Here is a 61,704-nt window from a genome sequence, read left to right as displayed (position 1 = left end):
TCACCTTAACCTCAGTGCAGACCTCACATCCCACCCTAATCTAATAGACAGTTGAAAAGGAAATATGTTGATTGTCGATATATATACTTTATAGATGTAGTGATTGTTTACTTTGCAGCCTGGCCGTTTAGTGGTAACCAACATGAATGCAGCCTCTCGTAAAAAATTAAGATCAGCAATAATTTTACTTCCAGCATTATCCAACTACCAAAAAAATGTTTTCATGTGTCATCCTCTCACATTTATCTGCATAAAGGCATTTTGGTGTAAAACAGGCAACTAGTAGTACGGCGCTAATACTGCCAGAAGTGTGTGTGTGTGTGTGTGTGTGTGTGTGTGTGTGTGTGTGTGTGTGTGTGTGTGTGTGTGTGTGTGTGTGTGTGTGCCCACAGCGTGGTAGCAACATGATCCCGGACCCTCATCCATAAACCAAAGTTTTTGTTAGGCGAGTTATTATTTAACTTTGGAACAAAAAGGATTTTAACCCTGAGACAAAGAGGAACATAATGCGTGAATTCTAGTCAGGGGAAGATAATTACATGGTTGGAAGGCTGTATGGGTGAGTAACTAACAAACTGTAGCATTAGCATTAGCTACTGTGTGGATTGTGTTTTGAAGCAAAGTTAGTGGTTGCTTACCTGACTTCTCTGGAGTTTCGCCAACTTGGGTTAATGACATGCGGCGTTTGGCGGTATCGCGAGTATTTTCCAACAGTGATTTGCTCTTGTTAGGCATGTTGAAAATGTTTGTGACCGTAAAACAATGTCGCCTCTCCCTTCGTTGTCGTCTTTCCCTCCCGTCGTTCACACCCCCACATAGGGTGTCTCTTATGCATATACGTCACACGCTGAAAAAATAGTTCCAGGTGGCAACAGACGTCACATTCCTGCACCAAGTTACACCCCAGGGCAACATGTCTGGCTGTCTACACAGGACCTCCCTCTCAGAGTGGAGTCCACGAAGTTGGCTCCTCGTTTTGTGGGTCCATTTCCCCATCTCCAAAGTCATCAATCCTGTGGCTGTCCGTCTTCGTCTGCCTTCATCCATGCCGGTTCATCCCACGTTCCATGTTTCCAGGATCAAAGATGTCAATGAGAGTCCTCTCCAGAGCTCCTTGGCCTTGAGTCCAAAATAAAAAGTAGAACTGCAGTCTATTTATTTAAAATTGAAATAGAAATTGAAGTTGACATGAAATGAAATGCGAAAAAAATGCCATAAGCAATGGCTGGCTCCCTGAACCTTGGAGGGGATGGAGGGGGTTGGCGAAAGGTGAATGCACAGAAGGACAGACAGATGGACAGACGGACCAACATCCCGCTCTCCAATTATATTAGTAGGATAAGACCTCTGCCTCCAAAGGATGTGGTCTCTGTATGTTAAAATAACTTAGCATAACAAATCTATGAAAAGAAAATGTTAAAAGGCCATGATATGTCTATGGTCAGCAACAAAATGCAACTTGAAATTCTGCTGAATATTTTTATATGAAGCTCCATTGTGCTTAAGGTCCCTCTGCCCAAACATAAACATAGGCCTATTATCTTGCTGCTTTTAAGGATGTTTCTTGTAACTGTTGGTGTTTTTGTTACAAGTAACACCAGCCCTTAGTTTGTCTGGATTTGTTTTGTTTCTAACTCTCCTGTCATTTCAGATCCCGCCTCCCTCATACCATACCATGCACCTGGGGTGACTGTATTAGCATAGCCCTAAGTGTCGTCCAGGATCAGCTGACTTTGAACCTTTTGTTAAGACAATGCAGAACGAACCCTTAAAGACCCCCCGCGGGACGTCTGGTGATTCTGTAAGGACATCACACCTGTGGGGGGATTGCACAGGGAGAGGAGACATCCTGGAAGCCAAGATGAAGGATGGAGCCAGACAGACAAGGAGACGACGCCTTGCACATTCAATTTGCATTCTGTTTTTGTATTTAAGAGGGTCAGGGAGAGACAGAAGTCAGAAATTTATGAACGCTGACAGAAACGCTGTTGAATGTTAGGGAGAGTAAACTGACCCGGAATTCTGTATATGCTTTATACATTTACTGTTAAATAAATAGCGTGTTGAGGCCAAATATTCTTCTCCTATTTTTTCATCAAAACGAACACGTGGACTGAGCTCACACATAGAGAAAGATTTAGCAAGTAGTATAGCTCAGACCGCAACACCGCCCATCTCCTCACCTGTAGCCCATCTGCTCATTAGTCCCTCATTTAGTCCTCCCTATATATACCAGTTTCTGCCTGCCCGTGTTTAGAATTGTCTTCCCGATTTTGACCCTGCCTGTGCTGGACCAAGTAAAACTTTGCTACCCTGCTACTTGCATTTTTGTCTGAGTCGTGCTTTTGGGTTCCTTTCTGCCAGAACAATCTGGCCACTATGAACCCAGCCGACTCTGAGTCACTCTGTAATGAGCTGAGAGTACAGGCAGGTGCTCTTCAGAGTTCAGGCCTTGACTGCCACCTCTGAGTTTCCATATCTGTCCAGAGTTCCCAAAGAGTACCTGGACCTTAAAGACTGTTTAAAGTGAATTCAGACATTTTCTTCTAAACACATTAAATAGGTCAAAAATGTATTTCTAAAAAAGGTGTAAAAAGCATTTCAACCATTTAGATTTGAATTGTGGAGCTAGGCTTCACAAAGTGTGTTTCAAGATTTCTGTGTCTGGATTTAATGGGCGGGTCTGAAAATCATGAACCCGCCCCTGCTGCTGTAGAGGTATAAATACATTCAGCGCACACTACTACTACTACTACAGTATACAGTTAGCCAGTTAGCTGAGTTAGCCGCCGAGCTAGCAGATGAGTTAGCAGCAGAAAGCTCTCAGACCTAGTGTCCATGTTTCTGGTAGAGGTGGTGACTTTGATTGACAGGTGACACTTGATAGCGGGCAGGGTTTCAGCGGACGCGGTAGGCACTCCCATAGCGTTTGGGAGCAGAGAAAAATGTAGATTTTTACACAACTTTGAAGCCTAATTTCATATATTTGGCGATTTTTTTAATCATTCAAATTTGGGAGGGTGGTTAACAACACACTTTTCTGTGGTATTTCAAACTCAGAACACATATTTGTTCTTACTTTACACAGACTTTAAGGAGGTTTTTAATAAGGCCCGGACCACCTCTTTGCCGCCGCATCGCCCTTACGATTGTGCCATTGACCTCCTCCCGGGCACATCCCCTCCTAGAGGCCGACTCTTCTCCTTGTCAGCTCCTGAGGCGAGGGCTATGGAGGAATACATCCCTGACTCCTTGGCGGCAGGAATCATACGGCCATCATTGTCTCCTGCTGGAGCACAGTTTTTCTTATTAGGGAAGAAGGACAAGACCCTGCGTCCTTGTATTGACTACAGGGGCCTTCATGACATCACTATCAAGAACAGATACCATCTTCCATTAATCTCCACTGCTTTTGAACTGCTAAAAGGAGCTACCATTTTCACTAAACTCGATCTCCGTAATGCCTACCATTTGGTTAGAAGGGAGGGAGGGGGACGAGTGGAAGACAGCATTTATTACTCCTAGTGGTCATTATGAGTATTTGGTCATGCTATTTGGTCTCACTAATGCTCCCGCCTTCTTCCAGGGATTGGTAAATGATGTTCCGCGGGATCTGCTCAATGTCTCTGTTTTTGTGTACCTGGATGACATTCTCATCTTTTCCAAGTCCAGACAGGAGCATGTTGTGCATGTTCGGCAAGTTCTCCAGAGGTTCTTGGAGAACCAGCTCTTTGTGAAAGCCAAGAAATGCGAGGTCCTATGCATCTGAGGTATCCTTATCTGGGCTTCATTGTCAACGCTGGCAACATTCGGATGGACCCAGCCTCGCAAGTAACTTCAGCGCTTCCTGGGTTTCTCCAACTTCTATCGAAGGTTCATCCGAGACTAAAGTTTAGTGGGAGCTCCCTTCATCGCTCTCACCTCTGACAGCGTACCCTTCCGGGTTCTCCTCCATGGCTGAAGCGGCGTTTGGTGAGTTGAAGTCACGTTTCGCCTCTGCTCCTATTCTCATTTTTCCTAATCCTTCTCGCCAGTTTATTGTGGAGGTGGATGCCTCGGACAGCGGTGTGGGGGCAGTTCTTTCTCAGCGGTTGGCTGAGGACCAGAAGCTTCATCCGTGTGCCTTCTTCTCCCGGAAATTGTCAGCAGCGGAGAGAAAGTATGATATTGGGAACCAGGGGCTATTAGCGGTCACGCTCGCACTGGAGGAATGGAGACACTGGTTGGAAGGGGCGGAGCAACCATTTGTGGTCTGGACGGATCACAAAAATCTTGAGTACATCCGTTCTGCCAAACGATTAAATCCTCGTCAAGCAAGGTGGGCCCTTTTCTTCATTCGTTTTGATTTCTCCCTCTCATAAAGGCCGGGCTCCAAAAATGTCAAGCCTGACGCCCTGTCACGCCAGTTTCAGGCAGAGGATTCTCCATCCCAGCCTGAGTGTATCCTCTCCTCTACATGCATCATCGGGGCTGTAACCTGGGCAGTGGAGGACAAGGTGAAACGCTCTCACGCTGAACACCCTGCTCCTAGTGTTTGTCAAGAAAATTGGTTGTTTGTTCCAGCCAGTCTCCGTTCTGAGGTTCTCCAGTGGGGACACTCATCCCGCAAGGCTTGCCATCCTGGGGTGAGACGCACTTTAGCCCTGCTTCGACAACGCTTCTGGTGGCCTTCTATGGAAAGGGACACCAGGGAGTTTGTTGCAGCCTGCCAGGTCTGCTTTCAACATAAGAGTTCTCTCTAAGCTCCCTCCGGTCTTCTACACCCTCTGCCAGTTCCTCGCCATCCCTGATCTCACGTCTCTTTGGATTATGTCACCGGGCTGCCACCTTCAAACGGTAACGCAGTCATAATCACTGTTATTGACCAGTTCTCCAAGGCTGTCATGCTCATTCCATTACCCAAATTACCTACTGCCTGTTTCTCCATTAATTGGTGTGTGTGTGTGTGTGTGTGTGTGTGTGTGTGTGTGTGTGTCCTGCATTTCCAGAGTGCCAGAGTTCAAACAGATATAAAATCATGCGGTTCATTTCTTCTCCACATATTGAGACATGAATGAGATTACCATAACATATAAAGCACCAATTAAACAACATTAGAAAATGTCAACATGTGTTGACATTTTCTGTTATAAAACCACTATCAGAGTCAAGGTTCTTCTCAGCACCAGTCAGAGTCATTAGGTTCACAGAGGAGGGACTGTTTGACCATAAATAAATGTTTCAACAATTTGTCTGCACCAAAGACATATTTATTTGGTCTCATGTGGTTTAGGAGTCCAACAGTAGGCTTCACATAAACTCTGAGAAACCTTTTCATCACAACTTTTCTGCTTTTAGACAGTTTTGATCAGATTTACTTCTTTTCAGCTCCTGACTTTAGCAATCAGTGAAGCTGGGATTATAAGAGCAGGGCAGGTCGGTGCCAACATAAAAGCCTTCAAAGGTACAACAAGCTATGACACATTCAGAAAGTCAAACATGTCTGTCAGGAAGAATGAGGGATAACCAAAGCAAAAACTTCATGTGATCAACAAATTGGGAAACTACCATTTAAAAAAAGAAATGCCCAAAACCAGCATGTGTTCATTTTTAAGAACTCTTGTTTTTATTATTATATTTATTATTAAGAACATTTATTTCAGTATTTCTGAGATAGTTACACCTCTTATAATCCAAGATTAAACTGTTAAATTCTTTACACAAAATGCTATGAACTAAGGCTGTTAAGATGTGGGCAGATTTTATCTTATGTATGTGTTTTATTGTATGAATTTGAGTGGTGATTCATGGGAACGACACTGATAAGACTGTCTGCAAACCGCTTTAAAATCTTTTGAAAAGGCCAGACATAATGTAGTCTGAAGCCTTTCCGTCGATGAGGCCTGTTCCATTACTGTGAATGAACCAGCAGGGAACATTTTCTCCGTTCTTCACGTCCCTCCTGAAGTCTTTCTGCCAGCCTCTGTGGACCAAGACAGAAACATGATGTAAACCTGATTAGGACTGTACAATTAAAACAACACAAAGCAACAGACATTTATTCATTTAGTACACAATAAATGCAAACTCTGAGGCATGTGGTGTACCTGGTCACATTGAGCTCCTCTCCTTTCAAAAACATGGTGGCATCTGGTTTCTCTGGGACTTCACCTGGACGCAAGTCGGAGACCTCGTATTCAATCCCCTTGTAAAACTGACCTGGAGAAAGACCCACCATTGGGGGTGAAAATCATTTATTTTCTCATCACTTTAGTCTAGTCTGAGCTGGCTTAAAGTATCTCTTTTTTATACAGATACAATTAACAGAATGAAGAACAATGATTAATGGACATATTTGTTAGGATCAGCTCATTTTAGTTTAGCAACTTTAATTGCTGTAAACTGCATTTAGCTGCATAGCATCATAAAGATGATTGTTGTTATCCTGAACCTCAGTATAATATGTAAAAAAGGGGGCACTAAAATACCAAATTTTAAAAAACATTGTTGTCAAGGACAAACTCTATCTTCTAAATATCAACATTTCTCTAACAATGGAAAAAACTCTTGTTTTACTTTGATAAAAGTGCATATTTGGCATTATCACTGAGAAGGTTCAGTCACATTACATGTTACATGTATTCATATAATCTACAGTGTTCTAAAATTATTAAAATATGTAGCTTATGTCTTACATTGGTTAATTGAATTGTGCTTTGACTGTTTTTTATTTACTTGTGATATTTTTTTCCATTGAGTGACTTTCCTGGGTGGAAACAACAATATACAACATATTTCACTTCTAACAGAAATTATTATATTATATATATATATATATTATATCTATTAGTTACTTTTTTGGCTGCCCTGATGAGACATTATTGTAAATTATAATAAAAATGAAATAAACCATGCAATCTATTTCTAACAAGTGTGCCATGTTGTACCTAGTAGACCGTGAACAGAGGGAGACAGGAGGTGACTGTCCAGTGTGTAGAAACCCAGGTAGTCCCGGTGGTATGGGTGCTTCGCCCACACTTTGTGCAGCAGGATCACAAACTTGACAGAACCTCTTAGAGTTATCATTAGACTACGATCCTTGGTCAAGTGAAGATCCACACTGAAGGATAAAGAAGGGACAGATGGAGAGGATGAGTGGGCAACATTATATTGTCATATCTCTCAAGTATTGGGATCTTTCCCTGAAGGAGATGATAATCTGGTAGTTTCAGCCACTCACTTGGCTCCTTTGAGGGAGGCTGTATCAGACCACAGCAGCTTGACCCGTTTGCCGTTCTGAAACGCTGTGATGTCCTGTGTGCTCACCTCCAGTTTCACTCCCAGCTTCTGGTGGATGATGCCAAAACGCCAAAAGTAGGTATTAATTTTACCATTGGGTGGGATTTGCTTGTCCCCGATGATCTCGCCATTCACTAAAATGCCTGAAGAAACAACATGAGATTTAGCCTCTCACTGTTTTACTGCATGAAATGATTGACTGACACACATATGAGGAGTTAAAAGTGTCCAAGTGATAAAGAAGACATTCATTTACATCCTGTTCCACAAGCTGTATATATGTTTAGTGAAAAAGGGACATCAGGGGAAACATCTTCAGTAAGAAAGTCATGGTTTTAATCAGGATTCTGCTGACCTGATGCTGGGTCTCTGACCAGGTTGAAAACAGTTCCTGGTCTGTCGTTGATGTTGAAGCACAAAGCATCATCTCTGTCTGGCAGCTCTATCATGAAATGAGGATCTCCGTCCACTGCAACATAATGACAGTAATTAACAAAATGGTTTAAATAGATGTGATTTTGAGTTAGCTGTGCCCAAACAAGATGAGCTATAAAATGACGCAACTTACCAAAATATGTGGGTGAGGCAGCGGCATATGTGGGTGGGGCAGCGGCATACGAGTAAGATGGGTAGCGATATGCTGCATACAGTTACAAACAATTCCAGGTTTTAAAAAAGCAATACAAGGAACTTAATATTTTAAATGCCATTTGGTTTTAAAAAAAGACTGTCTTACCTACTCTCTCTGCCTGTTGTCTTTGCTCTGATAAAAAAGGACAAAAACAACTTTGTAAATTCCACAGTTCAGACTGGAGCTCCAGTCTGCTGGTGTAAGTGAGTAAAGAGAAATGATATGTTTAAAAGTTCAATTGCGTATGCAGTGCTTCTGGTCAATGTGCTGCAGGTTTACTTGACTGCAGTCAATGCAGTTATGCCACATTAAGAAAAGCCTATCCAACGCTACTTTTTAAACCCTCTCTTACCCTCAGTCAACTTATCAGCAATGAGAGGGCTTTCTGGGCCATCCTCAGTGTCGGGCTTGGTGACCACCATGGAGGTGAGAGGGGTGACGAAGCTGTACTGCAGGGACATGTCCAGGGCCTTGGCTGTGGCGTTGGTTTTCTCGTCAGGGGTACCAGTCTTGCTGTGAGAATGAAAAAAATACACACAAGTTACCACACTGGACATTGTCATGAGACCAATGGGAAATAAAAATATCTAAGGTTGAGCATTTCAGGGTTTGAGTAAAATCACTTAAACTGACCTCAGCTCCAGTAGCTGCTGGATGGTGAGGTAGGCCCACAGGCGCTCTGTGAAATCACCAAAGATGTACTCCTCGTCTGGGTACATCACATCCCACTCCAGAGCACTGGCCTGGCCCTGCACCTGGAAGTCCTCCTCAAACTTTCGGTCAGAGAAAAGAAGAAGAAACAATGGGCATCATGCAAGAAACCACATGCAAACAAATTCCCTTTTATTTTCATCCATGTCCACGATTCGATTCGGGCTTAAGATATACTATTCTCCATTTGCACCATTTGATTTTTTGCACCAATTCAAGATCAAATGGGATTCATCATTCAGCACACCTTGGTAAGAGCAGATTTGGTTGGTTAAGAACATTTGGTGCATATGGAGTTGATTTCTTTTATTTTTTTCTTAATAAAAATTTAAGAGAATATTGCTGTACGAGGCCCAGTGTTTGGAAAAAAAAGAAGCTTTTCTGCACCTCAGCACCGTCTCTAACTTTCTGATGTTTCTTTTTCTCACCCCCTGGCCGAACACTTCCACCATGAAGTTGTCCAGGTTGTTGTCTATCAGCCGACCAGCCACCACGATCTCTGAGCCGTTAAACAATTGGCTGAAGTGGTTTGTGGTCAGGAAGTCCACTGCGTTGTCGGGGTAACGTAAGTCTACTTCTGAAAGCAGAGGGCTGGACACCTCATCATAGAAACCCTGTAAAAGATTTATATGCACATTTGTTTATTTGTGTGCCATATTAATATATTTTATTAGAATTATATATGTTAAGTGTTACACATTTCCAGAGGAATATTGCCTATTTTGGATAATACACCCTGATCCTTGTGTTTGGCTCAAGAAAACCAAACTATTGGCACAAAAATGTGTAGCCTCAATCCTCCACCTGGAGTTGAAGGGTTGCATCTGAGGCCTCATAGATTCTGCGGGCCAGTCCCTTGTTTTGTTTGCTCATCACATCCAAGAAGACGTAATCCACAGAATTTCCAAATCCGAGACAGAACAGAGACATGTTCCCACCAATAGCATCACGCACATTCTCCTGGATCTTCGGTATTCTGGATTCACCTTCAGATGCACAAATAAAACAGGCACAAATTTAATGTTAAATATATATAGGTACACTACTTACAGTGTACACTACAAAATGCTCACCGCTATTTGGCATTCCATCAGTCAGTAAAATAATCATGTCAACGCTCCCCTTTGGGAGCCTGTCCTCCTGTCTGTCTTGCAAAATCATGTTCACACCTCGCAACACAGCATCATTGATATTAGTTCCTAGAAGGAAAACACAAAATATTTAGTAAAACGTATTCTCTCATTAACGTAATAAAGATGATATTTGGCATTAAAGCTATTGTCACATGTTTTTCTATTAACCTCCATTGTCTCTTATACTTCTGACATAGACCATGGCTTCAGCCACATTTTCTTTGGTTGCTTTGGTGAGTGATTCCTTCCAAGGACTGATGGTATCGTCAAACTGGATGAGGGCAAAGTGGTCCTCCTCGTGGAGGTCTTGGAGGATGGCCAATAGTGCCTCTCGCGTCTACAAAGAGTTACAAATTCAGAGGCCAAAATTCATGCATGTGTGCAACAATGTATGAGAACCACATTACCTTTGAAGAGTGATATATATTGTTGATGTGTGTGTGGACATCTGAATGGTCTCTTACCTGGCGTATCTTTATTCCACTCATTGAACCGCTCCTGTCAATCACAAAAACCACATTCTTTGGGACTCTGGGTAGGTCAGGTGGAGCAAAGAAGTGCACAAAGTATCCGTTCACAAGCTGAAGGGAAGAGATCACAAAGAGCAGTAATATACACAAAAGACTGAAAGAAGACTGTAATTGTTGTCATTTCTTGTCAAGAAAAATTATTCACTTGATGTTGTTGTATAGAATTTTTAATTGAACCGAACCTCCAGCCAAAGAGGGTTAAACTTACCCTGCATTATTTTACATGTGAGCCTGATATAAATATGCAGACAGCAGACACTCAAGTGATTCTGAATTTGTTGACTGCTGACCTGAATGTCTCCGAGGTCCTTTGCACGGTTCACATCATACTTGATGATGAAATCTCCATCGATCAGTGTCTCATCACAACCTGGACACTTCCTCTGCTGGTCCATAGTTGGTGAAAAAGAGATGTGTGCCTGTGGATAAGAAGATGATAAATATGTTCAGTTTGATCCATTCTTCCTTTTACAATTCTCTGTGTTGTTCATTTTATTGAACACAGGAAGTCAGACCAATTGTACCTTCATTTTAAAAATTAAAACAGAGACACACAGATGCAAGATCTTATTTTCTGTAGCATGTACCTTTTTTTCTGTGACAGTTTTCTCCACCAGGGGGATCAGATCATTGGAGAGGAAGTTTGCTTGAGCATCAACATATGCAATGCCTTGAGGTTCGAAGATGTTTGCCACAATCTTTGTCCACACACACACACACACACACACACACACACACACACACAAACACACACACACACATAGAGGAACAGTGAGTTAATATTGTGAGCAAAACCCCTCATTTACAATATCTGATATAACCAGGAAATCGCAAAGAGGCACGACGTGTGCATGGCTTCACCTGAAACTCTTGGACTGGTTGTTTGGGTTTAACTCGAGTCAGAATCTCATACTGGCCCAGTTTCCTCTGAAGGAGCTCCTCGTAGGTCAGAATGAAACTCACATTACTTTGAGATGCAATGTTGACCGACACTGAAAACTTCTCCATCTTTCTTCCAGAAACCCTTTAATCAAAACACAGACAAAACTGACCGCCTCTGATGATCAGTTTAGGTACTTTAGATACACTATGTTGCTTTAGTATGTGTGAGGGGGGTGGTGTGGGTGGTCTCTTTTCATCTTAAATGACATACTTGACCAGTCCAGCAGTCTGTCCTGAAGAAACAGCCTTCTCATACTGTTTCTTGGCTTTCTCTTTCTCTTTCACCTCTCCAACATATTCCTGACCATCAATTTCCCTGTAAGATCCAAAAATGCAGGATGAAAAACTGAGTAAATGAACTGTGTCTCTGACAAAAATCTGCTTTAGAGAGCAAATGTGAAAGGAAGCAGGAATAAATCTCATAAGGAATGTGGGCAAAATGGAAATAGGAGTGGAGACAGACTGACATGCTGAAGTTGGTGATGAAGGCGGTCTTTGGAAGGTCCACTTCAAAGAAAATTTCCTGTGCAGCGCTTGCTTTATTCAAAGCCTTCGAAGTCATGACAGTGTGAGCGAAACGAGACGTCACAGTGCAGTCCACTGTCACACTGTACAGCTCCACCTGAGACACAGTAAGAAAAGTAGAGAACAGCAACAGAACAATATGCACAACTTATCACAAGCCCCTCATATACAAAGAAAGAGCACTATTTTTTAAAATGTCATTTCAAATTGAGTCCAGCCAACAGTCTGCTGCCCTGATTTGTGCCAAAGAAGATGATTACATCTAGAAAACATTAAAAAAAGACATTATGTCACTGATTCCATTTTGGGAGTGTTGTAGTGACTGTCTGGGTGAGTCAACCTGGGTGCTGGTTGCTCTTAACATGGATAGTGTGGCTACTGTTGATGAAGATCTGAACTGATTATTTTCTTACCTTGCCATCATTTGTACTTCTTTTCTGTAAGAAAAAAAGAACAGTGATTATATTCATTTTAGGTCAGGCTGAAAAAGTAGCACATCCTACATTACATACATTCAAACAAGCCCTTCCTTTTCCTTTCCCACACTTAAATTATACATATGATTACATTATACATATCCTCCTCTCCCCCTTTTTCCTCTTTTCTCTTTTTTTTGTTTGTTTTTTAATTTTCATTTAATTTTGAAGTCTCTGTATCTTGCATTTGGCTCCTCACACACATTTTAATGTACTGAGAACTGGATACATGTCAAGGTAGCTGAATACTTTGTAAAGAAAATGATGAAAAGTGTAATCGCATTAAATAAAAAAATAAGGTTCACGTTAGCTTGTTAGCATTCAAAGTATATATGAAGCTTATAGAATAGTGATATTTAACAATGACAAAAACATTGGCAAATAAGATGCAACTTCATGACAAAATACTATTACTATAACTTGAAGCGACTGTCTGTCTGTAAATACAGTATTTCTGCTAAATACCTGCAGTGATCTGGCAGCTCCTCTTATGTCCTGAAATGCAAATACAGCAGAGCAAGGTATTAGCAAAAGCTACTGCCATTACATGATCTAATTTGTAAGATAAACACACACATTCATACACTTTTTTTAATGTTTTACAGCATGTGTCACATGTATACATAAAAGAGGAGAAGTTACAAGGAGTAACATGACAGCACAACCGAGTAGGTTTTAAGCTGCAAACTACTATCAGATAAAATGAATATGGGCAAAATTAAACAACAACAATAAAACAATGTCATTTCCAATTAAGAGCATAGTATAAAAGACTCTGTGTGTGAAGTTACCTTCACAGCTACATGGTCTCGGGAGATGACCAGAGCCCCCCAGACCAGGCTGGGCAGCCAGAGGCAGGCGCAGCCCCATAGCAGCAGCTGTCGAACACCCAACAGTCCAGACATGACCAAAGCTCTACTGAACACAGGCTGACTTGACACAGGCTCTCTGCCCAGGAGAGGAGGGACAAAAAGTGTGTGTCATCAGTTTGAGTGTTTCTCCATTAATTGGTGTGTGTGTGTGTGTGTGTGTGTGTGTGTGTGTGTGTGTGTGTGTGTGTGTGTGTGTGTGTGTGTGTGTGTGTGTGTGTGTGTGTGTGTGTGTGTGTGTGTGTGTGCGCGCGTGCGTGCGTTGTCCTGGAGTATTGACCAACAGACCTGAGCTCAGAGTGCAAGAGGCCATGAGGTAGAAAAGCTTCTGCTGGTAAAGCTGAAAGAAAATATCTGTGCTCAGTCTGAAAGTGTGTTTGCAGGACAGTTTCCAAACTCACAGCTAAGTACGTGTTCGGTAATAGGACAAGCTGAACGGAAAATCATAAAAGCACCAATTAGTGACACCAAAACTGCTATTGACACAGTGTCACGACAGTCAGCTCATAATACAGCCAGATTGTAACCAAAATTAAAATCAATGCTTCTGTGAAAAATGCATTTCGGTTTGATGAGAATAGAGGAATAAATTGAGAATCATTTCAAATTACATTTTGTATTTTAAGAGTGTAAAAATTCTGAAGTAGCAGAAGAATAACTTCATTAAAGCTTTATGTTTAGGTGGATTATATGTGTAAGTAAATATAAAGTGTCTAATAGCTTTAACTGGTATACAGTCAGTATGTGTGTTTACAAGCTGCCATGTGTTGCAGTTGTTTTGCTACTTTAAGAAATTGGTGGATACACTTTTGTTGTTGTTTTAGGCTTCAGTATAATGATCAGACATGAACATAAAGATATTCATTCTTGCATTTATTCATCAACATCATTATAAACTTGCTTCACTCGCCTCTCGCTCAAATGCGTTCCTCCTCCTTTGCTGGACCATCTCACAACGACCTATGATGCTACACTGTGTTTGTGTAATTTGTCATTTGCTGGAGAGCAAACAGTGGAGTACTGTAAGAAAATCTCTGAGACTCTGTTGTAGGGTTTTAAAAAAATCTATTTTTTTTTTTTTTTTAAATCTTGTATCTTGGTGCCTGAGGAACCACCACTCTACCTGCCCAGGAGACTGAGGTCTTTTGGAGCACAGGGGGCACTCCTGAGGACATTTTATGAGGAATTTTATGACACTGTGTAGGCATCAGCCATCTTTTATGGGGTGGTCAGCTGGGGCAGCAGCATCTCGGCTGCAGACAGGAGGAGACTGGACAAACTTATAAAGAAGGCCAGCTCTGTCCTGGGATGCCCCCTCGACCCGGTGGAGGTGGTGGGAGAGAGGAGAATGATGGCCAAGCTGTCTTCTCTGATGAAATGAAAGACACCCTGACTGCACTGGAGAGCTCCTTCAGCGACAGACTCCTTCATCCAAAGTGTGTGAAGGAGCGATATCACAGGTCCTTCCTCATTGCAGCTGTCAGACAGACAACCAGCACTGCTCCTTGTAAACCTCAACCCCCCCCCCCCCACCCCCCCTCCCACCCACCACTTATCTTATCTTATTTTATCCTCAGATATGCAAAAGAAAGCATTTTCATGGTGCTGAACCCAGTGAACAAAAAATGTTATTTACTTGGAAAAGCTGCACTGATCTCTGCTCTCCATTTGATGAGTCATTTTCATCAAGTGGGAGTGTGTTTGTCAAAAATGACCCAATCATTTGTATCTGTGTTGTTGTTATTTTAACATGATAATTTACCGTTGGGTCTGCAGTATGGAGCGTTAGAGACACATTCAGGTAGTATATTCTGTGCTCATGTCATGTCAGAAAGGTGGGCTCTTGGGGTTCTGTTGTTTATCAGGTTGCTTGTTTTTCATTTTAATATTAATACTTTAATCATCTCTGCCAGAGCTGGATTAACGCAAGTGGCCCAGAAGTAAAAATGCCCTGTGGGCCCCTGCTGACTCTCTGAGGGTGCTTACAGTTGGTTTCGTTGAGCTGAACACAAATGGAGAGCCAAGACATTCACATCTATGTCTATTATGCACCTCCAAGTCTTTAAGCATTATTCATTATTCATTACTGCCTACATTACTGCAGTTAAAAGGTCTGAGGGCCTTACACACAGTTATTACATCAGTCGCCAGACAAGCGCCAAATTTCTTTCGCAAACTGTTAGTTAAGAAAACAAAAACGTTTCAAGAAGAAATACGTTTCTTTTGTGTCCATGTGCTTTAGTTAAATTTAAAGGGGTTAAAATGTGAAAATACACTTCTTGCACGCATTCTTTTTGGTGGACCCAGCATAAAATTTCTGCTTTTAATCCATCTTGAAAGAATATATTAGAGGATTATAGCTAAAAATGTCTAAGTGGTGTAACCATAAAACTTTGTACCAAATAATTAAAGTTGCTTAAAAACGCTAAATTCTCAATAAAATACCATATCAACTAGTTTGGCATGATCTTACATAACTTTTTTTAAATTTAATAAAGGTAATGGAATACAATTGTTCTAAATATTAAATTTAATCTGGGGAATCATGTAGGCCTAAATCAATTTTTTAAAATTAAGTAATTATTTGTATAAGTCCACTTAAATATACTGTAGGTGGATTCAAATATTTAATATCTATCATTCTTTTGTAGTTACACCATTTGACATTTTCAGGAGCATTCAGTCTTTCTTTTGGTAAAAAATGATGCAAATGTAATTTCAAATGTCATAAAACCAACATAAATACAAAATGTACATTTTAACAAACCTGATGCTGCTTTTAAACTTAAACTTAAAAAATAAAATTATTTTGAACCAATATACATGTATGGGCTAATCCAACTGTTGAGAGTAGCAGGACAAAGTCATATGCTGTACCAAACAACCACCAAGTCCTGCATTGATGACGCATTTTCTTGTAACATTGTTGGAGATACATACGGACAGCTTCTCATTTACACTGCTAAAGATATGTGGTCAAATGCATCCCTGACCACCTCTGTAAGTGGTTTGAGTGATTGCATCACAATGTGTCTTGGTGGTCCTTTACACTTGTATTTAGCACTGTCTGTGATCCAATCGCCCAAGGTGCATCTTTAAAGCTAAGTGTAAACAGGGTCTGTGATTCTTACACTTCCTGCGTATTTTGTGTGTATTTGTTGTTGAGAAATTTGTTTGTGGAGCCAGACTTAACTTTATTTGGCAAAATGCATCATGTAAGCACAATATATACCGAAACAACAGAGGCCGTAACACTATATTTTAACTCAATGCAGGCCACTATTATTTTAGTTTATTTTGTCATTTAGTAGCGTATACATAATTTATAAATGAATTTGAAATTAACTTAATTACCACAAACTACTTGCAACACAGAGTCTTTGGGCAGTTGCTCACTTTGCCTGGTTGGTAATACAGCCTTAATCTCAGTTAACTTCTCATTAATGCATCTGTTTTAATGCAAAAATGTTAATGGAATTGTATATTTTCATATATATGAACAGATGATCTTGCACACATAGCTTGGCACTTTGAAGTTCATTTGAATAGGTTATCTGCCACAGTTACTGTTCATCTGCATTTGCAAAGTGTTCATTTCAAGCTCTCAAATCACTCCATAAATAACATTGTGTTATACTTTACTACCAACAAATAAAAAAAACCCCATTAGTTCTCTATACAGAGGAAAACATTTTAATCAGGAAAATTGGTCACGTAAATAAATGGACAAATAAGCAAATATTTTAACAACTTTAGTCAAAACTGATCACAAAAAAAATCACAACCAATTTACAATCCACATTTATCCAAACCAAAGCCATCCTCCAAGGCTGATGCACTGCTCAAAGTACAGTATCTGTTTACATACGTAGCAAAGTCAACACAGACTACAAGCACTAACCTTTACCTTTTTTAATGTCATTAACCCTTTTACGATAGTGGTCACTACAGTGGAAAGATATTCTAAAGCTGATTTCTTATATATTCATGGATTTTGATGGCAGAGTTTCACTTCAGCCACCACAGTGGACACTAGTGTGTCATCCCATACACTACCACTTCATCTGCAGTCACTTTTTTGGGTGTAAATCAGTTGATTTATGTTATTATAAAGTAATATAAGAGTGAAAAAAAAACACAAATCCTGACTGAGGTTGTAATAATTCATGCATGAAAGGGTCCATATTAATCAACACCAGAGACTCACAAACTTAAAGACTACAGTGTGTGTTTCATCAATGCTGTTGGGTTTAGGCCGCAGTGTATATCTATTTGCCGAACACACTGGCTCCAGGAGCTTTGGCAGCAGGCTTCTCCAGGCTCGTCTCTGTCCCCGCCCTCACATTGCTGAAAACAGACGGAGCCACTTTGCCCATACGTTCTGAACAGAGAAACAGATATATACTGTAAGAAATACAGATGCTTAAATTAGGCGACTGCTCATCTTCAACAAGTCATAAAGCTTCCAGCTGGCTGTCCTTATAGGACGTATGTGAGAGCAAATAAGTCCTTGTTGAGCATGAGGACAGGCTTTTTCTCTTGTCAAACAGTGGGTGAGAGTTATGCAAGTGCAGTAGGAGTGTGTGTGGATAGGGTCAGTCACCACAAGCAGGAGCAAATGTATTACGGTAGCTGCAGATTAGTCAGTGTTTTAGAAATGAGCAAGAAATTCATTAAGTAAGGATAAAATATTGTAATACGGACAAGAACTCGCTTGAAGTTGTATTGTGAGTGGAAAATGCAGCGAAAATGTTTGCAGTATTTCCAACTAAATTTGGAAAAAACCCATAATAGGCATTAGTGCAACATAAAATCCTAATGGGCATAGTTACAATTAAACAACAGGCTGATGTCTAAACTAATTTTAACGTAGAATACTGCATCAGAATGTAGAATATGTACACAAAGCCAAAACACTGTGCACTATTTTACTGTATATTGTCCATGATCGCAGTCCTAACACCTCATATTTGGTTTTTGGTTTTCTGGGTTTTTTTCAATGAGGAAGAGGAGATGTAATTTTAAGGATTTTAACCAGGCAATTTATTTATTTAATGTAAATAATTAAATGTAATGTAATTTTATAATATTATTTTGATATATCTTAGAACATGTCTTGAAAGTAATAATTAAGTTAAAACATTTTTTATAGGCAAAATGTACCTAAATTATCAAAAGTAAACCCAAAAGAATATCCTCAGTTGGTGTTATGGGAGTTACTATAGCTACTGTACTGATTCATTCATTTGTAGCAGCATTTTCGTGTTTTACTTTAGGCATACTATCAATGTGTCATAAATTATAACATGGCCATTAAGTTTGTTCTGTATGTAAAATAGAAATCTGTTAAATAATCCACTTGTAACTTGTAGCCTACGTGTGAAATGAGCAATGGCAAAAGTGAAAGTAGGCTTCTCCGGTAAACTACAGGTGGGGCTACCTCACAACAGTATGTACAAATGTACAGTAGCTTAATTTACTTGAGTAAATGTACTTAACATAGCTACATTCACCACAGAGAGAATAACAACATTTAGTTCATAACACCTTAGCTCTGTCCATGGAAAACAAGGCAGGCTGATAGCAAGTTAAAAAAAAAGCAGTAAGAATAGCTCAGCTAAGTTCGGCAGCTGATACGCCGTTGATCGTATCATTTGAAGTTATTTCACTTTCCTATGGTGCCAGTTTTAAAAATTAAGTGTGACGCAAGCAAACGCATCCTTCCCTGGTGGTCTAGTGGTTAGGATTCGGCGCTCTCACCGCCGCGGCCCGGGTTCGATTCCCGGTCAGGGAACATATTTTTTTACACTGACGTCAATTCAAAGTTTATTTGTATAGCACAGTTAAAACAACCTCAGTTGACCAAAGTGCTGTTCAAGCTGAAGACACAAGATAAATTAAAAGAACAATTATGAGTATGATAAACTATAAAAAAACACAATAGATAAAAGCAAAGATGGTTACACAATAAAATGCAGGATGTCAAACTCAACTAGGATTAAAAGCCAATGCAAAGAGGTTAGTATTAAGCATTGATTTAAAACGTTCAAGGGTCTGAGCAGTTTGATATTGTAAGGTAGGCTGTTCCACAGCCACTTTGTAGTGGCTGTTTTGAACAGCCACTACAAAGGCTCTGTCACCTCTGGTTTTGAGCCTCGACCTAGTAGCATGCAGAAGCATCTGTTAGGTTGATCTCAGTGCTCTGACTGGAGCATGACTGTGCAACAACTCAGATAAATAGGGTGGTGCCAGTCCGTTAAGAGCTTTAAAAACAAGTATCTTGAACTGGATTCTGAAGCTGACAAGAAGCCAGTGTAGAGAGGCCAGAACTGGCATGATGTGATCATGTCGTCTATTCCCAGACAGGAGACGTACTGCTGCATTCTGGACCAGCTGCAGGCGACGAAGAGACGACTGATCAACACCAAAATAGAGGGAATTACAATAATGCAAATGTGAAGTAATGAACATATGAATGACCCTCTCAAATTCATAGTAAGATAGACCTTAACCTTTGCAAGAAGTCTTATGTGAAAGAAAGAAGAAGAGCACTGTCAATGCCATCCAGAAGTTCAGATTTCCCAAATATGATGATTTGGGAAATCTATTGGCAGATAGATTTGTAAATCATCTGCAAAACAATGGAAGGCAATGTTGTATTTTCCAAAAATGGATTCCAGAGGCAGCATATAGAAAAGAGAACAGGGCCTAAAATGGAGCCTTGGGGACCCCACAACCTAGTGGGGCAGCTGCTCATGAGTATTGGCCTAGATGGGTGGAAAAGGTCCTCTCTGATAGATATGACTGAAACCATACAACAAACACAGCAGAGTTCCCAGAGTAAGCAGTTAAAAAAAATGTAAAACCAGACTGGAACTCTTCAGGAATGCCTTTAAAATCAATGCAGTTTTAGTTGCTTGAAAGCTACTTTCTCTAAAACTTTGGACAAAAATGGGAGCTTAGAAATTGGCCTAAAGTTAGAGAGAACAGAAGGATCTAGATTGTGCTTCTTAAGAAGGGGTTGCACTAAAGCATGTTTAAAAACAGTTGGAACACAGCCTGAGGTAAGAGAGGTATTTATCAAGCTCACAATGGTGAGCAGTGTTGAAAACATCTTTTAGCAGTCTGGGGGGAATGCTGTCTAGGAGGTATTGTGAAGGTCTTAATTTGTGAACTACCTTAGATAATTCAGAGTGACATAGACTGGAACTGCTCAAAGACAGCTGGGCAAACAGTAGGCACAGTATAATCAAAAGGTAAAGGTAGAAGGAGAAGGTGCAGACCTAATGGCTGAAATTTTGTCAATACAATTTGCACAGATGTTTTCACATAGAGTGGGTGATGGCAGAATAGAAGAGGAATTACACAGATTTATAAGACGATTAAAAGTGTTGCCACTTATGTGTTACAAAACTGATACTTTTGAAAAACAGATAATGATCAGAACTGATTCTGATATCATACACAGACGAGCTATACCTCAACATGTCCACATAGCATTCTGAAACAGTGACACATACACCATATCACATTACTCTATGACAACCAGGTCCTGTCCTACTTAAGTTATGTTTAAGCTACATTTAAGCAAATTTGAAGTCTACAGGCCAAGCAGGAATGAAACAAAGAAATTCTCTACATTTAACGTTGCAACAAAAAAAAAACTTTACCGATGTGAACATCTGGGATGTGTTACATCACTTGTTTTGAGTTCATCGCTCAGTAAAATGCTTTTACTCACCACACTCCACCATGACCTCATAGGTCTTACTCTTGACCTCGCCCTTCAGACCCAGTTTACTGCGAGCTCCTTTCAGGTCCTCCTCCTTCATTGGTGGACGCTTCTTCTTCTTCACCTCACCCGGCTTTAAGAAAGAAAGGGAAAGTATATATGTTAATGGTAAAGGGAAGGAAAATAAAGGTATGTAATGTTTATTTCTGTCATCAAACCTGAGGCATTGTGTCCATTTTCTGTAAACGATTTAAAAACAAACAAACATTTGACCTGATGTAACTTACCTGTGACATGTTGATTTAAGATAGTGTGTTGATTCCACAGACAGCCTATCCAGTGTGAAAGTTTCTCTGGTTGTTATTCTGGTGTGTGTCTTTGTTTTCCAGCAAGCCTAACATTATATATAGTCCTGGTCCAGACCCAATGAGTCAGTCAGACCCCCTACCCTCTGTGCCTGTCAGGGTGTATTATTAGGTGTGACGTAAGGGATGGTAGAGCTGGAATGGGTCTCCAGTCTTTTACGATATGCTTACAGGACCAACAGCTGATAATTCAGGACACAACACAAGTGGTCAGATACCTCCTCCTCCCCTGGCGCAGATTAAATGTTGGGATGGGATGTGGCACTTGCTCCTGTCAAAAAAGAATTGAGGCTGGGTCCACCACCCTGACACACCTCCATGCAACTCCATTGGGTGGGGCTATGTCTGTGCATTGTTAAAACTTGATTTAAGCATGCAGAGATGTATTTATGAGTGCTGTAAAAAAAAACATTTCTAAACACTTAACACATGGGCCAAAAAAAATGAGGGATGACCCAAGAAGCTAAGCTAGGAAAACTGCCCAACTGTCATGTTTCCTGTTTGAGTCACAGGATAGCAATTTATGCCAACATGAATAACAGGCAACAAGCTGGCTGTAGGTAAAATGTGGGCGCATGTAAGAAACCCCCTATCATTAGCTGACACAACTATAAGATCATGTACATAACAATGAAACCTTTACATCTACTCCAACAATAATAAGAAGGTGCTTCACAAACACAAATATATATTTATTATCATTTATACACATTATTTCTTGCATTGGAAGGTCTAAAGCGAAGATGTAGAGATTTAAGTTTAAATTGATATGAAAAACAACTACTCTGCAGTAAAGATTAGTTATTATAATCTGAAAGATCATACTTCTAAAAATTCCCTGTAATTGTAATTTTATTGTTGATAGATATAATTTCAGTTTTCTAGTGTGACTTTATAATGTATGTTTTGTTTGTTAGTACATGTTTTCCTCTCATTTAGGGGATTCTTGTGACGTCAAGGTGTATTTTAAGATAAAATACGCAAGTAGGAAAGGAAATACTGAGCAGTCACAAAACATGAAATTGAAGTATTAACTATGTGATGACGGAAAGACAAACTGAATCATTACTTTAAAATGGTACACTTAGTGACACTTGATCCTAAATACCTGTCTCAACTCCCTAACAAATAATTTAAGATATAGTGTGTGCTTTGACGTCCACTGGTGGCTTTTGTGTTCAGGACACTTAGTGTTATTGAGGATGAGTGACAAAACAACATAAACCAAAGATGACGCGCTTATGTCAGGTAGGAGTTATTGTGACTGCGCAGAGTGAAAATCTGTACTTAGCTGAAGCTGACGAGTCAGGATGTCATGTAGTTCTCAGAACTTCTGAGGGATGACTCCTGAAGCTAAGTGTGTATTATTTGCAAGAATCTATAAGTTTAACACCGGGTCTATTTCTGGGCACACAATCATGACTGTATTTCGAGCGGCTCTGATATCAGCTGCACCTCTTTCCAAGTCTGGTCTGTCCACACATCACCTCTAGTGGTAAGAAATAAGCGATGCGCGTCAGTCTTTTTACTCGTATTAGCTTTCTACCAATCGAAAACAGCGGCTCGTTTGTTTATTTTCTGACGTAGCTGCCCCAAAAGCCAACTTCCCTGGTGGTCTAGTGGTTAGGATTCGGCGCTCTCACCGCCGCGGCCCGGGTTCGATTCCCGGTCAGGGAACACTTTTCTTAACACATATCTCTCCAATGGAAAGAAAATTGCCAACACTCAGAATAGTGTATCACATCCTTTATTAGAAAGTAGTTTGTAATGATAATTTACCTCCATCAGTTGACTTTTTAAATCTAGTCATTCCACTTCGCAAGATACTAAAAGCCCTCTTTGTCCTGCTTGAACTGAGAGTTACAGTAACTGCTGCATGATGCTGTTCTTTCCCCCTTTAAATTTATTTCTTGTGCCTACATGCCAAAAACGTCATAATGAAATCATTGCCAGTACCAAACTCATCACAGTAACAGTTTATGTCACTCTCCCTTTACTTTAAAGAGGACCAGCAGTCACACATGCACATACACACATCTGTCATACACCAGTACATAACAAGTGTACTGTAAACACGCGCGCGCACACACACTTTTTCCCGACTGTCTGGTCCACAGTCACTTAACAGTTTAGAGGTCTATGCATGTCACATTCTTAACATCAGAGCCTGCTACAAAAAAAAAAACAACAACAAACAAAACACCTGCTGGTAACTTCACTCAGGCACATTATTGTAACAAAAAATGTACACAAACACCAAAGGAAAGATAAAAGCTGTGATAAATGGGAAATTGTGCAAGAAATGGTTCCCATATCTCGGAGTGAAGGAATAAAGAACACTTTTGGAGCAAGCATAGTCACCTTTTTTGGCCCGAAAATAACACTCAAAACTTGTATAAAAAAATCCCAACAACTTAAAGTAAGACAAGAGACATTCAAAGACAAAAAAAGTCGGAGGACATCAGTTAAAACGGTCAGACAAATGGAGAGACTGCAGTCTTGTGCATATAGACAGACACTGGCTGAGCTGATATTACAAGGATGTTGCAGTGGTGGTCCTTGCAGCCCTACAGGTTGAACAGGTGAGAGGACTCTGTCAGAAGATAAAAATGGAAGGTTGCTGCAAGCATTAATGTGCTACCTCTGACATCAGTAACATTACATACAAGATATACAGTAGTAAAGTGTGTAACTCTGCTGGAAACTGTTAAGAGTCGCATCAATACAGTGATTCAAGCAGTCTGACGTAACGCTCCTCTAAATTTGAGGTGTGTCCAACTGTGCACGCCCCTCACACACATACACTCAAACACACATCACAGGCCTTGGTGGTGCGTTTATATGCGAAAACAAAGGACAAAGTTTACATGGAATCTACACCAGGAATACAATCACTTCAGAGGACATGTTAAAGTAACAAATGTAACCAACTCCATGAAAAGTTTGCATGATGGTTTGGTTCTTTTGTTGCCATTGAGATTCGTCCACACAACCTGATCCTGGATCACTGCATCACAATACCAGACACAACGCCAATGAAGTCCAGACAGGAATCAACCAGTGTTACCGTTTTCCTATTATACTTACATAAAGGATTTAACAACATGATGTCCATACATTGTGGGGATTCTTTTTTCCCAAAGCGTCTTTAAACACAACACTCACCGAGGAGTGCCATGACATAATGCAACAGTGATCCAAAGTACCTGGTTAACTAGCAAAAAAAATCTCCCAGCGAGTTAAATTAAGGTTAGACACAGTTCAGTGTCTGAGGAGTTCTCCAGGAGTCAACAAGTAAAGGGACTTCAGTTACAGTATATTATTCTGTGATCAAAGGGAATCCTATGTTTAAAAAGATCATGTCAGCTCCTAAAGAGGGGTTGTATGCGGGCCTGTGAGGTGAACGGCAGCCGGAGGAAATTCGATCGTAGCACTTTATCGAGGCACGCAGGTCAAACAGGGATCCCCATGCGAAGTTTCTTCTTCTTCACCATCTTCAGACCAGTGAGTCGCCGTACGTCGTCTTCATCTGACTCATCCATTTCATCGTCTGCTGAGAAAAGAATCTAAAAAAAAAAAAGAGACAGTGAAACTTATAAATAGCTGAGTGGGAGGCAGGCTCACATAACATTGACAACAAGGGTATACTGACATAAACAACTGCCCCACCTTTACATGTCAGCTCATCACACAACAGCCATCCATTCCATAGTCTTGGTTGCTTAGGTTGTTGTTAAATTTTTTTAAACAAAATAATACTCTAAATAAACTAAATATGCAGACCAACGTCCATAGGATGTGTTATATAGTCTCTTTGTATGAGGTAACGCTGAAACTAACTTGTCTTCAACTGTTTCCTCTAACCAAGACACATTCTTGGTAGTGAGAGTGCATTTTTTACTCAATAATTAGCATCAGCTAATGCTGCATTTCATATAGAAAGACATCACAATCATTCCCTGATGAAACCAGTAGAGAGTAGAAAAGTAGACGAGCCAGCCAGGAGTCGAACCTAGAATCTTCTGATCCGTAGTCAGACGCGTTATCCATTGCGCCACTGGCCCGCTGTGAGAGTCTGCTCCTGCTGAAGCCAATACGTGTATGGTGGTTAAGCTTTGCCCATCCCCCACCACTCAGCACTCTGCTGAAAGCTGTCTGCATCCAGCTGCAGCATGCTAGCAGGACGTGAAACTAACCACCAAGCTGGCTTACGTGTGCACTGCTTTGACTATTCAGATGTTAAATGCCATGAAAAGCAGATTTACATTTCATTTTGTGACCTAAAAACGTAGAAATGTGTGGCCCGCTGATAGAAATACAACTTCTGCTTCTAACAGGCTGAACAGTGTTGCTCAAATACTTTTGTAGCCAGACCTGATTTCAGAAATAAAGACAAAACAACACGTAACTATGGTTTCATTTAGAAACATTAAAATGTTATGTGTGTTTCCACTTCTCTCACTGATACTGAATTGATGTTTGAAAGTGAAACATTAAATTAGTGGGGGAATATGACTTGAAGGCCACTTTGTGCTGTACATTTGTTAACCCTTAGGAAAGGGATTCACTCTACTTTTGTCTGCAGGGACAGGACTAAAAGTTATATTTGGCTTTGATTATGGCAATCATTTAAAAGCTCTATAGTCTTCCAAGTAAAACAATTTAGGACTATGTGGTCATGGGCAGTGCTTAGCTTGTGTCCGATATATCCATTTCAGGCCAACACAGTGATGCAAGTTAAATCTGTGTCAGTTGATGGGAATAAGTCAATGGATGGTTACAAATATTTCAAAAGATGCCAACGAGCCAGCTGGAGTCTAACCTACAATCCTCTGATCTGTTGACAGACATGTTATCCATTGTGTCACTTGCCCATTGTGCTGAACTTCACTCAGAAAACTCAGATCAGCAACTAAAAAACAAGGTTTGTTTAAGAGCATATTTGAGTTATAAATCAATGTCACTTGCACCTATTGAAGAGACTTTTTACCAGCTGCTGCAGACTCTTACATGTAGGTGATGACTGATTCTTTTTAAATCTTTGTTTTTTTTTTTAACCTACTAACTATTGTTTCTATTATAATACCCTCCTTGAAGACTATCTGACTTTTTGTTATTAAATTGCAGTTTACTCCTTTTAGTTATATTCAATTTGATAAATTCCACTCTTTTGAGATGGGCTTTACAAATTACTATTATCAACATATTTCAATAAAAGCGACTTTAAAGCTATTCAAGTCACATTTACAGTGACTCCCAATGCAAGAAATAAAACATAACAAACCATTTCATCTCCACACCATATACCTTTCAGATCAACAGAGTCAAATCCAGGCTCTAGTGTATGCCATTGTAGAGTTTCTAGGTTGTTTCTTCTCCTAGATATAAATAAGCTTGAACTGATATGAGAAAATATCTGGCTGAAGCTGGCTGCTTGGGTGAGTAAGGAATCAAATAATCTTTTTTTTCTCAGATTGGAGTAAAAACTAATCTGAAATACATTTCCTTCTGTGAAATAGAAAATGGTGAAACAATTCTGTATGTTGGTTACACACAGAATGAGCCACTTTTGTTTTATTTTGAGTGTTCTGTTGTGTACTATAAAGCATTGAATCTCAGCTTTATTAAATAATTATCACAACACACTTGTAGTTGGTGGTACTCCAACAGAGTAATGATTATTACGGACAGATAGTCATCTCCCTGGTGGTCTAGTGGTTAGGATTCGGCGCTCTCACCGCCGCGGCCCGGGTTCGATTCCCGGTCAGGGAACACCTTTTTATGTCTGCTGTACATATTGCAAACACTGTAGTTGGCTCACACTTCAAGGGCTGCATACATGCAGTCCATGATGACAAAACACAGATTGCTGTGAGAAATCAAGGCTTGTTTCCTTAAGTGTTTGTCCCTAATTCTGGCTTTCTAATCTCACAATTTAATATTTTAAACATTTAAAGTTTTGCTAACAGTAATAGTTTATAAACACCAGCTGCATATATACATGTCTGTGTATAGGGCCTCCTTTATACTGCTCCACTTAAAACTGAGCTCCACCACAAACCAAACCTGCAAAGTGTGTCTTTTGATCATGACAAATAAAAAAGGCCTACTTCAAAGCCAAATATGTATGAGGAAAAAATTACGTCAGAAGACTAAGCATTACATTTAATTGGTGCCAGTGGTGCCATACCATCAATCTGGAATTGAGTATACTACATGACAACTACAACATGAATCCACCATAAACTACCAAATATCATACAGCTATTCTGCAAATAAAGGTCATCGAAAGCAGTGTTAGTCACAAAGGTGTAGTAATAGCTTTAAAGTACTTCATTTAACCTGAAAGTTACAGCCTTTGCTGTGCAATAAGTCTAATGTTTCAACAGCCTGTGTCCTTATCAGAGTAAAAAGAAGACTAATGAAGATAGTCAAAACATTTTCTTTTCACTATGATGAAGACAAACTAGCCATTGAAGCCCGTTAGTATGATAAAAGGTGTAATTTAATAAATGTGATGATGTACTTCCACCGTTTTGTTCACCTCTATTGCTTGAATGGGAAGTACTGCTCCTCAGTGACGACCATGATCTACTGTCCTGTTCATGATAACAATTATTATCACATTTATAGTCCCATGATGACCCAAGTAGTGCTTCTATAGACCAATACTACTACTAGAGACAGTAAGTCCTCTGTGAACCAGCGACGGTCTGGAGATTCAAGAGAAAATGCCTTCATATGTAGTCTCTTTTTCTCAGATCTCACCACATCTACCTCTCCTTTCAGATCAAGTTTCTTTACTTTTAAGGATACACGGTCTAGGCTTTGTAGTAGCCATTCTGACACCAACACTACCGATTGTACTGACTCACCTACCATTCATAAACTTGCAGAGCAACTCAAGACTGCTGTAACCACCATAGACCAGCCCTGTTGCCTTAACAAGTTCACTGACAATTTCAATCACTCACTGCTGAGAATAACCATGCAAGATACTTTTCAGCTTGCGTAGTATGATAGCATGCTTGAATATAAATGTGCTCTTCATACTGCTACAACGGCTCATTTTTATGACCTGATTAAAAATAATAAAAATAACCCAAAGTTTTTTTTTGACACAGTTACTAAACTCACATGTAAACTGTCCCCTTTCAGCCACTTTATAGAATTCTTCACCACTAACGTTAAAATCAGAAAAACATATCCTCCTCGCTCTCAATTCCCATGCAGGATGGGGCAATTGCATCTGAACAGACTTCTTCTTGTAAGCTTACCCATTTTGAAATAATGTCCCCTTGAAACACTCTCTAAATTGGTATTTTTACCCCAAGCGCACTACTTCTTTACTTGATCCTATTCCTTTTAACTTTGTTAAGGACCATTTCCCAATTCTCAGCCCACCACTGCTACAGATAATAATTACCTCTATGATTAGTGTAATGTGTGTCTGAATCTTTTCTCCAAGAGTCATCTTACTTTCTCCTTTTAATTACTGAGAAAACTAAAACAATAGTTTTTGGTCAAAACAGATTAAATGATCTCATTCTGAATTTAGCTGGTTCCGCAATCTCACAAAGCACTTGTATTAGAAATCTGTTTTATTTGATTTTGATTGGATTCCGATATTACAGAGACTGCATATTCCCACTTGCAAAATATTACTAAGATTTGTCCCATTCTTAATTGTTATTATGTACTGCCCAATCACAATGTGTGATAATGGACTATAATACATTTTGACTTGACTTGACTTGACGTGCCCAGACACATATCCCTGGTGGTCTAGTGGTTAGGATTCGGCGCTCTCACCGCCGCGGCCCGGGTTCGATTCCCGGTCAGGGAACACCTGTTTTATGTCTACTGTACATATTTCACAAACCGTAGCAGGCTCAGACTTATATGGCTGAATATATACTGTAAATGTTTACAAAAAAAACTTGCTGCTGTGAAAAATCAAGGCCTGTGTTCTGTGTTTGAACCCTAATTCTGGCTGTCTAATCTCACAATTTAAAAACTGAGCTCCACTGGCCAAACCAGCAAGATATATATATTTTTGATCCTAACATTTAAAAATCCTGTGTGAGTGAAAATATAGTAGTTATATTAATGTAAGTCCAGTTGAATGAGTACCTGCGTAGCCCTCTAAGAATGTGTCATCCGCCTGAGGGCTTTGTTCCCTTTTCTTCACACCGACAGGGAGGAGGAGCACCTTCTCACTCTGTGCCCGGTGTGCACGCTTGACTGTTATGCGGAATGCACGGTGCCTTTTTAAGGGAGGTTATTCATCTGCTATTGAAGTTAGGTTTGGAGTCCCCCTCTGACTGATTGCTCACTAAATTTGTAATGTGATTAACTGAATAGAAGTCATGAGGAGGTGAACTGGCCCTCCTGGTGGGTCACAGGGCGCATTGCATCCTCTATTGCACTTTTCAGAGGTGTCTCAGTGGAGGATATCTGTTACGCCGCCTTTTTGGTCTTCCACTTAGACCTTTGAACAGTCCTATTTCAGGGATAATGACTATTGGTTATGTCTAATTCAGTGCCTGGTACACTGTCTAGGGGGACATTGCCTAGAGCAGACTGAGGTTTTGATAAGTGGCCAGCTTTTTTTGGCCTTTTTACAGACTGGTGCGAGACCCTAAGACAGGCATTGCTCAGCTGTTGGACTGCTGCTGAACGCTAACCACAAGCCCAGCTGACCCCAGTTATTGTTGCAGAGTTTCAAATAAAGATGAGCAACGCTAGTGCTGGGGTCTTATAGTGGGAGGGGGCAGTAGCAACCTCCTGATAGGGCAGTGAATGGAAAGATTGTTCTAAGGTGCCAAGGCAGCACCTTGTAGGGTAAACTAATTGCAAATCCCATTTGAGTGTGCAGCATATACGACAGAGTGGGTTTTCTCGTAGCAGTTCCACGGGGATCCCAATATTGACAAATTCAAGTAAAATAACAACAGCACAGTATTACACAAACTACAGTGACACAAAGCAACAGTGATCACCGTTTGTGATGAAGGCATGTCACAGGTGGTTTTACATACATGCTCGGGGCAGACCTGTGTCATGACTTCATGTGATCTGCTTTATAGGCTTATAGAGTAACTGGGAGCAATGATCTAGCTCTAGGACAAGTTCCTACTCAGTGTGAGGGTGCCCATCAGTACTGTCAACTCTAGTGTTGATTGCAGGTCAACTTTGACTTTATATGTTTAAAAAAATAAAATAAAAAATACTGACAGTGAGTAGCTATTTCCTCCCCCTCTTTTCTTAGCCTGTGTCCAACAGTTGTATCATTCCAGTGAGACTTACCTCTGACTCTGAGTCGTCATGAGACAGAGCTCGTCTGTAGCGCACCTTGCTGTTCCCCCTCGAGTCCTCCTCTCTCTCCTCCAGCTTTGCTTTTGTCCTGTGCTTCTTCATTAGAAAATTATCAACTACCCAGAACATGAGGGCCTGAGGGGAAAAGCAGAATAAACTGCAGTTAATGAGGTTTTTCCTCTATGGGACATTAACAGCTGTAGTTTTCACATTATTAACCAAAACAGGGCAGATTTCTTTACACTCACACACACATATAGGACAACAGCAAATATATAAACAAACAGGAAAATCATAATGGAACCTCACTAACAAAGAGTCAAAGACATTTAGATACGTTTTTATAAAACTGTATCGTGTAGAAAGAACTGCAAACTCAGAGTGCAAACACACAGGAACAGTTGACTTACGTTGATGAAGAATGGAACGATGAGCATGACGATGGCCAATTCCAGGTCAGGATTCTTTATGGGGTTGAGGAGAGCCAGCTGCGACACACAAACGCATACGACACACACAAGCACAGACATGAACCTACAGAGCAACACAGACAGCACACCTTTCCTTTAATTAGAAAGTTTAAAGACTGGAAGGAGCAAAACCACAACAGATTTTCATGGAAGGATAACCCACTGCAGCACACGCCACATTCTGGAGTCTGCTGAAAGCTACCAAACATCATCTGCTGAACTGATTTGTTGAAGGGATTGAGAAAAAAGTTTATTCTGATTGACGTGTTTTACTAAGGGCATTTTGACTCTCGCTGAGCTCTTTCCTGTTCTTCTGACTCTCATGAATCCAAACTAGCTTTAAGAAACTGTCTGATAAATGTTTCAATTTGATCAGTTTGATGATCTGTAAACCCAGCAGAATATATACATCTGAACTTGGAATCTTTTCCTTGCTAAACCTACCTAAAATGACATTTCTATTAACCCTAAAGTTGCTCTAAAGACATAACAATCAAAAAAATTCCAGTTAGTATTAGTTAGTTTAGTATTGAGTCAGTATGTGATACCTAAACCGCAATCTTTGCTGCTGTCTGTCTCAAGCCTGTGAGTACACGCAACTCAACTCTTCAAAACATACACACCTCCCTGGTGGTCTAGTGGTTAGGATTCGGCGCTCTCACCGCCGCGGCCCGGGTTCGATTCCCGGTCAGGGAACACCTGTTTTTTGGTTTCTTTCCCTAGATAACAAACTGTGTTGGAGCTTAGATTATACATGATACATTTTAACTTGCACACAAGAACCAATTTCATTGTGAGAAATTAGAGAAACTTGTGGGATTTGCTAAAATACTTAATCATGACTGATCATTCTGGTCTGGGCTTGATTTAAAACTGAGCTCTGCCGTGTTAACCAATACTGTAGACAAGCCCTGCAAGATGTGTTTTTTCTTTCCGCTTAGGATTGTATATCAAAGCATATAAAAGGGACAACCAAATCACTAATCATCTGTGCAAAAAATGATTAACCATTCATGCAGGATCCCAATATGCATATAACATCTGTATTTACAGTTAAGTAACTACAGTCGAGGGCTGCCCAGATCCCACGCAAGATACTTTTAACATTCTTCCCAAGTGGTCTAGTGGCTGGGGTTCAGCCTGGGATCAATTCCAGCCCAGGAAATATGTTATTTTGTCTATTTCAGTAAGACTTTAAGAACTGTTCTGGGCTTCAAATTTAGACTTTAACAGATATATTTTGACCTAGAGGACTCCAGTTTTCTGTGAGAAATCTCATGAGGAATGATTACTGGGTTTGCTGAATACGTTTGTACTAAATCATAACTTTTAGTATCACAAAAATGTTTTTTTTTTTTACACCATGTCCACACCATGTTAACTAACGGTGTAGACAAACCATGCAGCCCTGTGCTTAAACACAATGAAGAGCTGCCTCATCATTCATGTGTGAGTAGAAATTAATTTACTATTTCTGCAGGATCCACAAACAAAACTTCAAATTTGCATACAAGTAACAAGTACTGCAGCACAGTGTATTTGATAGAGCATAACTTATAGGTCTTTAACAGTTTAACAGTCATCCCTGGTGGTCTAGTGATTAGGATTCTGCACTCTCACTGCGGCGTCCTGGGTTCCACTCCCAGTCAGAGAACACCTCATAATGTCTGCTCTATAGCCCACAATGCAGAAGCACCTGTCACAGACCTAAATGAGCATAAGTATAAGCTTAAAAAACATCAAGCACCAGCCATTTTCATATGAACTCCAGGCAATGTCCAAAATATCAGGTCCGGACATTTTTCTGGAGTTGCCCTTTCACACATGTAGCACAGAGCAGGAGATTGTCCGTGTCAGACATAATCTCACCTACTGGACTAATCTGTTTGGTTTGGGCGAGGGGTGCAGAAAGCAGGATGTGACACATGACACAACAAGTACGCTGTGGTTGTAATTCAGTGTTTTTGAGATTTCCATCAGAAATGAAATGGCTTTTATTTTACGAGAATCACAGGAAGTCCTCTCACGCATAAGTGCTGGCTTCATGGCGTTCAGGCCCAGTCAAAATGATGGCTGACCTGCTGCATTTATCCAGCACTAGTAGTGCTAGTAAAGTCGCTGTGAACGCTCTGGAGAATTCACTGCTGTGTTCACACAGGGTCTCAACTGGACATTACACAGACTTTATACTAGGAAGCTGGCAAAATAAAGTCTGTTTAATGTACAGTCCCACTGATTTGGAAATTTGCATTCACAAATACAACTCCTCCTGGTAATGTCTGGAAAAGTTCAGGGTTGCAAGTGCATGTGTGAAAAGGGCTTAAATTGGCTCAACTCTGGGACAGGTTTGACATATTGAACCAATGTTTCAGCAGTCTACCTCTTAAAGTTGAATGTGGGTGCAGTTTAGTTTTTCTGATCACTCTTGCCATTTCTCCTCCTTCTCTGTACAAATCTAAATTAATTAGCACGCACTGTTTTCATTTCAGAACAGCAGGCTACAATCCTGTGCACTTGCCTATCTATCTTTGGTAAACTAACAAAACACCTGTAATGTATTTTCAAATGCAGAAAACAAAAAAACAAGTGATGACAGCTGACAGAGCTGCACAGTCAATGAGAGGCTGGGCTGCTGCGTGAAAATAACAGTGTTTAGCCTATCTGACAGGGTCAACAAGCAGGTTAATAATAGCTTACTGCTGCCTTTTTAAATATTGAGAATTTGTCTCGACTTGAAAAGCTTTAATGCTACGTTAATGGAGCTAATTTCACTGGCTTTCTTTCCAAATAATTACTGACCTTCTTCCACTGGGGGATGAGGAGGACCAGCATGATAAGGACTTTCTCAAACATCATGATGAGGATGTAGAGGATACACTGGCCCAACCATGCTGTGCACTGCACTGGTTCTCCTAAACACAAAGGGCAGGAAAAGAGAGACAAAGAGATTACTGTCAAAAAAAATCTGCTGAGGTATTCAATTGTGGAGCACAGACCATCATTAGATTTCATTGCTTCAGTGATACACACACTGTGAAGGGGACACGAGAAAAGCACTGACACTGTAAGAAATGACACTGCATCACTGCGGTACCAAGGGCAGCTACTGCCCTCCTTTGGGCATTGCAGGCATTATAGGAATGTGCTGGAGCTCCCACTTTACCACTCACACACCAATGCATGGTCCTCACCGTATTCTCCAAAACGAAGAGAGTCCCACTGCCTCCATTCGACAATAGCGCTGACGGCTCTCACTCCGGCATAGATCAGCAACATGCCCAGAGACGCATCCAATAGGAAGTTAATGAGGTATCTAAGAGAGATAGTAAAGTGTGCTTAGTTTATTAGAGGAAGTAGCATGTGAACACTGGTCAAACAGGCAAAGCTTTCTTCCTAGACAGCCTCATGGACACGTCATGTCTATGAGTTTTAATAATCTTTATGTCAAAACAATTTCATGGCAATGTATATGAAATGTGCAGAATCAGGGAGATTTAAGAACAACAGTGATAAGCAGGAATGACTCACAGTGAGCAGGGATCCTCCTCTGTGAGATCTGACAGGTAGACATTAGCAAAGTGAATAAACAGCATCCCAATTGCCTGTTTTGAGGTGTCCAGGAACCTGCGGAGAGACGGGACAAGTGATGTGCTTCTGAAGCGCTCCAGCGGGATTCATTTGATGTCGTCGCAAAGAAAACGAATTTCAGCTGGCTCAGCTCACTTACCAGATTCTCCAGGGTCTCCTCTCATGTTTGGGCTCCCTGAAGCGCTTCACTGTGCAGGAAAGAGTGTGCCACAAAGATAGTGGGATTTTACTACAGATCACACATCAAAATACAGAGGCACACACAGAATCAATCAAACAGAATCTCTCTGGTTTTCATTTGGCCGTGTTACAACCCTCCTGTGAGCTGTGAAGTTTGTCGTCTGATTTTTGAGAAGTTAAATCATCACAGAAATAGGCTGCCCAGTGTCACATTAAGAAGTCACACATCTAGCTAACATGAAACTTAACAGTAGATATTTGACTTGAAGTGAGATAGGTTAAATTTATGTGTGCATGGCTTGTGGATGCATGCAAGGGCAATATGTTGTTGGTCACAGAGGAAGCAGAACTAGTAGACCAGACCAGCACCTAAATCACTTAATATCACGTGCAGCAGCTGTGAAATGATAAATCTGATATGCTTATTTTCATCTCACCGCAAACAGGGAAATGTTTATTTCAACATTGGTATACGTGGAGAAGTGAATCAGGCTTTAAATTCCTCAATGTTTGTTGTTGTAATAAAAAAGTCACAGACACAAACTTTAAAAAGTAATGATAAAGTGGTAGGTATTAAGCTGTGTATTCAGACACAAACTAAAAATAAATAAAAACTGTTCACAGAGGTCATCTACAATAAGCCAGTGTGTGTAATAAATACTGCAGCTACTGTATAATATGTATCAATGCAATTGCTACTCTGGGGTGTCTATGTTATGGCCCTTAAAGAAGTCCTCACTTTAATTAATCCCTGTGTGTAAAGAAGTCTGAGGGGTTTTATGCAAGAAAGCTCATCACTGAACACAGTGAAATATCCAACACAAATAAAGCTCCTGCTGTTCTTCACAATAGTGACTTGTTTTCCATGACATCCCCCCCACCCGCTACCCTCGTCTTTTAACTCTTATGCAAGGAGCTGTATGATGACCGGGTAGCGTTAAAGCATCACTGATTTACTATAACATGCGATGTGATACATAAGCTGCACATTTAACCTTCTCCATCAAACTATCTCACTTCTCAAAGCTAAATTAAACACTGTGGCGCTGGCCAAACATTTAATAAAGGCGTTTTGTCCTCTCATGTTATACTGTGAGCGGTGACCTCATTTTCTGCTCTGGGCACAAATGTGACTTCAGACTTAACAGACCTAGCATGCAGCTGGGTGTGATGTTTTATGTGGACGCAGGCGGAGGACTGGGCCAACTCCTTCTTCTGCTCAGGGAGCTGCCTTAAGCAAAAGAGCTCTAAAGTGCTGAACATTCCTCACCGCTGCCTGCGACGCTGCGCTCTGCTGGGACACACAAAACTGAGGACGCTCTCATTAGGTCACACAGCTGTCAGTGATGTGCCAGACTCTGACTGAATGGAACCATGGCCTACTCCTCTTCCTCTTCTTGTGTTTTTTCTTCCTATTCCAACAATTCACTGTCTATCTAAACCTGCCACACTAGTCAGAGTCAGAAAAAAACCTGTGCAGATGATTGACAGGTGAAATTAATAGACTAAATTTAGTACACAGTTTGTACAAGCAGGTTTGTGTACTGTTATTATGTTGTAAAAATTCACATGTAATACTGCCTGGATAAGGCTTGGTAAAGAGAAGTGATTCTTCTGTAAACAAGCTGCAGTGTGTTTAGTTTAATATGTGTGAACCACAGCACTGTGTCCTTATCACAGTCACCTTATTCATGCCCTAGCAGGAAAAGCTCAGGTGTAATTAATGACACTGTTGATGGCCACAATTGCAGTTCCAGAGTCACGCTATTGTGAAAGTTTACTTGCTGTTATATATAAAGTAATGTTAAAAGTTCCACGTCTGATTTGCCTGTTATGACAAGTCGAAACATCCACTGTGATAAATGTTGTATGGTTTGAACCACCGACAAGCCTCAACTAACATGTCCCTGCCTTTGCCCCTTCCATGGACCTTAGTGTGTTGTGTTGTGTAGTGTGTTAAGAGTCAGAGTAAACAGCTTTTATTACAACAACAACAACTAGTTACTTCAATGGGAAAGTCACCTGGTGCAGAGTTCAGATAAAGTGGAAGCTCTTGCTTGCTGTAGTTTTCAAGAAAAAGTGAACACAGCCTTTCTATCTTCCTACTGTTCTTCTATCTCTGTTACAGATTGTGGTGGGAGCCTTCCAGCTGTGATCAATATCACATTTGATTAACAGAGTGATGCTATTGGATAATTGCCTGGCTACATCAGCAGCTGGTGTCAGATATCTGACACACAGCAGGCTTCTGGGCCGTACTTACACATCAGCGTGCTGAAAGCCACCATGGCCAGAAGTCCTTGCAGGAAAATCCCAAACGAATCCATCAAGGCGCCATTCTCGCACCCCCGGGTATCAGTAGCTGAGGTCGGGCTGGAGGACGCCGATGTGTTGGTGAAGGACACGGCGGGCAGCCCTGCTCCTCCCGGACCCGCCAGTGCCACGTCTCCGAGCTGGGACAGCATGTTGACCCCATTCACAACCATTGGACTGAAAAGCTGGACAAGACTTGCTGATAAAGCCGAGGGCAGTTGTATATCGCATGCACCGGCTGTGGGCTTCCCAGTCCTCCCCAGCAGATGTTGGTCAGCTAATCGATATGTTATGCGGCGTAATCTTCTGTGAAAGACGGTGGCATCCTCTCACTGGCAGGCTCCCACTCATTCTCCTGCTTCAGACATCCACAAAACCATCTCTGTTTGTGTCATTAGAGAAGTAACGAGAAGTTTAAATGACGCACCTCGTCGCTCCAACTAACTCCTAGACAGACTTTGACCGATCTACAGCATTAATAATCGATGGCTGGTTTAAAAGGTCCGTGTGCCAGAGAAAACATTTCCTGTCTTGTAATCCACCAGCTAACGTTATACTGACTGACACACCAGCTAAACAAACACGTAGCTACTCAAACATACAAAAGCTGTGTTGAAATCTATTTTAAATCAGTTGTACAGTGCGGGTTAACCGGTCTGAGGTATATTGAAGCCGAAAAAGTAGCGGTGTGTAGTGGAAAAAGCAGAGGCTGAGATGCTGCTATCAGTAGCGTTACCTACCTAGCTGCAGAGCTAGCTAACTCCTCAGTCATATTAAGCTAACGGTGAGCTAACACTGTTCAAGACATTCAAACAGCGCGTACACAGGTTGCTCCTGACTTAAACGCCTGTAATTGAAAATTTAAAAAAAAAAAAAAAAAAAAAAAGCTCGTCTCTATCTTTCTAAGTGAATGTGAGGAATAATTTTGCAGGTCACGGCTCGCTCTCATACCCAGCTGCTTCCCTGCACAGAGCAGTGCCCATTCATGTTGACAGACGTGGTGTCATGTGACCTGCGTGCCCACACATATGCATGCTGGGATTTGTAGGACAATCGCCAAGAGACGTGTTTGATGGGTTTACCGTTTTTTTTTTATTGCAGTGTCCTCTGTTTAAATAGCAGTTATTATCTTCAAACATGAAACCAAACTCTGTCCCCATTGCTTTTGAGTACAGCTGTAACTAGACACATGAGTAAACAAAGAACCACCAGTTTCTTCTCACACAAAATCAAGCACAATACAGCAAATCACACTACAAGAACTGATATAAAAAAAGAGGGAAAACTGTTATACAAAAGCATATTGAGAAAGACCTCCTCGCTTTAAAACTGCTCGTTTATTGTAGCTTACATTAAGTTAACTGTAAAAGCAATTTGACTTATTGATATGAAATGGCTCAAATAATCAGAATTCTCCCAGTGATGCAGCTGAGTATGTTTTAAGCACATTGAGGAAGGTTTAGGCCTATTATGTGCAAATATACTGTATATTTAGGACATTTACACATTGCTTATGCAGAAAATTATTTCATCAATACATTTTTCCCCCTGTCTAATCTTTTCACCCTGTTGCACTAGAAGATATTTGAGTATGTACACTATATACAAACATGCACTGTCATATTTGCATACCACCACACATTGCATGGTTTTGCTTGTGCTTGCAGTACAGAATCCTTGCACTGTAAACTGCTCTTAAATAGAGGCTTGAACTAGAAAGTCATTTCATCTCTTGTTGAAATAAAGGCCCCTTTTAATATTAAGATTGTATGTTGATATAATCCAGTTGGCTAATATTTGCAAATGGTGTTAACATACATGTCTGGTGTTCACACTAAAATCGAATTCCTTATACCTGTACTAACGACTATCGTTTCAAATCTGCTATATCAGTATTTTCTAGTTTAGCATTATTTCTGGCATCCAGGAAACTTGCAAAGGGTTATATAACTTAGTTATAGTTTAACTGATGAGTAAATTATAATTATATATATATACATATATATTATATAATTCAGTCAAATGATCTATTGAAAGTATAAATATCTAAAAACCAGAAACCACAAGAAAAAAGACAATCTGTTGTCACTCCAAGGACTGGAGTTTTGACAGTGAGATTGATTTCATGAGTAAGTAACAATGCTTGTTTTAAAGTGCCTAATAGATTATGTATTGTTCTGCCAAAATGTTGATAATCTTTTTCACAGAAATTAGACTTTAGTGTAAATCACCAGTTTACGAGGCAAGTCTACTTCATTTCTTCAAGCAGACAAATATTCGCTAGCAGATAACACTGTATATTCTAGGGCATAGAATAACATGTAAAAGCTTTGATTCAGTGGTAATCCCTTTTTAAGACAGCAAGTCAGGCTGGAAATATTAATGGACACAACGCACCACCGGTGTGGTGGCAACAATCAATCTCAATAGAAGACGCTCAAAACACACAAATAAATTAAAAAGCCTAAAAGTCTTCATTTTGAACACCTTTCAATTCAGAATTCATCATGCACCCTGATGAAGTCTTACATAAAACACCTTGAAATACACTGGATTTAATACAGGCTTTTAAACTTATTTAAAGGCTTCAGAGTGCCTTTTATTCTTCTCTTTCAGTCCTCACTTGTGTCTTTCATTAAGAGCACCTTAAGTGTTTCTGACTCTATTGTGACCCTGTACCGCTCTCTTCTTCAGTTCTTTAAAAAAAACAAAAAACAACAAGGATCAGGAAATGTTGCTCTGTCCGTCTCATCGCCACGCTCTTCTGACACGACGTGGTATTCTGCAGGATTCAGAATTCATTAAAGGATGTCCAGTGTTAGAAAAGTCAAAATGGGAAATACAGTGCTTTTTACTCAGCATTGATACATATATGTCCCATGTTCATTCCCCGTCAGCTACGTAGCAAATTGTTGATAAAATGCCAGCTTGACCCTCTCGATGTGATGGCACAGCTTGATGGCTGGTCCCAGCTTCAGGTCCATGCACTCCTGCACAGTTGGGAGGTTCAGCAGGAGAAGCGCCTGTCCATCAATCTCCTATAAAAACATGTAAGTTTGTATGAGATGCAGATTGAAATACACTATCTAAAGCTGGTAAAATCATGTTTTGGGATACGATACAAGTGTATAATACACCTATTGCAGTAGAGTGTACTGAGCTCACATCCTGAGTGGCCATTAAGTCAGTGTTTATTTCTTACTTGATCCAAGAAAATCCGTGCAAGAGGTGCACAGTCAGTGGTCCTGATGAAGCGAACCACATCCGTAACACTCCACTCCAGGGGGCTGGTGTCCAGACACAACTTCTGAGGAGGCTCGGTCTTTGAGGTCTATAAACACACAAATAGGGTGAGTCAGACAGCGACACAGAGATCTCAAAGCCGAACTGGAGAGGCTCACAACTCATTTTAACCATGAAAACTGATTCTGAGAAGCACTCTTTGTGCCTCGTAATTTCCTCATTTGCTGTTTCGAGCAAGTTCACATCACAGTGAAACAGAATCTTGTTTTCTTAAAGCGGGATGATGAGACAGGAAAAGGCATACCATTCAGAAATACAACCGACGTGTTAGGAAGTTCAAGGCAGGTGTTTTTGATGGAAGGGGTAGAGGGCTGGGATTGTGCAAAAAAAAAAAACCCAAAACAAAACAAATCTTAATCTATGCCTGCATACTAGGATTTGAATTACAGGTGCACTGTTTTCTGGGAATATTTCCAGCAATTGATAAGGGATAGAAAATTGTTAATTGAAAAGTTGTTATCTATACTAGCAGCATGGCTCGAGAGATGGCAATATCATTTGGTTGGTTGTTCTACCATTTTGGTCCGAACTGAAATATCTATGGGATGGATTGTCATGTTACTTTAATAGAGATGTTCATGGTCCCCAGAGGATGAATCCTACTCACTTAAATGATCCTTTGACTTTTGATCTTTTGATGTAGCGTTACTCTTGTTTAATTCTTCAAGTCTTTCATTACCTTTGGTGAAGGTGGGCGATTCTCATCATCAGAGAAAGAGGGTGAGCGGGGTTTCCGGCGCCGGCGTGTGGGCCTTGGTGTTGCTGGTGGGGAAGGTGTTGGCGTGGTGGGCTGAGACTTCCCGATCGATGGTTCGGAATCATCTTGGAGATCATCCTGCAGTTCAGAGCCAGTGTCTTCACTCAGGGAGTCATCTTCATCCAGATCTTCTTCCTCTCCACTGCCCTGCAAAATAAGGAGGCAAACAGTCTATTAGCAGAGAATGAAATCACATGCGGGGGAGTTAAAAATGTTAACAATGATCTTTAATATAATGCTCAGTGAAGAAAATACACGCGTGTCACCTGTGGAGACCCAGCAGGTGTGTTGTCAACTGAGGCTGAGGAGCGTCTCTTCTTGTGGACAAAAAGCTGCTTCCTTCTCTTCCTCCTCCTCCCTCTTCTCTTCACTCCACCCTCCAGGTTGGAGTGGCCTCCGGGAGGACGGCCGACACGTTTACTCTTCTTTTTTCCATAGTAATATGCTGGTGACAAGACAACAGGCTTACTTTTTCATGCTGCATCTGACATGCCTGATGGATTTTAATGCATATGGTAGAGATAGATGGGAACTTTGCCGTGGCAATGACAATAAACTATTTACAAAATTGAAGGACTAAATGAATCAAACTAAATTTCATGCTTTTAAATATGACAATTTTGAAGCCAAAGAACTGAAAAATATGCAGTGAAAGCAGAGGGGTGTTCCATCAAGCTAGGTAAAAGAAAAGGCTTGACAAGTCTCGCTAATTCAAGTGAGAGTTCCTTTATTGTGGTTTTTACGTATTCCTCTTCAGTAACCACGGCAACTTATATAGCAGTACTGCCCTGCTCCGCGGTAGGTTAACTGTCAAGCTAAATTTAGCTGTGTGTCAAAGTGTGTACGACGGGTGGAAGCAAGCTCCCGCGCTTGCATCACTTTTGTCATGTCTGTGTTGAACTGTGAGGGCCTTTTACGAAAATAGCTATTCAGTTGATCGCATTTCATTCATGGTCACTGTCGTTTTGGAGGAAACCCTTTTATTTAAAAGCTTATGTGTATAATTTAAGAAATAAAAGTGTGCTGACGTTTTGAAGTTATTTATTTATTTATTCACTCACTCATTTTGCTCAAACTGTGAAGACAAAAAGAAAATGAAATAAAGCCCAAACCATGACCTTCTGCTGTGTTGAAATCATGATGAAAGTCTCTCTATGAAAAACGCAGTCTCCTCAAAGCTTATGACCATATAAAGAGGGGAAGAAATCTTAGGAAAGAATCATCTCCCTCTTTGCCTGTTCTGCTGAAGGGGAGACAAACACCGCTCTAGTTTTCCTTCTTTTTCTGACACAGTATCTTCTTTTCAACAATCGACTGTTCTGGGCTGTTTATATACTCTGTGAATGCAGACACTGCACGCTTACTCAAGTGTGGCTAGGCTTAACCTTGACTAGACACATTTAAACTGTTTTAGAAGGACAGCTTGAGTCTCAAGTGAAGGTTGTTGTTAATTCAAGCTTGGTTTTTTCAAGTAAGTGTCGCTTTTTTGGCTTTGTTGATGGAATACCCCTCAGGTCTATGGAGGATATGTACTGTCTGGAGTTATATGAAAACATAAAAGACAAAAGAGAAAGAGTAATTATTCCCCAGTTGCTATCAAATTGCATCAGTTCCTTAACAGCAACACTGCGGTGCACGACGAGTAAACACATCAACAAAATATGCGACTTTGTGCTGTCGGAATATTTCAGCAGAAAATGAAAGAGGTCAATTCTGAAACATATTTCTGCACCCAACACCTGCTTATTCTTTGCCTGTGAAAGGTTTTTCCAATTTCTGATTTACATTTCTCCCGTTACTCTACTTCACAAAACCTCTGTAATCATTAAGAAGGCATTTATGCATCCATCGCTCATTTCTATTCATGTGCAACACAAATGAAGACTACCAAAGGTTTCTGAACAAGGAGATATTTATCACAGTGGATTGGTACTAAATGAGAGCAAGTTTAAATTACTGTTTAGAATTAAGGTCACGTATGACACGCAGATTAACACATTTCTAAGCTACTTATGATTAATCATCTCTATTATTATCGCCTGATAAATCAAGGCTAGACAACCGTCTCTAGTTGTGTAAACCACTTACTGTATTTGGTCTTGGTGAGGACAGAGCAGTTCTCCGAGCAGCGCTCCAGAACCATTCGAGGTCCAAACAGGTTTGGGCAGCATTCTAGCTTGATGCAGGTTTTCCTACAGAAGTCTGCCACACGATCTGCAGTGCGGACTATTTCCACCGTGGCTCGGTAACTCTTTCCTTTGTACCTGATATATGAAGAGAGGCAGTTTAGAACTGTAGTGATCAAATTTCATATTCTTACAAAATATTAGTTCAAAAAATGGGTAGGCTTTCAAAAGCTCCCATAAAGTTCAGCTTTAATCTAACAAGGTTGTTACAACTACAGTAGCAAGCCTCACTTAAAAGTAACCCAGATGCTGTCTGCTAAATGATTGCTTTAATGAAGTAGCAGAAACATGTGCTGGGCCGGTGTGCAGATATTTACTTCCATTTATGTTTCAAGTACATTTCTAATCCAGCTTGTGCCCTAAAATAGGCCAGCTGTGACCACTTCTAGTATTCCTGCAGGTTTTCTTCAGCATATGAGAATTTGGAGCTGTAGATTAAATGGTGTTTCCTCTCACTTGGCTTTGAGTGTCTCTCCATGGCCTTGCCAACGGCTCTCCTGATCCAGCTGCAGCTCTCTCAACACGCGGCTGGGTTTGTATGCCGAGTTTATCAGCAGAGTCAATACCTGGATACAAGACGTGCATAGAAATGCGACAATTAAAGGTTATCTGCAAGTTGGTGGGTTGGGGGGGGGTCAGAAAAGGGCATTAAGGCACCTCCAATGCAGCTCACTTTGTTTCAAGTAAATATCGAAAGAACTCACAACAAAACGCAAATCACGGATCACCTTTGAAATGTAGTTCAGTTCATACGACTAACAGCTCTAGTAGCCTATCTCACCTCTTTGAGCACAAGAACACAGTTTCCAGGACCGATGAATTGAGGCAGCTCGGCAATGCGTCCCTTGTTAAGGTAAGGCCCGGAGAAGCAACGATGGTTGAAGTAGATCTTGGGGCTGCAGTATTTCCCGTTCCCCTGGACTGCACGTGGACACAGAAAAAGAAACAAATAATGGAACAAACACTGAACACACAATTGAATATACAGTATGTCGCAGTTTGGGCTCCTTCAATGAAACCTGAGACATAACACCTACCTGTCTCTGACTGGTTTGACATCTGCTGCTTGACGCTGTCAGGCGACGATGACTTCGGTGGAGCTCTGCTGTTAAAGCGATGAAAAAGATCAGAGTCAGATATTGAAAAGCTGCTGAACCTGATCCATTCAAACCCACAAAACTATCAACACCTCATCTTATACTCACTGTTTCTCAGGCTGAACAACAGCAATCTTCCTCTCTTTCTCAACTGAAAAACAAAGAGAGACTAATGTGTGCCCAGTCACATAATTACAATGTGTCACTAATTTGAAGGCCAGGGTGAAAAAAGATTGTATTACGTTTGTCAGATCGTTAGTTAATGTATCATTAAAGCAAATGTGTGAAGACCTTGACAGTTCAGTGTGATGACTCATGCTTTGTACCTGAGGGCTTGATGGGGTAGACGAGCGGATAGCCGTTTGTCTCGCACCAGCTGACAGGGAAGATGTCGAGGGAGTCGACTTGAACTATCAGCTCTGGCATGGGCTGTTTCAGTCCTGGACAAAAACACACAAAGCTTTTAGAAAGTCACTTCCGACACACGCTGTGCAGCTAAAGCAAAAAGGACAACATTATATCTTGTAATGATGTTGCATTTCTAAAAATGAACTTAACTTTTGAGTTATAATAATTTCCTTCATAATCAAAATCCTTTCATGTCATAGATGAAACACATTTTGCTGTCTTGATCTGTTCACACTATAATGAAATAACACATACACTTCTTCTTTAAAAAAAAAAATATGACAAGTTTGTATCAGTATTATACAGAGAAAACACAAATCACATTTTTCTTTTACTTGTTCAGATATTATGGAGATTTATCTGTTCTTTAAAAAAATCACACATAAACGCAACATTAAAAAAAAACCCACACACACGTCCATTTGTATACCTCAGCCATATTAATGCACCTTAGCGACCCAGAAAACCTAATCCCAAACCAACAATATTAGCCATACTGCCTGTTTCACATAACAGATTTCATTGTACAACTCTCACAGTTTAGGAGTCAGTAGGGCTGAGTAGGAGAGACAACAAATCAAAATTTAACTAGAGAAGAATCTACAAGGTTGTGTGGCTGTTGTCCTAAGTCAATCAAATCTGCTTTGAACCGCCAACTTCAAGAGACTACCTCCTCAAGTTTCTGAGTGCTTAACTTATAATTAAGGATTTTTTTCTATATTTAACTTTGTTTTGCTTATTTAGTTAAACATTTAATGTAATAGAGACATAGTTAAATACTTATGGGCATTAAAATGTTGTGTCTGTGTGTGTAGTGTTCATTTCTGCCTCTCTAGGAGACTTGTTTAATCTCCAAAGCAGTGATTATGTGTGTGCGCTGGTGTGAATTGCTATAATCTATTTATCTAAAAGTCCTCTCTTCTTCACAGAAGAGAGAAAAATCATCTGCTCCGCTGGAGAGTGTGGACGCTCTGGTTAGATCTACAAACAACAGGTTCATGCTCTACATGTCACTGCTGCAAATGTGCTGTGAGACCTCACATAAGTTAGACGTTAATTTGTATCTGCTTTCATCATCTGAGGTAAACACATTCTTTCAGTGCCTGCTCTCACCTTCCAGGCTGAGCCAAATGTATTGCCCTTTGACCTTAGTGACTGTGGCCACGTGAATGTTCTCTGGGGACAGCGGGTTGACCGCCTCTAGTTTCATGGCCTCTTTGAAGCTGTGGTCACACTGCTCCTGGCGGGTAAACAGAGAGAAAGAGAGAGAGAAAAAGAGAGAGAAAAGAAAACTTGAGAGCTATTCCACAGTGGAGGAACGGTTGTGTTGAATGATTTTTTTGTCCATTTTGAAAACGCTACATATTTCTTTCTTTGGTAAAGGGAGGAAAGTCACACTGGACCATCTGTTTACATCACTTTGTAGAAACATGGCTTCATCACTGACATTCGATTATGCTGTCAGTCATCTACAGTTTTTCATTTATGAAAGGCAAATGTTATGCCTTGATTTCATCGAGGCATGGCTGTGTCACGTTCCAGCTGTATTGCCACCAGGAGAATTTCAGTAGCCGGCAGCGCCACAGAGAAGAGAGCCAACCCTCCACAAGGCAAGGACGCTAGGGACCGGGGCAGTCATGGCGGCAACAATGTCATAAAATCTTTTCATCATCATCCTCGGTGACAAATATCCTAACTTAATGTTGATGTCTTGATGTGATATACCATAGGGAGTCTGCACAGGGTGTTATAATAACTGGATGCTCTATGCTGTTTGTGTGTCTAACCTCCTGCCCAGTGGAATGGGATTGGATAGCAAAATAAAAAACATAATTCCTCCAAAGTATGAAGCTAAAAGATTACAAATGGAAAAAATCCCTCCAGCTGTGATGTTTACACTTCTGCTGTATGTTGTAGAGAACCTCAGTGATTTGTTACAGCAGTGTTTCCCCAAAACGAGGCTGATCAGTGCTGCGCTTTCTCAGCACCAAATCCATCCCTGTTTCAAGCTGGTTACAATTATCACACTCTGTAGGCTGATACAATTCCTTTAGAGGAGCATCGTCTCTTAATTTTAATGTGAAAAGTCTTCTCTAACCTGTTTATTATATTAAATCGCACAAGCCGGGTCTGTATACAATGACCAGTGCTCTGGCAAAGATGGTATGGTTGGTTTCTTTATGGCTCACCGGACACGAGACGAGTCGTGAACCTGGTGTAAAAAGAAAAGCAGTGGTGACTTACAGTCGGGAAGCAATGCTGAGGAGCTGCCTCGGCCTCACACTGTTTCAGGTAATCTGCCCAGTCAAAGTCTGGACCCTGGTATCCTGTTTAGGATAAAATGAATAGAGAGGAATAAAGAGGGAATGTAAGAAAGAGGCAGTTAAGGGAAAAAAGTGGACAGAGAGAGAAAAAAAAGGCAGGATGAGTTAGCTAATCATACGTCATCCCTTAATTTAAAAGCTTATATAAAAAGGAGAAACACATGACAAAGCAAACCTGGTGGGGGGCTGAGAGGGAGCCCGTTTTTTAGACTCCACTGAGCGGGAAAGATCCCTGGACTGTCTCTGTGGCACAGGAAGGAGCGCCCAGCACCTTCTGACTCCTCCATACCACAAAGGTCATCCATGGTCACCAGGAAGTACTGCTCATTAAACACCTGAATTGGAGAGAGAGGGTCATTTTGTGACAGCTGCAGACGCTCCAAACTGACAGCTGAAAAGTCATCTCTCTTCTAAACGTCTGTTTTGCTTCTCTGTGTCCCCCTAAAGAATGCGTCGAGTGGATCGTTAACTCAAGATCTGCAGGGCTCTGTGGCTTAATAGAAGAACTTTTAATTATGTTCAAGCCCAGGAGGTGATCATTTTCTAGCTATGAACTTGACTAGGTAAAGACAGTTTGGTATTGAAAAAAGAAAAATAACTAAGGAAGGTAAACAACAAACGGGGTAAAAAAAGCAGCGTAGGAGAGACAGATTTGATATAAAAAGTCTGTTACCTTGGTGACAGTGGCGGGCCTGATGGAAATAGGAGCAGCAGGGTCAACAGCCTCTAATTTCATCCGTTCCGTGAAAGAATGAGCAGCGATGGTGGGCTGATCCTGAGACAACAACACATATACGCGGAGTCATTTTCAACAACTCTTAGAAATGTGTTAAAATAGAATGTCACAACTCTTTGCCTAATGCACACTTAAATCAGATCTTAACTGGGGGATAAGCACAAAAAAAAGTTCAGATCAAGAAGAGCAAATGAGAGCAATGTTGGCAGTACCTTACTGAGCTCTGCAGTCAGAGCTTCATCCTGAGGCAGGTCGCTGATCCTCTGTATCACCTCCCGCCACTCCTCCTCTGTCCGCAAGGCCAACAGATCTGAAACAAATACACACGAATCAGCTGCTGAAGTGCAAAAACCTGTTGACTGAGTATATTTGCATAACTGAATTTTCAAAGGGATGCTTAAGTTAACACACAGCTTGTTGTTCTATCTAACCCTCCACATACACAAAAAACCAGATCCCCACAGTTAATTAAACAAGCCCTCCCCACCCCCCTCAAAAAAATCAATGTTGTCCTCTACAATGTTGCAACTACACAACAAAAACTTCTTATCCCAGGGCCCTCGGTTCCACAATGCCTTACAAACATGATGTTATGCAGAGGTAATACGTCTGAACCTTTAAAAAAGCCAGTCTATCTTCCCCATTCTTTAATTAAATCATAAAATACAACTCATATAAACAGGCCATGTTTTATTCTAATTTTTTTTTTCTCCAAATCAGTTTTATGCACCCCTACTGCTGCTGCTCACTATATTCTGTTATTATTTGCAAAAGCACTCCCACAACTAAAGCAAAAGTCTAGTATTTCATATCAATAGGGCTTCAGCTGCACTGGTACCAGAGGGTAAATCAGCAGTGTTAGGGGAGAGATATAGCCTACGGTGCTTCTTACATCTTGCATATTAACAAACTTGTCCACTTGAAAAGTACTTGCAGATCCAGGGACTTGAAAACAATGATACGTCTTATCCGGCATGCAAAATCAATTTAAAGGTCTAGTGGGAAACGATCCCATTAGGCACATCAGTCTATATTACTTTGCATATGTAAAATGTATGGTAAAATCTTAATACAACTCACAAAACAGTGAGTTGCAAATAACATGGCAAATGAAGAAAAAGGACATATCTGATTAAGTAAACAGTAATAAATAAATATGAGTTATATTAGAAAAGGAAAAAATTGGATTCAGTGGTTCAAGATGAATAACATAGTGTAAAAAATAATAATAGGGTCATTACACATAATTGGACCTGCATCCAGTTCATGATTGGCTTCTTCATGAGTCTTTCCATCAGCAACCAGTATTCATGCCTGCTTTTGCAGTAAACCTCAAAATCTAGAAATCCTCTTTCCTTTTCTTCCTTTTGTTTCTAAATATAAGACTTGACCCGTGTCAATGCAACTGACCTGAGGGAGGCCTGAGGGTGCAGCCGTGCTCTTTAGCCCAGCCGGGTGGGTGGAGGCGTGGGTGGAGGTAAAAGAGCCAGAGGGTTGCAGGCGTGTCTGGGAGGCCTTCGGTGCCTACCAGGCGCAGCTTCAGCCTTCCCCCGACGTTCTCCTCCACCTCGGCAGCCCAGGCCAACCCCGGATCAACACTGTCCTGGAGCTCCACATAGCAGCCTGCACACAGGAGCTCCACTGGGTCTCTACCTCGCTGGGGCTAGGATGAGGAAGGAGAGGTAAATGAGAGGCTAATAGTGCACATTTACACAAACACAAATGAACACATGCCTAGGCAAGGCAAAGAATTTGTACTTGGAGAGAAATGCGCTGCATGACTAAGTGGCAGAACTGAAGCACAGACACTGAAAGCTAACTAATGGCTCTAAGGAATTTCACAGGCAGTTCCTATATGAATCTGCTTTAAATGGCACAGCCTCAGCGCTGTAAATAAAAGCTCATAGCTTTGTTTTTTGCAGACTTGCGGCTTCATGCAGGATATGTGTGCATGACTTATAGATATAAAGTCTTATTTGATCCAAATTCACATTTATTGCAATAATTTTTGAAACATTCTATTCACATTTCAACGTGGGCATGACAAACAGCCAGTTCTTACAGATTTGAATCTGCACTACAAGGACACTAAAACAAGAAGGAAACAAAAGCAAACATGACAGCCGTACAACAAGTGTGTGTGTGTGTGTGCGTGCGCGCGGGCGGGCCAAGACTGCACAGCTACTGTTCACGATTCTGATCACCTGCGGGTGAAAACTGTCAACTTGGTGTTTTTCTAATGTCCGTTGTATTTATTGATCTTGCCTCACCACTTAAACAATAATGTGAAAATCTGACTTCATTGTGACATGCTCAACAGTTTTATTTATGGCACTCAGTGTTTTAAAGGTTGACAAAATAAATCAAATCAGTAGTGATACAGGAGATTGCTCTTGGCACAGACAGAGCCTTGAGAGAAAAGACTGCTAGCGCCCAACTATGTGTGTGACTGCTTTCTAATGCTTCATCGACACTCGTACTTTTCTGTTTGTTAAAAACTTAAAAAATGAAAACAAAAATAACGTTTTCTGCATTTACACCCACAATGTAAAAATGTCAACTTGATTAATGTTGACTTAATTAATTTTATAATGTATAGCCAACTTTTTGTAGTTGAGATAACATGTTATATTGGGTTGTTAAAATATTGGAAGTTGATTCTTGTTTAAAACATATTATCAGGCAGACTAACTAAAGAATAATAACTGTAACATTAATGTGCAGTATTTTTTAATTTTTTATGAACACTTGGGCCAACTTGACCCTACAGAGAAATAATGATTTGGCCCAACATCATAATGGGTTGAGATAATTTATTATTTTAGTTTGTACAGAAGTTTGGCCAACTTGCTCTAAGAGCGGTGAACCAGTTGAGCCAACTTACATTTTTGAATTAGCAAAAAGTTGGGCCATTTTGAACTGGGTGCACGTTGTGTCAACTAAATGGCAACGTACAATTTTACATTTGGTCTCTAAACTCAAAAAAGACATTGAAAATAATCTGTTAATAGTCATAGTCACAAAATACCTGCAATATTATAACTTCCACTATAGTTTCAATGTCTTTAGCTGTAGAATATGTCACAGATATGACAATAATATAATGTGTCACCACTGTGGGTTGGCCTGCACAGTACACCCTGGGTCAGGGAGCCTCTCTAAAGGAACTCCAGTGCGGCAAGTCGTGACATACAGAGCTTATTTTCTCAACTCCTCCTTGCTTTCTGTGATGTTATATTTCAAACGGTGATTCCTGCCTGTTGTTTTAGCCGCTTCAGGATGGAGATTGGGTGTTGTTATTTTTTCTTATTTGTTGTCAGTTTCCCACCCGACAGTTCGTCTGGAGGTTTGCTTGTCGGAGTGTGTTTGGCTCATTTAGGGAACTTGGTTTCGTCAGGAGGGATTTTCTTCACTTGTAGCGGTGACAGCGGGGGTTTAACTGGCGGAATAATCAATACAATCAATAAAAAAACCTGTCCTCTGTTTTATTATTTGCCCAGTGTAAATGAATGGTCATTCAATGGTCAGGCGTGTTATTATGGACGGAGATTATTTCTGCAATGAAACTAAAACGCTTGTGTGGACGGAGATCGTTTTCCTTTTAAAATAGCATGGAAAGCAGGAAAACATATTAATGTGGAAGTGGCTCTGCTCTGTTCCTCTGACTTACCAACTCCAGCAGGCTGGCAGGTACGCTGCACTCCTCAGCCAGGGCCTTTTCCAGCAGAGCCTCCCAGTCCTGGTGCTTCTCACGCACACCTGAGGTGGATCATACACACAAAGCGCACATTTCGTTAGCCAACCTGCCAAGTGGGCTAAGGATCCTGCCCAACCCACATCTGCTTTGAAATAAGGATATCTACCAGAATTCATTGAACATAATAGATTATCATTGCTAGTAGTATTATGCAAACAACTTGCATCTGGCGTATCAGACTGTCTCATGCACCTACCACATTTTAAACAGGCAAATCTAGTGTTACTGCTCTGGTATTCAATTTAATAACACGTCACTGTTTTTAAAGGGATAGTTTGGATTTTTGCACACTGACACAATCAGCTGTACTGCGGTGTAATACAATGAGTGTCATGGGTAAGATTATGGAAGTTCTATGGTTCAGAAAATGTGGTGCCAAAGGAAAGGTCTAAATATAGTGTACACTTAAACTGATACTGATTTGTTTAAGTGTGCCTATTTTAGGTGGCAAAAATATGTTTTGTTTCTTCTGTGCCAGTACTCCTGCCTGCTTCTCAATAGTAGGAGCATGTCGACCCAAATCTACTGCAGGTAATACACTGACTGTAGTCCTCATACAACCCCACTTCAAGTCAAGTGCTAATTAGGTGGCATTTATTGAAAATAACCAAAATCACTGCTTCCGCTTGAGGCATCAAAAACCACGAGGCTCTTTTCTGCTTTGCACTTTTCAGACAGACTATATTTTATAAAACTAGAACATCAGAAGGGAAACAAAAGCGTTTCACCTCCGGGCATCTGTGCCATCAGTGTATCAGGAGAACAGAAACATTCATTACTCCTTGTTGTGCTAAACGGAAAGTGTGGAAAGAGTTCCACCACCAGACAGTCTTTTGAAAAAATATACAGAGAATACAACTATAGAAAAACTGTTTACTCGCTCCACTGCAGAGCCTATACATGCACAACCAGACTTATCCCTGAAGCACTCACAGAAAAAAGGAATAAAACTTGACTTCTCCTGACCATCTCCTGACTATGCAAACTCCAGCCGTAACTCACCCTCAGGGGCTCTCATGGGCTTGCCATGTTGGCGGCTCCATCCAAGAGGGTGGAGGTCTGCCGTCATGATGTCACACCAGAAGTCAGCGCTCCGGTTATCCTGGTATCCCTCGTAGCGAAGCAACAGCAGCTGGCCACATGTAGTGATGATGCTGGCCACCCAGTAAGGACTGTCAGCCTCCGAGCGCACACACACCTCCAGCTTCATGCCTGGAGTCAGTCCCGTCTGCAGGCCCTGGTCCACCTGAGACAGGGACAGAAGAACACATGGAGTCATTCACTTGATTTGCACACAGCTGGATAGACTGGTGGATGTTATATTGTGTGTAGACATAGTTCTCAGTAGTGTTCTCAGTTCACAAAGAAAGATGAGAAGTAAAAAAGGACAAATTACAAAAGTTTATAAATGCATACAAAATATAAGACTCAAACATTTAACACTGTGATTATACGGATATACTAAGATTCATAAGACTAGCATGTTATAAGAACATCAGCCTTACATTATTCACAATTTTTGATTGATTATCCGATCAACTGAAAGTTAATCAGTTCAATTTTGATAAACAATTAATCATTTGAGTAATTTTATAGCAAAATTTCCAAAACTTTGCTGGTTCCAGCTTCTTAAATGGGATGATTTGCTACTTTTCTCTGTTTTATATCATTGCAAACTGATTAACTTTGGTTTTTTGACTGTTAGTTGGAGAAAAAAAAGACTTGAAAAGATTTGAAAGTGTCACCTTAGTCTCAAGAAAACTGTGATGATAAATCAGTTAACCAAGACAGTAATCTGAAAATGAATCAGTCGTGAAATTGATCCTTGTGTCGCAGCTCAACATTATTCTGATTGAACCTAACTGCCAGACTGGCAGGTAAGAGTATGAATGAGTTAAAAGTAGTGATGCTACAGTGACTTCTCTGTTTATACTGTTGATTCCTTAACAACTGGATGTTGTTTCTTAGTAGGCTTAGTTTCTTAGTGACCAGTTTCCACATTACAAAGAGCTCTCCTCACTGACGCATTCCAGATGTTTCAGTGGTGAGTTCAGTTTTGATAGATAGTTTAGAGCTAACTAGTGCTGATTAGAGAGCTCAGTAAACACAGAACGTAAGCTATTGATTATGAATAGCTGGTACAAGGCTAATACAAATGCCTTCAAGGTAGTTAGAACCCACATGTTTGAAGGCGTGATGGGGCACAGACACGGCTCCAGTCTCCTCCAGGTAGTCATCCCAGTTGAAGTCAGACACATCCTGAGCAGAGTCTCCATCTGGAACACACACACACACGCGTGTTCACAGAACACATTTCTCTTTTCCAACCTGATTTCCAACATTTTATCTTACTCATTTCACGCAGCTGTTCACAGAATCCTTCTTACCAGACTCCAGTGACTCCTGACTCATGCTGGTGCCCCCTCAAGGTCAAGACTAGGAGCTCTGCGGAGGAACAGAGAAGGAGGGTTATTATCCAGCGGGAGTAAACGAGTGAGCGCCGGTCCAAAACTCTGGCAACAGCAAAAAAAAATACAGTTGAGGCGGGGACATATAGAAATGCCACCTTCCTCACAGCCTGTGATAAATCAAACCACTATCTGTAGAACTCAAAAAAAGAGCTGGAAACTGTGACAAAAACTTACCCTTACTTACTCTCACACTCTTATACACTCTCACACAAATAATAATGTATAAATAGTATAAGATATTCTTATATTTTATTTACATCATAACTTAATATGCCAGCAACTATGACACTAACTAGCAAGAGAATTCAACAGCCTTAATATGCAAACCCTGCTCCGAGGCCAAAATTAAATAGAGTTGCATTTGATTGGATTTTTTTAGCCATTTTAAAATCAAGGTCTGCTGGGTTTTCATAATAGAGTTGTCAAGATACCAAATCTTTGCTTAAGCCGCTACATCAATATTCAAGTGCCTCTATCTGCTTCTTGACTCTGTCACTACAAAACAGGAGAAGCAGTGAATAAAATCACTGATTACGGAATACATTTTTACCATTCATTAGAGCAGCACAGACTACCGCCAAAGTAACACACCAGATGGTACGCGATCAGGAAATATATGAAACTATGCTAATTTCATCCAGCCTCACCTCTACTTGTGTTCACTTATTTCTGGGCTCATCTCTTTTAAAAAGCCGTAATATTATGCCTTCTGCTTCATGGAAGTGAAGTTTCAAATAGAGCCCTGTCATGAATGTGGACACACGCATCAAACTCTGACACATCAAACTGACCCGCAGCATTGTGAGATGAAATAAGTTAATGCAACAAGAGAGATGGCATGAATGAGAAAGAAGGGAGCGCCGGGCGTGACGACAGCGGAGAGCGAGGTGTATGTATGGGACGGTGAGGAAAGCTGCTCTGTCACGGCAACTCCATTCAGCCGGCCTGTCAAGCCCGTCTTTGTGGTGTCTGACGTCTCTATTAAAGCATCAGAAACCACCCCCCTCCCGGCCAACGGGCTGCCACCACGACCCCCGTGCTCCGCCGGGAGCAACGCCGCCTTTCAGCCGCGACCCTGCCCCAGACTCCTTCTGTCTTTCTCACCCTCCCTCCAAGCACATACATACACACCACAGGGCCTCATTGTCCCATTGGGGTCACACTCCTGACATAAGAGTGGAAAAAAAAGAGCTGAGACAGATGTTGGAAAGTTTAAAGGTTGCTTTCTAACACCTGATGCTCAGCTTTTTTACATATTAGCTCATTTATGATAGTGATAAGTTGATTCTACTTCTTTGTATATTTCTATCTACTTTCTACAAGTTAACTGAAATTTCTACAGCACTTTTCCTCCATTTGTGAATGTTTCTGATGCAACTTGCAAAGAAAATCTAACCGAATCAATCCACAAAATAATAAAAAATAGTGCTTGTGTCTCTGTTGTAATACCTTTAAATTGTATATTGATTGTACCATTTCTGATATCCATTTTCTGAAATGTCCGTAGACAAGCTTTTAAGATTTACTCAAACTTATGGGCTGCAAGTGCTTTTGGTTTTTGTGCAACACTTAACTTTGTAGAGCAGCACAGCTTCAGTTTGTACGAGCATACAGGAAGAAAAGCAACTTCCCCTGTTTCATAAGCAGTTAATGGTCTGCGTGGACCACAGCTACCAGCAGTCAGCCTGAATCTCTCTGCACTGCCCGAGTCTCTGACTGAACCTGAAAGAGAAAGGGCCAAATGTGCACACACCCACACAAGCAAACACACACATAGACACGCACACACACAGAAGCACTCGCAGACAAATGAGATCCACATAACATCCTCTTTACAAGCAACTAACTGAATCATATTCTCATCAGCACTTAGCATGCAATTGAGCATTTCTAAACAAGCTTTCTTAAAGCTACGAGGTCTCTGGGCAGGAAATACAGTCCGACAAAACACACACACACACACACACGTTCACACACACAGTGCAGCTTCTCCAGGAAATAAAGTTAAAGTCCACTTTCAATGAAATGAAACTAGCAGCTGAAACATTATTTAATAGCCGCTCCTAACTGATATGAGATGACATTATAATCTGTAATGTAGAGGGAAATATAGTGGAAAATGAGTATGTCGTCCTGCAAGCGTCCATACTCGTACATATAAATAAAACCTGTTTTCAGAAGAGCACCTGTTTGCTTTTCTTTAAATTTATTACAGTTTTTATACCGTGGCAAGTGTTGTGAATTTGTCATTGTGATGAAGGAGAGATAAATGAAAGGTTTAGTGCAGAAAGCTACAGTAGATGCACTGGAGAAGAGTCACAGTGAATCTGTGACACAAAGAGCTTAAAGTTGAGTCATCCAAATTACAAATATATATTTTCTCACTTTCTTATAGCACTAACAAGCCAAGCAGGTAGTTTTAGTTTTAATATATCAGTCTCTGGAACTTCTGTCTCCTCCCAAAATTCAACGGAAGTGATTCAATTATTGTTTTGATGCTTGAAATTCAACAGGAAGCATGCTGTGTCCATAAAACTATAAATACTCAGCAGTCCTCTCTGTGCATAGTCTTCCTAGGAACTATTTCTTCGATGGAAAGTAGTTCCAATGAAAACAGTTTCCAGTAAAATCTGTGGTTTATCTCGAATAACAGGTGCAGCTGTTGCCACTTCATATTTCAAAAGCAATGTTTTTGGTCCTGTGAGCACCACAAATTAAATTCCATCCATTATATATATTAGATTATTATATTAGGGTGGTGGCATAAATCTTACAGACTGGTGACTCAACCCCTGAGCATGTAAAATCTAAACTATCAGGCTGCATGGATGGACACCAACACTGGAGGTGAAATAATGTGGGGTGAAATTACCCATTAAAAGGCAGCTAAATAAAGTTGATGTGGGTTTATATTTCAAGGCACTTCTGATAAAAAATAGTATGTTTGGATCAAATTGGGAACATGAATTACTGTGCTGTCAGAGGTTGTTCCCATCAGCTTTTAAAAACACGATGACTTCCACTTGCCAAGGCGTTGTGGATGAGTTTGGCATGAATATGGATATTATGGTTGCCAACAAAGGGTTGCACTGAACACCAACTGCTCAGTGCATGATAATCCACCAGCTCTGCCAACCTGACCTCTGCTCTGTCAAGTAGCTGGAGAGCAAACAAGGTAATAAGATGAGGAAAAACACAAAGTTCACCCACACGGCGTGCATAACCTATATAAAATGCTATTTGATCCAGTTGCATTAACGCTGCTCGGTCCCGTTGTACCGGCACGTCAACAACGGGAGCAGCGCTGCCAGCAGCCGATCAACCAAGTTGCACAATAGGGAAGTTATAAGAAACACAAGGCAAAATAGGGCTGCAATAAGTCAACGTGGGTAATCACAACAACAAAAAATGACAACCTTCAGTGCATCACCTTGTTTATCAACCCTGATAAAGCAGACGCGAAACACGTTTACAAACGACGGAGTTTGTTTAGGTGAGAGCCACAGAAACACTAATCGGCTGAGGTCGTGCAACCTTTATTATGTAAGACCTCGACAGTATAAATATACGGAGTTATTGAAGGGCAGATCACTGGAAATTTCCATACAATTCTTGAACTGTAACTGGTTTAAGATTGCACCGTTTGCATAGACTAACCGCAGCATTCAGAAACAGAGATGGGCCATTAACGCAGTGGCTTTGCAGAGAGAGAGAGAGAGAGAGAGAGAGAGAGAGAGAGAGAGAGAGAGAGAGAGAGAGAGAGAGAGAGACTACAGCGCTGACGGTCTTAACTTTCACACTGAAGAGAACATGACAAAAGAGCGATTCCCAAAATGATCCCGCCACTGTCTAATAAATAAACACGAGGTCCCAAATGCGTTACGATCGTGCGGGACACACCGGACACATGGTGAAACCGCCTGTGTCAAGTTACTGGACGTCACGGCTTGAGCAATAAGAGCAGGCTGACGAGCAATAAGGGCGCTTACACTCGACCGAACCCGACTCATCTTTTTGAGAGACGGGAAAAAAGACGAATGCGCCACCACCAAACAAAACACCGCTAGGAATGTGTAACAAACAGCACGGAGCAAGTGAATATTGAGTCGCAAAATTCGTCTCTTACCGTTAAGTAGTTTTTCCAAGTCGGTTTTTTTAGATGCCGATCCTCTCCTCGCCAGCTCGCTCGCAGCAGTGTGAAGCACCCAGGAGTGAAAAACGGGATCCCCGGCCGAGCGTTTCAAAGTAAACCGACTTTGTGTCACCGAAGTCGTCAAAGCAAAAACGAGGCTTTTAGTGTGGAGGGGGAAACAGCGACACATCCGGTGAAGCTCCGGCAGCGTCTCGCCAGCTTGACACAGCTCTCGTTCACGACCTCCTTCCAATATGGCACAAACGGCCACTGCGCATGTTCTGCCGCCTATGCCTCTGAGCCCGGCTACATCACACACCGACTTCCATCTTCACACACACAATAAAATATCAAGAGCAATATCTAGAACACGCACAAAAGAAAAGGGGGAAAAGCAGAATGGTTTCCGTTCATTCTCATATAAACAGGGAGGGCTCTCCTCATCAGTCGTTAGAGGATTGTTATCCCCAGTGGAATCAACACTTAGTTCATGTTTGAGCTGGAATTAAATGCACATATAATCGACCCACTTTCGATAAGTGGATTTTTTTTTTTTTGCCATGAAAAAAAACCCTGTTCGTTCAGAAAAGAAATAACATATTTAATATGTTATTGAAGATGACCTCGAGTTGCCTCATTTCCATTTACTGTACTATTTTTAAGTAAATAAAATAGCCCAGTAATGCACAATAAAAGGCTGAATGGTCCATTAGTTTTTTTTTAGATAAATCACAATCCTAATCACTGGATAAAATGTTATAAATGTCACTGCTGGTACTTCTGCTGCACAAGAATCACAAGTCGGATTTTTTCCCCTTTTTTTTTTTGGAGGGGGAGAGGGCGGGAGAAACTGCTGGAAATATACGCTGACACTGTGAATGTAACGGTCAAAGTCTTTCTATGTTGCATTAAAAATGTGCTTTCTTTATGAAATAAGTGTATTTGTCGTTTTGGAAAGCGTTTGAGGGAGCCTACAAACCTAATCCGTTCTCTGAAACAGGTTCTGCCGCTCACTTGGACCATGTATGCTTCTGCCTCACATAATCCTCCACAATAGACCAACCCCTTCGGATGCCTATTATAACAAAAGAAAAAAAATATCCGCGTTTTGCATTCGTTGACGTGGAAACAGTAGAATAAATGTGGGCTACAGGAAAACGATCGGAAGCTTAGCTGAACAGTCGAAACAATCGGGAGAGCCGTGCAGAAATCAAAAAGGGGGGCAGGCATTTACTCCCAAATTAATCCAGTCGTTTTATTAAAGTGTGCAGGTGATCTTTCTGTGAAGCTGTCGCACAGAAGACCAAAGATTGTTATACATAAATAAGGTTTAGTAAATAAAAATACGATTTAAAAAAATCAAATTCTTTCGCTTTTTGGGGTCATGGTATTTAACGTGGCAATTTATGTGGGGTCATTTTAATTTTTGAAGGGTCTACAACTTTAATGCTGCATTGGGGCTCAGGGATGTTTGCATAAAGCCACATTTCTCATCAACTTGAAGAGGTTTATTGCTCGGTGCAGGTGGCTGTTTTTTGCGTCATGTTTGGGGTTTGGTCCCTGTCTAGATTCTGCAGTCAGCCTGTGGGACATTGCTGGGGACAGGACGAGGACGAGGACAGGTCGTAAGCCGTGCGCACTGCAGGAATGTCTCTTCGCCTTTCTCACACACGGTACACTGGGAGAGGCAGTTATAGCACCTGACCGGTAGATGGCGGTAAAGCACGACAGGTCATACTAATAAAAATCCCTGTGGCAGTTGGAAATATTGTGCTGGCCTTGCACAAAACTTCATAAATTATGTGGTGAAGTGCAGCAGAGGCCACGTCAAAAAAAACAACCCCAAAACAAAACACAATAGAAACATGAAATATTGAAAATCACTCAATCTGTGACCAGAGTGCCACACCATAACAGCTGGAATGCAGTGATTAGCACAGGAATTCCTTTGGTATGCAACTCTACAATAGGATTTTTGTTATTGCACATAAAACTGCATGACATACAAGTCTGAAATGCAAAACATACTTTAGGTGGACAATGACTGACAGTAATATATTTATTTATGATCAGATGTAAAAGATTAGGAGAGTAAAAAACAGTTCACCCATAATTCACGGACAATTCATGGTAACATACATATTATTTTCTATAAACAGCACTATTATCTTCATGTTGAAAGTCCTACATTCAAGTAATTTAACATATTTAAGTCCCAACGGTTACAGTAAAATGCCCATCCCTCCCATACACAATAACACATCCTTCAACACATACAGATGTACAGGTATGGTACCGTACATTGCTGCAACTTCTTCCAGTACGTCTGATAATGAATCCAAAATAGCTGAAGTGAGAACCTTAATATTATCAAAAGCTGGTTGCCATGTGCTAAAGTTTGATGTACAGCTTGAGGTTTGAAACCAGTGGCACACAATAGCCAAGATGACTGACACGTAGAAATCGGTATACATTAAAAAAAGGGGGCAATTGTGTATTTAGACACTGGGGCTTACTTAGAGCATCTCCAGTTTCCCAAGACAGTGCAGTGAGTGGGGGGAGTTTGGGGGACTATTCAACTGCACAATAACCTTTCTTTAATTCAGAGGGATTTAAATTCTCCCTCCCTTTGTATTCTTTCTGTGGTGCATATATATGACTGCCAGAGGGATCAACTATGGATTCATTCATCGACAGACAATGTTGTACAATGAGTACAGCAGCACACACCCCCACACTTATATGTGGTAAAACACATAATTGAATGTAATGGAAGGTATACAGTAGGCAAAGCACACAGGGTGAGAGTGCATAGGTACCAGTGAGTTGCTTGTGCAATGCATGTATATACAGTATATATGTGTGTAACTAAATGAGGGAAACATGCTTATGCCTGTGAGTTTAAATTAGAGGATACAGTACATTTGATGACTTGTATAGACTCAAGGTGTGATCACAAAGAAAAATTACTTAAAATTTAAAATAAAAAAAAGACAATGCATTATTGACTATCCCCCTTCAGCATTGACTATGGTAACGCTGGTATCTTAAGTATCTCCCTTAATTTCCTGGAGTGTATTACTCCTTTTTACACCTACACAGTTTGACAGCTGAGACAGGATCATTCATTTAGGTGCCTAGGAAACATCCTGGTATCATTTTATCTTATCCTCTGATAAAACAAATTCAAGAAGTCATTGTAAAGCCCAAAGCTTTTTATGTTGTTGTTATCCATCCAGTTGAACTTAGACCATATGACGATAAAGGGAATAGGATAATAGTTGATTTCATAGTGCAGGGCTATGACCGTGTTCCCAGGGCAGCCATTGTGTCTTTTCATTTGGTTATCATGTTTTCCAGTCTGGGGTTGATGAAGGAAAAGCCAGCGAACGCTGCCTGGTCCATGGAGTCGATGAGGTTCTTGTCGGCGTGGGAGAGGCGCGGTTTCTCGCTCAGGAACTCTCGGTCAAAG

The 61,704-nt window shown here is 40.8% G+C and overlaps 4 protein-coding genes and 6 non-coding genes across 11 annotated transcripts in view; 5 read left to right on the top strand and 5 right to left on the bottom strand.

Annotated features, from left to right (window-relative positions):
- Positions 1 to 5,582: 5,582 nt before the first annotated feature.
- LOC133977363 (inter-alpha-trypsin inhibitor heavy chain H3-like) lies at positions 5,583 to 13,162 on the bottom strand. The gene is made up of 22 exons (XM_062415499.1): positions 13,018 to 13,162; positions 12,692 to 12,721; positions 12,164 to 12,187; positions 11,693 to 11,847; positions 11,437 to 11,541; positions 11,145 to 11,307; positions 10,871 to 10,981; positions 10,574 to 10,702; positions 10,218 to 10,334; positions 9,922 to 10,090; positions 9,694 to 9,819; positions 9,425 to 9,606; positions 9,049 to 9,234; positions 8,543 to 8,682; positions 8,262 to 8,422; positions 8,015 to 8,041; positions 7,847 to 7,918; positions 7,634 to 7,747; positions 7,220 to 7,421; positions 6,927 to 7,099; positions 6,087 to 6,198; positions 5,583 to 5,962 (listed from the first exon to the last, which is right to left on the bottom strand). The coding sequence occupies exons 1-22, from the start codon at positions 13,129 to 13,131 to the stop codon at positions 5,824 to 5,826; spliced, it is 2,751 nt and encodes a 916-aa protein (XP_062271483.1). The 5' UTR covers positions 13,132 to 13,162; the 3' UTR covers positions 5,583 to 5,823.
- Positions 13,163 to 16,765: 3,603 nt separating this feature from the next.
- LOC133977443 (store-operated calcium entry regulator STIMATE-like) lies at positions 16,766 to 37,974 on the bottom strand. 2 transcript variants are annotated; one of them, XM_062415615.1, is made up of 10 exons: positions 37,012 to 37,974; positions 34,708 to 34,756; positions 34,509 to 34,604; positions 34,172 to 34,293; positions 33,780 to 33,892; positions 30,921 to 30,998; positions 30,502 to 30,645; positions 24,651 to 24,758; positions 20,837 to 20,960; positions 16,766 to 17,476 (listed from the first exon to the last, which is right to left on the bottom strand). In XM_062415615.1, exons 1-10 carry the CDS (start codon positions 37,232 to 37,234, stop codon positions 17,364 to 17,366), a joined length of 1,170 nt encoding a protein of 389 aa, XP_062271599.1. In that variant the 5' UTR covers positions 37,235 to 37,974; the 3' UTR covers positions 16,766 to 17,363. The 2 variants fall into 2 exon arrangements, with proteins under 2 accessions (XP_062271599.1, XP_062271598.1); XM_062415614.1 differs by lacking the exons at positions 24,651 to 24,758; positions 30,502 to 30,645; positions 30,921 to 30,998; ... (3 more) ...; positions 34,708 to 34,756; positions 37,012 to 37,974 and adding an exon at positions 21,115 to 21,439.
- On the top strand, positions 18,818 to 18,889 carry trnae-cuc (transfer RNA glutamic acid (anticodon CUC)). Its single transcript has one exon. It is a non-coding gene; the product is annotated as a tRNA-Glu (tRNA).
- On the top strand, positions 22,798 to 22,869 carry trnae-cuc (transfer RNA glutamic acid (anticodon CUC)). The gene has a single exon. It is a non-coding gene; the product is annotated as a tRNA-Glu (tRNA).
- On the bottom strand, positions 25,184 to 25,256 carry trnar-acg (transfer RNA arginine (anticodon ACG)). Its single transcript has one exon. It is a non-coding gene; the product is annotated as a tRNA-Arg (tRNA).
- On the top strand, positions 26,893 to 26,964 carry trnae-cuc (transfer RNA glutamic acid (anticodon CUC)). Its single transcript has one exon. It is a non-coding gene; the product is annotated as a tRNA-Glu (tRNA).
- trnae-cuc (transfer RNA glutamic acid (anticodon CUC)) lies at positions 28,967 to 29,038 on the top strand. The gene has a single exon. It is a non-coding gene; the product is annotated as a tRNA-Glu (tRNA).
- trnae-cuc (transfer RNA glutamic acid (anticodon CUC)) lies at positions 31,605 to 31,676 on the top strand. The gene has a single exon. It is a non-coding gene; the product is annotated as a tRNA-Glu (tRNA).
- Positions 37,975 to 38,140: 166 nt separating the features above from the next.
- sfmbt1 (Scm like with four mbt domains 1) lies at positions 38,141 to 58,307 on the bottom strand. The gene is made up of 21 exons (XM_062415500.1): positions 58,227 to 58,307; positions 54,017 to 54,074; positions 53,811 to 53,905; positions 52,632 to 52,875; positions 51,543 to 51,631; positions 49,283 to 49,535; positions 48,085 to 48,182; positions 47,810 to 47,911; positions 47,312 to 47,471; positions 47,057 to 47,139; positions 45,926 to 46,052; positions 44,731 to 44,844; positions 44,513 to 44,555; positions 44,345 to 44,412; positions 44,089 to 44,228; positions 43,764 to 43,873; positions 43,210 to 43,385; positions 41,388 to 41,566; positions 41,044 to 41,268; positions 40,264 to 40,392; positions 38,141 to 40,099 (listed from the first exon to the last, which is right to left on the bottom strand). Exons 2-21 carry the CDS (start codon positions 54,039 to 54,041, stop codon positions 39,959 to 39,961), a joined length of 2,601 nt encoding a protein of 866 aa, XP_062271484.1. The 5' UTR covers positions 54,042 to 54,074; positions 58,227 to 58,307; the 3' UTR covers positions 38,141 to 39,958.
- A 1,983-nt stretch (positions 58,308 to 60,290) lies between these two features.
- Positions 60,291 to 61,704, bottom strand: part of LOC134004259 (protein kinase C delta type-like) — a 20,352-nt gene continuing 18,938 nt past the window's right edge. Inside the window, exon 17 of the mRNA XM_062443481.1 lies at positions 60,291 to 61,704. This exon is cut by the window's right edge and continues 23 nt beyond it. Coding sequence (XP_062299465.1) covers positions 61,569 to 61,704 — 136 coding nt within the window. The 3' untranslated portion in view covers positions 60,291 to 61,568.

This window comes from Scomber scombrus, chromosome 3, assembly GCF_963691925.1.
Source record: "Scomber scombrus chromosome 3, fScoSco1.1, whole genome shotgun sequence".
Classification (NCBI taxonomy): Eukaryota; Metazoa; Chordata; class Actinopteri; order Scombriformes; family Scombridae; genus Scomber; species Scomber scombrus.
The sequence above is the reverse complement of the archived record's forward strand: the minus strand, read 5'-3'. Positions and strand labels throughout refer to the sequence as shown.

Excerpts from the sequence above, each read along its gene's own strand:
- LOC133977363 (XM_062415499.1), bottom strand. The coding sequence starts at position 13,131 with ATGTCTGGACTGTTGGGTGTTCGACAGCTGCTGCTATGGGGCTGCGCC. Across the intron at positions 7,422-7,633 it reads GGTCAGAGACCCAGCATCAG|GCATTTTAGTGAATGGCGAG; the intron begins GTCAGCAGAATC and ends TTGTTTCTTCAG. Across the intron at positions 7,100-7,219 it reads GCCTCCCTCAAAGGAGCCAA|TGTGGATCTTCACTTGACCA; the intron begins GTGAGTGGCTGA and ends TTTATCCTTCAG.
- LOC133977443 (XM_062415615.1), bottom strand. The coding sequence starts at position 37,234 with ATGGTTGTGAATGGGGTCAACATGCTGTCCCAGCTCGGAGACGTGGCA. Across the intron at positions 34,605-34,707 it reads AGGAGACCCTGGAGAATCTG|GTTCCTGGACACCTCAAAAC; the intron begins GTAAGTGAGCTG and ends GTCTCTCCGCAG. Across the intron at positions 24,759-30,501 it reads ATGACGACTCAGAGTCAGAG|ATTCTTTTCTCAGCAGACGA; the intron begins GTAAGTCTCACT and ends TTTTTTTTTTAG.
- sfmbt1 (XM_062415500.1), bottom strand. The coding sequence starts at position 54,041 with ATGAGTCAGGAGTCACTGGAGTCTG. Across the intron at positions 47,472-47,809 it reads GGCCCGCCACTGTCACCAAG|GTGTTTAATGAGCAGTACTT; the intron begins GTAACAGACTTT and ends TCTCCAATTCAG. Across the intron at positions 40,100-40,263 it reads CACGGATTTTCTTGGATCAA|GAGATTGATGGACAGGCGCT; the intron begins GTAAGAAATAAA and ends ATGTTTTTATAG.